Source organism: Chiloscyllium punctatum, chromosome 19 (assembly GCF_047496795.1).
Source record: "Chiloscyllium punctatum isolate Juve2018m chromosome 19, sChiPun1.3, whole genome shotgun sequence".
Taxonomy (NCBI): Eukaryota; Metazoa; Chordata; class Chondrichthyes; order Orectolobiformes; family Hemiscylliidae; genus Chiloscyllium; species Chiloscyllium punctatum.
The window spans coordinates 66,505,545-66,558,560 of NC_092757.1; the positions used below are offsets into that span (position 1 = coordinate 66,505,545).

Sequence of the window (53,016 nt, forward strand, 5' to 3'; positions counted from 1 at the left end):
CTCCACTGGGGTTGGCCTATTTTTATTGAGAAAGCAAACATCCTCCCCCCCTCACCAATGATGGAACCTTCCACCACACACATTTTGTGCATCCTCACCCAACCCCAGAATTGGAACGCCACATTCCATACCCCACCCCTATCCCATAACCCCCATCTCCAACCACACCCCCAGGCTGTCAGCCATGTTTCATCTCCTCAGGACTGCTGGCAGTCCCAGGAATGGACAGCATTGTCCAATAAGATTGGCTAGCAGCTCTCAATGGCAACACCTCCTGTCACTGAGGGGTGGAAATCCCAGCATCACGTTGTCAAAGTTATCCCCAGTGTTTTATTGCTACGAGGCATCTATTTTTAAAGTCAGTCAGCTTAGGACCAATTTTCCTCCAGAAGGGAGAAGTAAGGACGAGCAAAACATTCCTCTGTTCCATAAAATTCACCCTTATTCTTCATGTGAATAAGAGTACATTTTTAGATTAGATTACATTACAGCGTGGAAACGGGCCCTTCGGCCCAACAAGTCCACACCGCCCCGCCGAAGCGCAACCCACCCATGCCCCTACATTTACCCCTTACCTAACACTACGGGCAATTTAGCATGGCCAATTCACCTGACCTGCACATCTTTGGACTGTGGGAGGAAACCAGAGCACCCGGAGGAAACCCACGCAGACACGGGGAGAATGTGCAAACTCCACACAGTCAGTCACCTGAGGTGGGAAATGAACCCGGGTCTCTGGGGCTGTGAGGCAGCAGTGCTAACCACTGTGCCACCGTGCCGCCCACTTTCGATGTTAAATGTTAAACCTTTAAAATGACAAAAAACACATAGAAACAATATTCAACAATGAGGTCACTAATAAGATCGCTTCTCTTTCAAGATCATTTTGTGTAAACAAAATTGAGCGAATGAGTGTGTATATTCCTAATCACTTCATTCACTACCACTGGAAAATTCCTTACAAACAATTTTCCAAATCCTTCTAGCTGAAACTTATCACCTTCTCCTGGCCTCAGCAAGTTAAAATCCATTGCCTAGTCACAGGATCATTTTCCTTTATCACACGTAATGCTTTTTTAACTCAGAAATGGTGTTTAACAAAGTAAATGTGCAGAAACAACATTGATTGCAACAAATACACTGTACCCATGGATTCAAATCATTGTCAACTAATTTTAATGAGAAATTAGGTGCACAGAATGAGCAGTATTTTACTCACATCATTTTCTGTTAAAATCAGCAAAGTCTGTGGCCTCTCTGAAGTCTTAGACCATCCCTTTTCTATTTATGCCTCCCTGTCCCCAAAATAAACCCTCTTTATGTAAGTTATTTTGCTATGAACTGCTGAAGCAGATTTAGTAAGTTTTGATAGTTCACAAAATAGGTGCATTCTTCCTCAGCTGACCATATTGTTGTTCTTTAACTGAGTCCAAAATCCATGTGTAGTCAATGTTCTAGCTGTTGAAATTACAAGGGCGGACTTATTAAAGAAAATTGCAGGATTTGCTGTAAGTATGATTCTCAGAAGGATTATTAGTGTTGAAATTCACTGTTCAGCAGTAACTTTCAATGAATTGCTGTGTGGTGCCCATGATACAACTACTTAGTGCAATACTTCAGAATTATAAAATCCCTATAATGTGGAAGGTGGCCATTTGGTCCATCGAGTTCACACCGACCTTCTGAAAAACATCCCATCCAGACCCACCCTCCTAACCTATCACCCTACATTTTAATGGCTAATCCACCTTGCCTGCACATCGCTGGACACTATGAGCAATTTAGCATGGCCAATCCACCAACCTATACTTTGGACTGTGGGAGGAAATCGATGCAGGTACAAGGAGAATGTGCAAACTCCACACAGACAGACAATCACCCAAGGCTGGAATCAAACCCAGGTCCTTGGTGCTATGAGGCAGCAGTGCTAACCATTGTGTCATTTTGTCATCCCCAAATGAATGGATATTGAATGAGTACTTGAACGGATATTTAAGGAACAATAAGGCAACAGTACTGTTGAGAATATCAGTTCCATTACTTTCTAAACTGGCATTGTTCAAAACATACAATTCATAATAATTTAAAATCAATTACACCAAGTTAAAAGATGCTATTAACTGAAATACAGTAGATATTCATAAAATAGTGTGAGTGACTTTGGATAAAAGAGAAAACATGCATACTCTTGATCAATGTTCACTTTTGACTAACATTTCTGATTTAGCTGCAAAGACCATTGGGACAATTCTAACTCAGAGACTAAATTGTGACAACAGGAGCTGATGTAGGGCTCACATGTCATCCCTGACCCACAGTACCCTCAAAGCTCTGGATAGTGAGTCTGACCAAAGTGGATTTAATTCCCAGTCTTCACTTACATTTCCCACCTGGGACCTCTGCTGAAAACCATTGGGAATGGCTGCAATGTCATTGGGCAAAGATCAGACTTATTAGGGTAGGCAGGCTGTGACTGGGGCTCTTCAGCAATTAAAGTTCAGATTAGATGGCATGGACCTGGTTCTTGGGCTGAGGATTGCTGATGAGCAAGTCTGTGAGCATAGAGGGAAGGTGAAGATCAAGGTTTCCTCATCGGATGCTAAGGAGCACATTTTTATCTTCTAGTTTACAAGGAATAAATTAGTTAGTATTCTGTAGCCTGCTGTCACGAGGTTTATAGGGAGTTAGAAACATGTGGGTCTTGGTCAGAGTTAGCACGTACACCTGATGCTATTGCTTGGACACAATGCAATCATAAAAAGGAAGCTCTCTTTGCTTGGTTCTGGTTCATTGGCCACATGGGTGCGTTTTCCTGATGGTAAATAAAATTATTTGCACAATAGTGTCTTTACTGAGTCCCTGCACTTACACAACATGACGGAAATAACCAGGGGGTTTAGAATCTCTGTGGGAAGCTAGGGAAGTGATTGCTGGGCTCCTTGCTGAGATATTTGTATCATCGATAGTCACAGGTGAGGCGCTGGAAGACTGAAGGTTGGTAATGCAGTGCCACTATTCAAGAAAGGTGGTAAGGAAAAGTGAAGGAACTACAGAACGGTGAGCCTGACACCAGTGGTTGGCAAGTTGTTGGAGAGAATCCTGAGAGACAGGATGTACATATATTTGGAAAGGCAAGGAAGGATTAGGGATAGTCAACATGGCTTTGTGCATTGGAAATCATGTCTCACAAACTTGATTGAGTTTTTTGAAGAAGTAACAAAGAGGATTGATGAGGGCAGAGCAGTGGACCTGATCTATATGCACTTCAATAAAGTGTTCAACAAAATTGTTCGACAAGGGAGACTGGATAGCAAGGTTAGATCTCATGGAGTACAGGGAGAGCTGGCCATTTGGGTACAGAACTGCTCAAAGGTGGAAGACAGAGGGTGGTGTTGGAGGGTTGTTTTTCAGACTGGAGGCCTGTGACCAGTGGAGTGCCACAAGGATCGGTGCTGGATCCACGGCTTTTTGTCATTTATGTGAATGATTTGGATGTGAACACAGGAAGTATAGTTAGTAAGTTTGCAGACGACACCAAAATTGGAGGTGTAATGGACAGCGGAGAAGGTTAAAATCTTCAAGGAGAAAGCCCTGAAGAAGGGCTTATGCCCGAAACGTCGATTCTCCTGTTCCTTAGATGCTGCCTGACCTGCTGCACTTTTCCAGCAACACGTTTTCAGCGGAGAAGGTTACCTCAGAAACAAAGGGATCTTGATCAGATGAGCCAATGAGCCAAGGAGTGGCAAATGGAGCTTAATTTAGATAAATGCGAGGTGCTGCATTTTGGAAAGGCAAATAAGGGCAGGACTTATACATTTATTGGTGAGGGTCCTTGGGAGTGTTGCTCAACAAAGAGACTCTGGAGTACAGGTACATAGTTCCTTGAAAGTGGAATCGCAGGTAGATAGGATAGTGAAGAAGGCGTTTGGTATGCTTTCCTTTATTGGTCAGAGTATTGAGTACAGGAGTTGGGAGGTCATGTTGCAGCTGTACAGGACTGGGGCTGTTTTCCCTGGAATGTTGGAGGCTGAGAGGTGACCTCATAGAGGTTTATAAAATCATGAGGGGCATTGATAGGGTAAATAGACAAAGTCTTTTCCCTGGGGTGGGGGGAGTCCAGAACTAGAGGGCATAGGTTTAGGTTGAGAGGGGAAAGATATAAAAGGGACCTAAGGAGCAACCATTTCATGCAGAGGGTGATATGTGTATGGAATGAGCTGCCAGAAGATGTGGTGGAGGCTGGTACAATTGCAAACTGGATGGGTTTATGAATAGGAAGGTTTTAAGAGAGATATGTGCCGAGCAAAATGGGACTAGATTAGGTTCGGATACCAGGTCAGCATGGATGAGTTGGACAGAATTGTCTGTTTCCTGGCTGCACAGCTCTACAACTCTGTGAACACAGCCAGAATAAGTGCTACTATCTTCCAATTCACTCCAGCTCTGCTGCTGCACCCAATGCCTATTAGAAGTCAAACAGCTACATGTATTATCTCCCTTTTCTTGCTCTAATTAGGCTCCCCCAATAATCCCACACACCCTCACCTCTCCCCCCATCACCACTACCATCACGAACCCTGCATGGATCCTGCCCTGCCAAGCCACTCACCTGGATGCCTCACCACCTTATCCCTAGCTGCACTGACACGGACAATTGTGCCAACTGCTTTCAGTCCCTCCCTTTCTATCATTAAGTGGCCAAACCTGTGGGCTGTGTAATATTCAGCTCCTCTTCCTCCTCCTCCTCCCTATGAGGAGGGAATCCTGTCCGTTACATGTGAAGACCAGGACCACCTCCGTGGAGTTGTGGAAACATCCATTTGCTCAGAAGGACAGCCAGCAAGGCAGCCTCCTGCACCCTCCATCAGCTCCGATGCTGACACCTAGATTAGACTTGGATGCACCGCTTGCTGAAAACATACTGCCAGGTGGTCTGCATCTGACTGAAGGAGAAACAGCCCAGGTCTCTGAAGGAGTACTGGAGATGCCGAGCCCCAGGCAGGGGAAAACCCCATGGCGTCAGCCATTTGTGACTTCATACAAATGCTCAAGCAGACACAAGAGCAGCTGGCAGGTTGTGGGCAACCTGGCACTAAGGCTGCAGGTATGCAGCAATATGGCAGGAACTCTGGTGCCTCAGGTATGTCATTGCCTGACAGCTTTCATGGGCAGGTTGGCAGCTGTCAGAGCCAGATCCAACAATCAGAGTGTCTGCTGGATATGTGGATGGACCTGCCCTGAACTCCATCAATCCAGCCACAGGTCCTCACCACCAACAGCATGGTGATGACAGGCTTTGACCTCACTCCAGGTGCCCCTTCCTCCTGAGGCAGGGGAGGGCAGTGCCAGCAGCAGTAGGAACCACACTGAGGTCTCCTCTGAGGGCAGTCCAGTCATAGCCCAACCTTCCATCTGCACTCTGTCCACCATTCTCAGCCTTGTGGGATGCCAAGCCAAAGATAGTGTACTTGCCTCAGGCAGGGCCACAGTCAGCCCTGACTGATAAAAAAAATCCCCCCCCACCAGGTTACCAACCAAACCTCTAAAGCCAAAGGCCTCCACTGCAGGGTCAGGCTCTGTCCAACCCAGCTTCCAAACAGGGGTCTTCACTGAAATATAATGGTAGGAAAAGAATTAAGAAAAACCTTCGGGCCAGGTGCTGGCTGGTGGGACTAGATTGGGTTGGAATATCTGGTCAGCATGGACAGGTTGGACCGAAGGGTCTGTTTCCATGCTGTACATCTCTATGACTCTATGACTGTAAGTAGGGGCAGCACGGTGACTCAGTGGTTAGCACTGTTGCCTCACAATGCCAGGGACCCCGGATTCCTGCCTTTGAGCAACTGTCTGTGTAGAGTTTTCACGTTCTCCCCGTGACTGCATGGGTCTCCTCTGGCTGCTCTGGTTTCCTCCCACAATGTGCAGGTTAGGTAAATTGGCCATGCTAAATTGCCCATAGTATTCAGGCATGTGTAGGCTAGGTGCATTAGTCAGGGGTAAATATAGGAGAATGGGTCTGGGTGAGTTACTCTTCGGAGGGTCGGTGTGGAATTGTTGGGCCGCAGGGCCTGTATCCACACTATAGGGATTCTAAGGCACTGAGGACCAAGGTATGAAGTGAGCAACCTGGGCAGTGGGTAAATCACAGTTAGCTGCAACTTTGACAGTTCAATTCTATCTCTCTCGCTGCTGTCACATCACACACAGTAGTGGGGTTCAGTCTTTATCCTGCAATGAAGTGGTCAGGAGAGCTTGGGGCCTGCAGTTGGAGCAGCTTGCCAGGAATGTAGCTCTCACGGCTCTGTCTGAGCTTCAGCAGATGGATAACTGTGTAATGATGGTGCCCTTTCAAGGGCATTACGTTGCTCAAACTTGCAGCCCACAGGGCAAAGCCTTCAACTCACTCAGGGTGTGGCTGCAGCCATTTTTACCTCCATTGCATGCTCATTATTTGCAGCAGCCACTGCTCGAACAAGGCTCAGACATTGTCGCCACCTGTTGGTGATTCCCCAAGGGTAAATACTTCCTTTCTAGTAGCCTTCCCCATCAACCGTAAGGACTTTGCCCACCCCCAAGTCTCCACCCAAACCATCTGAGTCAGCATCTACCCACCTTAAGTCCCCCTGCACCCAGGCCCCAGGTGTATCAGGTGAACATGCCAAGCCTGGCACTGCACTGTGTCCCTCTGGGAGCTATGGTGTTGCTCATTATCAACAACAATTACCACACCCTACATGAGTCCTTTCCCTCCCATTCTCTAATATAATTCCCCCCCCCCCCCCGCCCCCCAACACCTTTAAGTCATCAGTTGCCTCCCTTCAGTATTGTGGTTCCCTCTGTTTCTTGGCAATCTGACTCCACATCCCATGAGTTCCTCAGTGTGCCTTCTGCAGCACTGGTCCTCTGTTACCCCATTGATCTCTACTGTATGAAGACCTGGGTCTGACCAAAGTCCACCCCTTCAGCAGCTGCTCCCAAAACTGTGTTCTTCCGACTCCCTGGATGACTGCACTGGGCTCACAAGGCTGCCTGTGACCCACTTCCTGTACTTCAGTGTGGATTAGTCCTTCAGACTTTGAGAGATGGCTATTTGGCCAGGGCCAGTTCTGTGAGCCTTTTAAGCTCTGTTTAAAGGAGCAAAGCACGAAAGGCAGCACAAACCTAGAAACATCAAGACAGGGAATACTGTGAACATCCAGGTGGGTGCAAAGTGAGTGTGAGTGCCAAGAGAGCAAGTGAACAGCCTTGGAATGAAACTTGATCAAGTCCAATCACTGGGTACCTATCCACATGACAAAATGTCCTTGCAGCAGCACTGCAATAAGAACTGCTCCAGAGTGCAGCAGGGCAGTGCAGAAGATTTCAGTAAGTAGCTCAGAGATGTGCCATGAAGGTGCCTAGAGACTAGCATATGTTGAGTGCCACTGCGTGTGGATGTGGACATAGGGTGCATGCAGCATGGAGCATACCCTGAGATTGTTGCCGTGTAGATCCAAGTGGCAAGCTGGATTTACCGGATACCCATTCCAACTTTCATGTTGGGAATTTTCAGTGTCTAGTTTCTATGTAGTGGGTAATAGAATAGGAAACAATGTATTAATAAAGGTAAGGTCAGGCAATAATGAGGGTCATAGTGAGCGATAATCCCCTTGAATAGGCATCTCGCCTCTCACTAGTGAAAATTGTGTCTCAGTATCTAGAATTCGGTTGTAAAATGCTATTATTGTTCCCAACGTTAAGAAAGGCCTGACTGAACTTCTCACCCGATTCTCAGATTCCTCACCATAGCCCACATCATTCAGAACTTGAGAAGATTCCACCAGTGGAATTTCAGAGTACTGCTCTGAGACTACAGCTGACATTACTGCTGCAGTTAGCCTTTGGCATGTTTTTTTTGGACATCACAACACACATTTGGTCATTTCTGCAAATCCTGTGGTGGGTAACTGGTAAAACTGCTGTTGATATTTGTGAAGTATTTCTGGGCAAAGTCACAAAGGTGTAATACTGCAAGGGTTAACAGCATTTTTGTCCCTGAGGAAGAAACATAACTGTGCTGTTCAGTTTCCATCTCGCTCCGCAGTTGACCAGCTTGGTCCTGACTTGATTACATTGAGCCATTAATATAGTTATCTAAGTTGTGAATATTCCAACCAGAAACCAGGAGGGACTGAACATGTCTAACTGGAAAAGCGAGAAAACTTGAAATCTGCCACCAACACCCACCCCCACCCCCACCCCCACCTTTTGGTTTGTAAAGAATGCTCCGAGGAGACACTTTGAAAAAATGTAACTAAAATAATAATTTGAGATGAAAACAAAAAAGGCAAATCTAAACGTGCCAACATTAAATTCTCATGACTGTTAAGGACTTGCTTAGAACGATGAAACACTGGAAATACAACAACAGGAATGGAAATGTAAAACTACAATGTATCGTAGCTGCAGAAATAAAATGGATTGGAAGTAAACTTTAACAACAGCATTTTTCAGTTAAGCACGAATTAGACAAGTACTGAAAGCCATACATACCATTGAGAAATAGATTATTGTTTAAGTATGTTGCTTTTGATTAATGTAAACTTGGCAAAGTTTGTCAACGCAGTCGTTTCAATTCTGAAACAATTTTATGGGCTGAGCCTCTATTGAATTTGAAACAAAGAAACCACTAAAAAGAGATAAGAATGATTTTCTTTGGGAATAAAGGGATAAAAGTGAGATTAGTAATACTTTACTTGCTCTTATTTTGTTCTTAATGGATTTGGCCAAGGGAATGGGGAGAGATCAACATTTACAAAGATTTTTACATTCTGTGTCCCATACAAGATGTATTTCATCCACTCCACACAAAGATTTCCTTTCTTTGATTCATTTAATTCACACTGAATTATATTTTAAACTTTGCAAAATACATTCCTTCAATTCAGCAAATAGTTCTTTGTTAACAAGAAGCTGCCCTCTTGCCCTGTAAGCAGAGAACTAGGTCATGAACTTTGTCAGTGCTGATGGTAAGTGCAGAATATGCATGCAACAATCGTGAGCCTTTAGCTCAACTCCAGTCACTGACATCTACATGTTATAATAGAGGTGCAGCTAAATTAAACCTTCAAATGACCCCAAGCTTTAATGCGTCCCTCAGCACAAAGTCCTGGATCTTGGAATGTGCCGGTCAGCAACACTCAGTTGAGCTCAACTCCTTGCTCTGGAAGACCAATAAGTTTCTAGCAGACCAAAGAATGTCTTTCACTGAGTTGTTGGTTCTCCAGCTGCAGCTGATGTTTGTCTTGGTGGGCATCCCGAGGTGAGGACCGTAGAGCATCACAGAGTCCTGCATCACGGAGCTGTTCGGGACAAACCTCAACAAGAACCACTGCATCTCTCTGCAGACTTCCTGTGCTAAGGCACATTCCAGATGGAGATGTGTGACAGTACCTACCCACTTCCAGCCATTTTGGCAGTACTGTGCAGTGGGCAGAGAGTGCCAGTGTACAAAAGCATTCTCACGGGTAATACCCTTTTCACCAACAGCCAAGCAATGTGTAGCTGCTGTCAAGGCGCAGTGGGTAAAGACCACCGTCTAAGGTCTAAATAGGGGTCTGTTCAGTTATTGGACCCCTCCAGTGCCTCAAACATGTGTAAATATAATCTTGTGCAGGTAAGAAATGCCTTTGGTTTGTTTGCTGGATAGCGTTAAACTCCAATGTTTGTTTCTTCATATGCTGCTGGACAGAACAGAACTGCTTCAGTGACTAAATGTATAGACATTTTATGAAAAGTATTTTTTTAAAAAAACCTTCAAATGACCACTTCATGAGCTAGCTGGAGATTTGGTCAAAGTGAGGTTGGCCTGCTACCACATCCCCCTGTTAGTTTGGGATCTCTAAGGTCTTGTTTTGTTTAGTGTGTTGGAGCAATGCATTAAGAAATCTATCAAGAAGAGACTGTTGTTTTAAATATCTGAAACTGAAGGTGTAGATTAATGCATGATAAAATTAAGTACAAGTTGTATTGGTGTGATTAATATTGTTACAAAGACTATAAGGAAAGCAAGAGAGTAGGCTTCTCTTGTTCAAAATCCAGAATTGTTCTGTCGTTCCTCATCTGTCCTTATGACATCTTCAGATTGAATGGGGCATTACCACTTTTGAATTATTGGCTTGTACAATGTCACTCCCCACCGTGTTTCCCTACCATCAACATTTGTACATTCGAGTAAATGATTACATTTAGTACTATCCCTTCTCACATTTCCTCCCACCCAAACTTCTGGCTTTTCAAATTGTAAAATGCAGCATCTTGGGATTTGGAAGATTGGTAGTTCTTTGGTTTGAAGACTGTTGACTTTGATTTTGTTCGTGACCCTGTGAGGTCTGTAAGGTCTCTCCCCACTGCAGGAACCTTTGTCTCTTGGATGTCCTTCAGGGAAGACGTTGTTCCTGCTGAAGCAGGCAATTGGCCCATTGCTTCCCCTAGAGGACCCTTCGTCTCCCAAATTTCCTTTGCTAAGGAACTCGTCCCTGCCTCATACCCTCAGCGCAAGACCTTTAATATCATTAACATCTTTCCGACAAGATGACTGCTCTGTTGTATTGGGTAATTACTTCCAATTCAGAATCTTGGACTCTAAGTCAGGCAATTTCCTCTTGACCATGTCCTGAATTTGTGGATGTTAATTTAGCATTAACTCTTTCAGAATAATTTCCTCATACAACACCTCATATACTTGCTCTCCTAAACTCAACTTCTCCAATACTTTCCTCACTAGTTTCAGAGCTTCGCTCTTCATAAAATCTGATGCCTCAATGCCAGCAAAACTAAAGAATTGATCATTAACTTCAGGGAGAAAGAAGAAGGACACACCCCCATCTACATCAATGGAGCGAAGGTTGAGTGGTCTGAGAGTGTTAGTGATGATAACCAACAATCTTTCTTGGATTTCCCATGTAGATGCAACGGTCAAGAAGTCACAACAATATCTCTTCTTCCTCAGGTGGCTTAGGAAATTCAGCATGTCCCATAAGGACCCTCACCAACTTTTACAGATTCACCACAGAAAGCATTCTATCCAGGTGCACAGCAGCCTGGTATGGCAACTTGTCTGCCCATCCACCAACCAATTTCTCTCCCCAGTTTTAAAAAAAAAAGCTGCTTTTGATCATAAGATATGTAATGTGGGCCGTTCACAACAAGTGAGTTAGGAGGTGATAGTAACACTGCATTTTTGCACTGTTTTAATTTTTATCTTGCAGGCCTAAAACAGGTCAGGGGACAGGAGTCTGAATTTGTGCAGTTTGGAGTCTTAAGATGTCAAAGGGGGATTAAATATATTTCTCAATTTTCTCAGCAGTGAGATCAGTTGAGTTGAAGTGGGTCTTGAAACTAAGGAGTGCTCTGTTAAGTGCTGGACAGTACAGAATTGCTCCTCCACACCTCTCAAAGATATGGCTTCCTTTTTCCTGACTCCCCATTCCTCACTTCTTCCATTTGTGTTTGTTTGCAGCTTCCAACATTCTCCCTCTCCTATCCAACAGGCAGCTACCCACAGGCAGACATGCAAATTAAAATTCCATTGGCCTCAAAATTAGAGCAATGTTGTCTAACATAGACCCCTCTCCCTTGTCTGTCCAATACCCCCTTGGGTTTTAAAATTGGCCTCAATATTGCATCTAAAAGAAGGAACAGTCTAACAGGTTTTGTTTTCAAGTCTTAGGAAGTTTTTTTTAGGGTCAGTGAACCTAAGCAGTGAAGATAACCTCATTTGGTTGCAGACTGCGCGCACACTAAAAAGATCTGCAGTGTTAAATTCCTGCCTTCACTAATTTTAGTTGTCAAGTAGGAGTGAGCTGAAGTGACATATTTAATTCATGCTGTTCAGAGGAGTCACTGAAGACACACCATGAGATTATCTGTTGCTATCTGCTGGAAAAGCATCATCTACAAACTAGCGGCATTTCTATTTTCTTAGTCGTTTTTGGTCCTGCTGAAATTGTCAAGCAGCAATTTCTCCTCATCACACCGTCTTTCCAAACAGCACTGCTCTAAGGACTCTGAATATGCTGCTATTTCCCCTTCCTCCATGGGGAACTGTCTAACGCACATTCAGTGCTTGAGCTGGGTCACATCCAAGATTAAGCGCTCACTTATATGGTGTTTAGCAAACACATCACACAGCATCATGTCACTTTATTGCTCCATTTCTGAAACTGAATGTTTTGCTTTTCTATTTAAAGTGAATGGGAAGTATTAATAGAGGAAACTGCAAGATTAAAAAAAAACAACTGAAACAAAGTCTGTCAACAAATTAATTTGGTTTTCGCCTCATACATGTTAAAGAAGTGTTTCTTATGGACTATTTACTCTTCATTTTTCCAATTCTCTCATGCTTTGAAGGCAGTTCCATGGGCATTACAACTTTCCACTGGTTTGCCCAAGTTGCCAACTTACACAGTGCAGACCAACAGAATATTTGATCAATTGGGTATTGAACCAAGGTTCCTGCCTGTCATCACAAATTTGCAGTTTACAACAAGATTTGCTAGAAGGTGATCAGGATTGAGAACTCTGGCTGATGTTTCTCTTCCCTTACGTTGTGGTACTGACTCCAATTGTTACAATCCAATTGCTGCCCCAAGGCAGACCAGGATGGAACGGGGACCTCCTGACCTAGATGACAATGTTACCAGATGATGCTTTTACCCTTTCAGTTATGATGGAGTGCTATTTACCTTTGCTAATTTTCCCCACCCTATTATGAAAGCATTGACTTCTTGTGAGTATACAACTGCTCAGCAACCATTATCTCTCCATTGTTTCACGAAAATTAGTATTCTGCATGTGACCGGCTACAATAAATGTTTACTATTTATAGAGTAGATGCATACAGCACAGAAAAAGGCCCTTTGACCCACTGCATCCATACCTGTCAAAAACAACCATCTAACTATTCTAATCCCACTTCCTGGCATCACAAATGCTAAAAAGTTCTTAAATGTCATAAGGATTTCATCTCTACCCCTCTTATAGGCAGCGAGTTCCAGATTCCCACCACCTGAAAATGTTTTTCCTCACATCCTCTTTAAATATTCTGCCCCTTAGCTTAAACTTATGACCCCCCACCCCGGTCATTGATCCCTCCATCAAGGGGATACGTTTCTTCTTGGCTCTTTATCTACTTCCCTCATACTTTTATACATTTCAGTCATGACCTTTCTTAATCTCTCCTGCTCTAAGGAAAACAACTCTTTCTTCATAACTGAAATTCTCCAACTCAGGTGACATCCTGGTAAATCTCCTCTGCACCCTCTCCAGAGCTATTACATCCCTCCTATAATGTGGATTCCAGAACTGCACTCAATACTCCAGCTGTGACCTCACCAATGTTTTATACAGTTCCAGCACAACCACCCTGCTCTTAATCTCTATACCTTGACAAATGAAAGCAGGTATTTCATATGCCTTCTTAATCACTTCATCATCTGTCCTAATACCTGAAGGGACTTGTGCACACACATACTAAACGACCTTCTGCTTTCCAAGATCTACCATTCACCATGTATTCCCTTGCCTGGTTTGTCCTGCATCACTTCACATTTATCTGGATTTACTTTCATTTGCCACTGATCAGTCCACCTGGCCAGTCCATCAAATCCTCTTGTAATCTAAGGCTATAATTCTCACTATTTACCACCACACCAATTTTTAATATAATTTACAAACTTACTGATCAACGTTCCTACATTTATGTCTAACTCATTTACATAAACCACAAACACTGATCTCTGTGGGTTAGGATTAGAGTTAGAGTTTGACATATACTTCCAGTTGGAAAAACACTTCTCAACCATCACTCTTTGCTTCCTACCAGTTGTGGATCCTGTTTGCCAAATTCCCTTGGATCCCATGGGTTCTAACCTTTGCCGTGAATCTTCCATGCTGGACCATATCAAAAAGGTAAGAATAACAAGGCGAAGAACAGGGAGAGATATCACATGAACACATGACTGTTGGATAGTGCAGGAGGGAGGGTTTCTGCTTTATGGATAATTGGGGCTCATTCTGGGGAAAGTGGGACCTCTACAAACAGGACGATCTTCATTTGAACCAGAGAGGTACTGATATCCTGGGTGGGAAATTTGCTTGTGCTGTTCAGGTGGGTTTAAACTAGCTCAGCAAGGGGATGGGAACTTGTGTTGGAGTTCCAGTGCACAAGAGGACGAGAGTCGGGAGGACATGGACAGGATTTGACAGTCACAGGAATGTGCTGGCAGACAGCAAGCTGGTTTGAAGTGTGTCTACTTCAACGCCAGGAGTATCTAGAGTAAGGTAGGTGAGCTTGCAGCATGGACAGGTACCTGGGACTTCGATGTTGTAGCTATTTCTGAGACATGGATAGAGCAAGGGATTTTGCAGGTTCCAGGGGTTAGATCTTTCATTAAGATTGGGAAAGGTGGTAAAAATGGGGGGGGAGGTGACTTTGTTAGTCAAAGACAGTATAACAGTGGCTGAAAGAACTTTTTACAAGGACTTATCTACTGAGGTGGTATGGGCTGAGGTTAGAAACAGGAGAGGGAGAGGTCACACTGCTGGGATTTTTTTTATATAGGCCTGCGCAAAATTCCAGGGAGGTAGAAGAGAGGATTGGCAAATCGATTCTGGGCAGGAGTGAAAGGAACAGGGTGGTCATTATGGGAGCTTTAACTTCCCCAACATTGACTGGAAATGCTATAACTCTAGTATGTTAGACGTATCAGTTTTTGTCCAATGTGTGCAGGAGGGTTTCCTGACACAGTATATCGAAGGGCCGACAAGAGGGGAGGCCACACTGGATCTGGTACTTGGTAATGAACCAGGCCAGGTGTTTGATTTGGTGGTAGGTGAGCACTTTGGAGAGAGTGACCATAATTCAGTTACATTTAGTTTAACGATGGAAAGGGATAGGTACATGCCACGGGGCAAGAGTTATAGATGCGGGGAGGGCAATTATAATGCAATTAGGCAAGACTTAGGAGGCATAGAATGGGGCAGCAAAATGCAGGGGATGGGGACAATTAAAACGTGGAGGCGGTTTAAGGAAGATATTGCTTGTCTTTGATAGGTATGTCCCTGTCAAGCGGGGAGGAAGTGATAAGGTATGGGAACCTCTTGTTAAGCAGAAGAGGGAGGCATCTGTGACATTGAGGAGAGATGGTTCAGATGAGGCGATGGAGAAGTACAGAGTAACTAGGAAGGATTTAAAGAAAGAGAGTTAAGAAGAGCAAGGAGGGCACACGAGCACTCTTTAGCAGGTAGAATAAAGGAGAACCCTAAAGCTTTCTATAGGTATGGGAGGAATAAAAGGATGACTAGGGTAGGAATAGGGCCTGTCAAAAACAGTAATGGGAAGTTGTGTGTGGATCCTGTGGAGATTGGAGAGGTGCTAAATGAATATTTCTCATCTGTTTTCCCTCCGGAAAATGGGAATATTGTAGAGAAGACTGAGATACAAGCTATTAGACTTGAAAGGATTGAGGTTAGTAAGGAGGAGGTGTTATCAATTCTAGAAGGTATGAAAGTAGATAAGTCCCCTGGGCTAGATGGAATTTTTCAGAGATTTCTCTTGGAAGCTTGGGAGGAGATGGCAGAGCCTTTGGCCTTTATCTTTGAATTGTCATTGTCTACAGGTTTAGTACCAGGAGACTTGAGGATTGCAGAAGTTGTGCCCTTGTTCAAGAAAGGCAGTAGAGGTTACCCAGGTAATTATAGACCAATGAGACTTAGGTCTGTTGTATGAAAGGTTTTAGAAAGGATTATAAGAGATAGGATTTATAATCATCTAGCAAGTAACAATGTGATTGGAAATAGTCGACATGAATTCGTCAAGGCCAGGTCATATCTCACAATCATAGTTTTTGAGAAGGTGACCAAGCTTGTGGATGAGGGTAGGGCAATTGACATGGTGTATATGGACTTCAGCAAAGCCTTTGATAAGGTTCCACATGGCCGGCTATTGGAGAAAATTAAGAGACATGGGATTGAAGGTGATTTAGCAGTTTGGATTAGAAACTGGCTTTCTATAAGAAGGCAGTGAGTGGTGGTTAATGGAAAATATTCAGCCTGGAGTCCAGTTACTAGTGGTGTGCCACAAAGATCTGTTTTGAGACCATTGATGTTTGTCATTTTTACAAACGACTTGGACGCAGGCATAGGTAAATGAATTAGTAAGTTTGCAGATGATACTAAAGTTAGTGGAATGGTGGACAGTGTGGAAGAGTGTTGTAGGTTGCAGGGAGACTTGGATAAACTGCAGAACTGGGCTGAAAGGTGGCAAATGGAGTTCAATGCAACTAAACGCGAGGTGATTCACTTTGGGAAGAATAACAGGAAGACAGAATATTGGGTCAATGGAAAGATTCTTGGTAGTGTGGTAGTGTCTATGTGGTGTCTATTGATCCCTGAAAGTTGCCACCTAGGTTGATAGTGCTGTTAAGAAGGCATATTGTGTGTAGGTTTTATTGTTAGAGGGATTGAGTTCCAGAGCCATGACGTTATGCTGCAACTGTACAAAATGCTAGTGCAGCCACACTTGGAGTTTTGTGTGCAGTTCTGGTTACCCCATTACGGAAGGATTTGGAAACATTGGAAAAGGTGCAGAGGAGATTTACCAGGATGCTGCCTGGTCTGGAACAAAGGTCTTATGAGGAAAGGCTGAGGGACTTGGGGTCTGTTTCCATGGGAGAGAGGAAGGCTAAGAGGGGATTTAATAGAGGCATACAAGATGATTAGAGGATTAGATAGGGTGGACAGTGAGAGCCTTTTTCATGGAATGATGACATCTGCTTGTACAAGGGGGCATAGCTGCTAATGGAGGGGTGATAGATTGAAGACAGATGTCAGAGGCAGGTTCCTTACTCAGAGTGGTAAGGGCGTGGAATGTCCTGCCTTCCAATGTAGTTAACTCAGCCACATGAGGGGCATTTAACTAGTCCTTGGATAAGCATATGGATGATGATGGGATAGTGGAGGTGGATGGGCTTAGATTAGTTCACAGGTCGGCACAACATCGACAGCCAAAGGCCTGTTCTGCGCTTCTATGTTCTATGTTCTCGTCTTGCTGCAGTCTGAGTAGACTACATCAAAAGCATTGCCCTCATCTACACACCTGGTTACGTCTTCGAAAAATTCAATCAGGTTGGTCGGACATGGTCTCCCCTTAACAAAACCAGTCTGACTAATCTCTTGATTAATCCTTTCCTCTCCAAATGCAGATTAAGTCTGTCCTTCAGCTTTGCTTTCAATAGACTCCCCACCATTGAAGTTAGATTGACTGATCTGTAACTTCCTAGTCTTGCTCCCTTCATTAATAACTGCACCACATTGGCTGTCCTCCAGTATTCTGGTACCTTTCCGGTGACCAGGGAAGAATTGAAAGTGATTGTCAGCACCCCTGCTATTTTCTCCTTTGCCTCACTCAGCAGCCAGAGCTATATTTGATCCCGTCTCTGGGAATTTATCAATTTTTAAAACTGCCAGACCACTCAATCTCCTCGCTGTCAATGCTAATTTCTGTAAATGTACACAACTTTTAACTGTACAACCATACCATCCCTCCCACAAGTAAACACTGACTCAAAGTATTCATTTCGAACCCTACCAACATCCTCTGCCTCCACATACAAATTGGTCCATAATGGACCTTATTCTTTCACTCGTTGTTCTTTTACCCTTCATGTACCTGTATAGCAACTTAGATTTTCCTTTAGTTTACCTGCCAGTATTCTTTCATATCCACTCTTAGGTTTCCTAATCGCCCTTTTAAAGTTCCCTCACGCACATTAAATACTCCTCTAGGACTGCTGTTTTGAGCCCATCCTTTTCCTCTTAAATCCATTGCTATAGATCACTCGATATCCAATAGTCACAGGATTTGATGGTCCTTCCCTTTTTCGTTATTGAAGCATGGTTGATCCTGTACCCTCTGTACTTCCTTCTTAAGTGCATCCCCATTTTCTGAGATAGGTTTACCTGTAAGTATCTGCTTCCAGTCCACTCTGGCCAAATCATGTCTGATCTTATTAAGATGCCTTCCCCCAGTTGAGAAATTTAAAATCAGATCCATCCTTGTACTTTTCCACAACAATCCTGACTCTAACAGAGTTATAGTTGCTGTTTGCAAACTGCCCCCCCCATTGATATTTCAACCACTCGCCCCACTTTATTATTGAAAATAAAGTTCAGGGCCATCCCCTGTCTTGCAAATACTGGCTTAATAAAGATCTCCTGGATGTATTTTAAGAATTCTGTTCCCTCAATCTATTGGGGAAGTTGAAATCCTCTGTTATCATTACCCTATCTCTTATACACTTCCTGAAGTTTGCTGATGTATCTGCTTTTCTACTTCTCTCAGACTGTTAGGGGCCCCACAGTACACTCCCAGCAAGGTGATTGCTCCTTTTTGGTTTTTACATTCATTTGAGGAACTTTCTAAGATGTCATCTCTTTACTGCTGTTACAGATTCCCTATCAAAATTGCAACACCTCCTCCCCTCTCTTACCTGGAGACCCTATATGCTGGAATATTGAGTTGCCTATCCTGCCCCTCTCTCAACCATCTCTCAATGATGGCAGTGAAATCATATCCCTATGTTTTCATGTTCACTCTCAACTCATCTGCTTTGTTTGTCAGGCTCCTTGCACGAAAATACACAGCATTCAACCTGGCCAGACTCTTTTGTGCTTTTACTGATCTATTATGTCAGTGCCTTCCTGACTCATTTGCTATCATTTCTAATTTTGGCCAATCATCCCTCCCTGCTGAACCTTCTCTCTGGATCCCTGCCAAGTTAATTTAAGCCCTCCCCAACAGCATGAGGAAACCTTCCTGCATGGATATTGGTCTCATTCTGATTCAGGTTCAACCTATCTACCGTGTAAAAATCCCATTGCCCCCAAAAGTGGTTCCAACATCCCAGAAATCTGAAGCCTTCCCTCCTACACCTCCTCTCCAGCTACTCATTTACCTGGCCTAATCTTATTCCTGTACTCAGCTACATGTGACACCAGAAATAATTCCTGTTCTTTAATCTGCTTCCTAGCTCTCTATATTCTGCTTTCAGGGCCTCATCCTTTGTCTACCAATGTCATTGATACCAATATATATCACTATCTCAGTCTGTTCACCCTCCCCCCTTCAGAATCTCCTTCAGCCACTCAGCAACATCCTTGACCTGGCACCACAGAGGCAACATGCCTTCCTGGAGTCTTTTTTAGCCACTAAAACACCTGTACATTCTACTTTCAACTGAATCCCCCACCACTGTAGCCTTGCCATTCTTTTTCCTGACCTCTTGTGCAGCAGACTCACCCATGTTGTCATGAAGTTGGCTGCCACCACTTTCCTCTGCACATGTATATCCCCCAATAGTTTCCAAAATGATATATCTGTTAGAAAGTAGGGGATGACCACAGAGGACTTCTGCATTCCCTGCCTTCCCCTTCTCTGCCTGGTGGTTTCCCATACCTGTACTGTCTGACTTAATCTGTACCTGCAGCAGGACTGCTTCACTGAACGTGCTATCCACAACTTGGTCAGTACGGTGAATGCTCCACAATGAATTCACCTGCAGGTCCAGCTCCAAGATGCAGTTCACCAGTTCCTTCACATGTGCTCCCCAAGGAACACTGGAATTTCCATGTTTCATCACTTAGCACAGGAGGAGCATATCACCAGTGTGAGCTCTGATGCTATGACTTCTTTTAAGCTCCTTTGTAACTCTCTTTTCTAAACAGCAATTATGCGGATGTAAGAATATTGTTAACTTATTTCCTTTATGCTAACTGTACTTCCCTCTCCCAACTTTACTTAGTTATATACCTTTATTATGTTGGTCCTGACTTTCACTTACTCCTGTTGTTGGTTAGTTAATCCCTTCATCCAAACAAAAATACTTTTTTTTTAAATTTCAAACCAACCAACACACTGCTTTTCTGTGATGTTAAAATGCCTTACAAACCATGAACCAATAAAAAGCACCTCTTTCCTTCTGCATCAAATTGCCTGTTGCACCAAAATATCACTCACTTAGCCTATGCCTCACTCTGGATGTGATCTCTCCTTACTGATCATGTGTTTTCAAAGGACACTCTCCTAAATAGGTCTGAGTCGACTGAGATGACTCCTACCAGTTAATTGTAATCAATGCCTATTGAAGCCACACTTAGGCTTCAAGTGATTGACTGACAACTGTCCCTTTGTCAGCTGAGTCAACTAACCAGCTAACCAGCCTTTTAACTTTTTAATTATACGTTAAGCTTTTAAAGAAGAGATAGAAAAGAGAGTTTTACTTGCTTAATTCCCACAATGTTCAAAAATCCCAGGAACACCCGGTCACTCAGACTGCGCCTCCCTCCAGATCTGATTTCTCTTTACTGGTTATGTGAAACTTACTGTGTACAACGGAGGCATTACAGTTTTTGGAAAAGTCAAAATTTAATGCACCTTGAAATTGTGAGTGATAGACAGAAGAAGTAGTTTGTATATTTTCAAATTAGTCATGATTTATTTGAATATTTGCCACACAAAATCTGAACCTTCATCTGGGTGTATACTCATGATTTGGGTAATCCATATCTTGTCAAACATTGAACTAACTTTCTACTCTCGTGTTTGCAGTATATTTTCCTCAAGGCACTTCTTTGAGAAATCTTGAGGAAATGCTTATAATTTTTAATGCTTTGAGTTTTATATGCCTGTAACAGGACAGGACATTCCAAACACCACTCCTGCCCCAGGTGGGAATGGAAAAAAGATTAGGAATGGCGGGAATTGGGGTGGGGGATGGAATGGAGGGTGAGAGTGTGTGTGGATCTGGGGTGGAGCCCTGCACCAGCCAGCAGTGGGTGAGGGGAAAATGCACTGGGAACATGGGTGAGGCAAAGCCTTTTTCGTTCCATCTCCATGCTCCCTCACCACAACCATGTTGCCTGCCCCTCTCTAGTGACCACGCTGCTTTTCCCAGAGGTGAGTGGCCATGTTGCCTGATGCTAAATCCCTTGGTGAAGAGGTGGAACAGCAGCAGGTCTGGAAAAGACAGTGCAGCATCTAGACAGTGTCGAACAGTGAGGTCTTGATTTTTGAAAGGCAAAGTTCCCAAGGCCCCTCTTTGTCAGTCTCAGCCTCCCTGAGTTCTGGATCACTTTCGACTGGAATGTCTGCAGCACCATCTTGGAGACTGGCTCTGCCTCTGTCAGAATTCTGTCTGGGCCTCTTTGTACAGCCTCCTACAGTTGGCACTTACAATATTCACAGCCAATGGCAAAAGTGAAGACAATGACAATGTTTCACAAGAGGCAGAAACAGCAGGTAACTCACCCTGGATTGGAGGCTAATGTCCAAGATGCCAGATGTGTACTTGCTGTAGGCAGTTGAGTAAGGGTTAAGTATCGCAACTGGGCAGAAATTATTTGGAAAGCTAAGGGTAGATGGAAGTCAATGCTCACCAGCTGTGTTATTAATGCAATACCAATGAATGCACATTAGCTCTTGTCACCTGATGGTGAGGTTGACGTTTGAGAAGGGAGGACTTAATTTGTAATGTTTATCTCGACTGCAAGAATCTGATATTTGCACCCCTGCTTGATGATCATCACATTCACTATTATTCTCACCTCCTCTGGAAGCAGAAAATGGATGGCCAGTTCAGAAGCTTTATCTAACTAGCACTGATTTGTTTTTAACAATGTTATAACTTTTGATGTCTTTCCAAATCAATACCCTAAGAATAAACTGGAAAAAGCAGTTACAGATGCAAGCATCAATCTGCGCTTGGATTGAACATTAAACAGCAAAGAAATTTAAGGCAAGGCTAGTGTGGAACGATTTAATTGTGAAAGACCAACTCTTGTCAAAGGGATATCTTTTATTGCCTCATCTAAACAGTGATTACTAAGAATCAATCAAACTTAATCCATCATTTACAGCACAGTAACAGGCCCTTTGACTCAACAGGTTTGTACCAGTGTTTATGCTTTCACAGATGACTTGATCCACTCAACTTCATCTCACCCCATCAGCATATCAATCAAACAGAAACATAGGAACTTGGACCCAACACAGTTTCACCAACTGAGGAAATCAATAATTTCCATTTTATGGCAAGGAATCCTTCATATCAAGTCTATTTTATATCTTTGCAATTAATCACTCAGTGATGACCTACAATAGCCTCCTTGAAATAGAATTATAAAGTCACACATGACTTATAATATCCAGCCTCTCTAAACATAAGTGATGTTGCCTGAGTCCCCAGAGGTTTACAGTAATGGGTAGCTATACTGCCTGATAACTCTAAGCAATACATCCCCAGAAACTCCAAAGTTGCTTATGCATTGCATTCTTCACAAGGCTGGCTTACTTCAAACTTGAGGGTCTCACACACTCAGCTGTGCCCTGAAAATAAATCTTATGGCCACCACCTTTAGTAAATCGTGGTAAATTTACTTTGGATTGCAGCCAACGCTCGAGTCCTGTTGAAACAATAAAACATCTCTCTAGTCCAAAAAAAACCTTTCTAGTTTATGCTGAGTTAGCTAGAGTCAGTTGGGGGTTGTGCTATAATTAGCCTCAACCTCCCTGGTGTATGAAGGGACTTGTTCCAAAAGTCTGCATAACATCACTAATGGAGTCCTGCTAAGTTTGCACCAGTACTAAGTGCCTGTCTGACAACATAAGAAAAATAAAGTGTTACTTAGTTTTCAAAAGCTGCCACTTGCCATCTTTAGCTTAGTTATAAAGTGTGAAAGAATGCACAGAGACAAAACATCATGAACATTCTCCACTTTACCGCCCTGAATTCACATATGAATTCCTGAATACAAACACTAGGGCTTAGAATCTCTGAGTTTGTTCCACTGGTAAAACAACCACCTTGGAGTCATGAGGTTCAAAGTTCAAAGATTTCAAGAAATAAACTTATAAATCAAGGTTACATAACATTGTGAAAGGTGTTGCCTTTTGAATGGGACATTAAACTGTTTGCATGTTTTTTTTAAGCGAGCAGTGTGTTTCTATTGGTGTTCTAGCCAAAATTGTTCTCTTAATCCACTTTAACAAAATCTCTTAACTAGTCTGAGGTGGTGAATTCATAGTAGGTATAAGGGAGTCAATGGACACTGGAAGGTACTGAATTATGATTGGGATTCATAGCAGCAACACCCTGGTACACAGCTGCTATCACAGCTTTAGATGGGAAAGACTGAAAGAAAAATGAGAAACTTATGGAAAATTCTCAGCATGTCAGGCAGAATCTGGAGAGTGAGAAACAAGGTTAACATTTCAGGTCAATGATGGTTCACTGCATAGGTAAAGTATAGGAAATAAAATCTGGCAGAGGGGATCACAGTCCCTTACAACTTTCAGTGGAAGTATTCCAGACTTGTGAACTTAAAATATAAGCACCTAGCTCACCACTACAAATCCATATCGCCTGTCAGCATCAACCACTATCGGGATCAAACACACCATAATTAGATGCAGAGCAAACACTGTGCTGTTCTACTAAAGAACAATGATGTAAAATCCCATGCTGTTTCATGACTTCATAAGTTGTCAATCGAAAAAACCTTAAGCCTCCAATAAAGCGAAGATGTGTTTCTCAAAATTGAAAGATCCCCGAGAAAACGCAATGTTTTCCTTTATCCAAGGGTTCACTTAATGCTTCAACTTATATCAGATGAGACATTGAAATTACGAGACATGGATTTTAACCCGTGCTACCAAGAGATTTAAACCAGAACTCAGATCTGGATCTAGAAGTTGCAGCTCACAGCCAATTACTGACAATCCTGTATCTGAACCTGTTCAGTTCACTCACATTTCTTGAGCCTGTTTACTAGGAACACTTTCTTTGGACAGGACAAACTTTCACTTACTCCCTTACTCCAGAAGGTTTCTACATTCCTCTATTACTAATTTATTTTTGTCATTCTAGAATGTCTGCCTTTAACAGTGAAGTGGGAGATGACACAGGGCAGGGTGACACTAGGTACATGGACACACAAGATGGCCACTGAGCCATCAGTTGACCAGTTGACACACAAGATGGCCGCCAGGCCACAATATGGAGAGAGACAGCAGAGCAAACACAGACACTGCCTGGGGCCACCTGGATGCCTGTTCAATGCACTCACAACTTAGTTGATTAATTCAAAGTGGGTGGGGGAGAGAATGCACAATGAGTAGTGTACACTGCCTGCCAAAGTGTCTGGGTCCAGCCAACACTTTTGGTAGAAATGCTAACTGTTTGATGCAGACTCAATACAAAGTGCTAATAGCTAGGGCTGCAGTAATTGTCCTTCTCAGGAAGAGCAATTAGCGCCCATTACTACAGCAATGGACTTCCACGCAGACATTGAAACTGACAATGTCTGCGCTGCAAGTGACAATGATCGTGCTGAATTTAGCAAAAGCTGCGCTGGAACTGACAATGACTGCACCGAAACTATCAATAATCTGCAATGTTTACAATAAACAAATTGGGTTACGAAGACAATAACCTCATCACTAATCTATTATATTACAAAATGTATAAAAGTATCTTGCCACGTGGTCCAGGTGGAGAGAAGGTTCACAGCTGACCATTGTGCTTTTGGTATCTCTCTCTCCCTGGAGCTCTGATATTTCCTTGTACAATAAACTCTGTCGTTGAACCCCAACTCTGACTCAGAGGCTGGTGATTTTCCCCACAACAACACTCTGTTCCACGGTCCATTTCCATGTGTGGATCACCTTAGTATGAAGAGAAACAAATGGGGGGAGGATGAGATGGTTGGAATGGTTAACCCAATCACCTCCATGTTTATCATGTGACTTTGTGAAAAGAAATGTAAGAAAGGACATTTGGTTCTGTTACAACTGATACCTGTCAGTATATTCTGCTGGCAAAATGTATATGCAGTACGGCCTGGAGGAATACTGACTGAGTTTAAATGGATTTCCTTTCTTATTGATGGGAGACAGAGATTGAAATCTCAATCTGACGTCCTTTCAGGATTTGTCAGCAATGGTTATTTTCAGATTTAACTCTCTAGCCAATCTGAATGTGTTTTTGTTTGCCTGAACTGAGGAAAAACCAAATCTATGGAGTCCAGTAATTCACTTTTTTTTCGATAGTGTATCTAAAGTTAAAATTCTTCCATTTATGGTATGGTCACACTTTCTGAAAAATGCAACAAAACAAGCTGGAGGGATTTAAACAGGGCAGGTTCCTTTCGGTATAATACTGAGCATGTTTTAGTACAACAATTAAGATTCTGTATTTCTTGAGCTTATTTTACTCTTTTTTTACATTGCTTACAATTCTTTCCTCCACTTTCTGAATATTGGAACTATGTCGTGTGCAGTTCCACACATACTCACCACACTGCTCATTATTCATCTGTAAGTATGCACAGCAAGAATAATAGTGATGTGTCATCCATGTGTTATTGTGCAGATGCTCCATTTTGCTATAAGTGTGCCCAGTTATGCCGGTTGCATTGTAAAAGAGGCACAGAAGATTCTGTAGTATTGAACTCAAAATGTTTTATGTGTTTTGACACATTTTATGAATCAAGTGTACTTCTGGGAAATAAAAGTCAGATAGACACACGAGATATTGTCGATCTCTTTACAAAGTCGATGACTTTGTAAAGAAAACATCGACATAGATGTAGCAGTTTTTCCCAAGGTTAATCCCAGGCAGCTTCATGACTCAGGACTCTATGTTCTACATGTTGCCTCCAGGGGGGCACACCAAAAAATATGTCGACTGCACCTGGAGAACCATCAAGTTGATGGGCAATGCTCTTTGTTTTACCAAAGACCTGCTGGTCTTCCAGTGCCAAGAATTGTCCTTGACCAAGTGTTGCAGACTGGCACATTTCCAGGATGATGTGCTGAGGAACGTGCTAAACCTTGGAGCAACAACTCAAATGCAATGAGGAAAGTAATATTCATTAGTCCACTAAGGGACTGGAAACAGCAGAACACATTGGGCTCTACATTATGAACCAAGGGTATTGAAAACAAACTGGGACATCTCAGATTGGAACATAGTGTGCAGAGTATTACATTATATCTGTTGCACTTTCTGTAATTTTTAATTTGAAATATTTTATTTGTGGGCTCTATACCTGACATGGAATGTACTTTGTAATCTTTAAAACTGATCTAAATGAACTGGAAGGAGTAACTTTTCTTTCTGTGGTCCTATCACTCCATCTGACACAACACAAATTTAATTGTGCAGAGACCATCACTACTTATCTTTAATTTCTCCATTATTTTGGATTGGAACTGGGAGTTGAAGTTAAGAATTGAACTTGGAACTGCAGTTTGTTTTAAAAGAGAAGGGAAGAAAGACAGATGTTGGGCATTCTACTGGGAACTGGCCTGGACAATAATGCAATGTAATTACTGATCTATAGACAACTGTAGATGAATCGGCTCTGAGTTGTTGCTTTGTTCAGGGCTGGCACTCCACAAAGCAATGCTGTTCAATGTCTTCCATCTTCCATCCTATCATAGACTTTCCCATTTATTCTACGTAACCCTCCCCCACACCATGACCTGCCCCCACCCTGTCATTGGTTCTAAACCTATTACACCAACTTCCCTCAGTTCAGACGAAGGATTTTCAGCCTGAAATGTTAGCCGTGGGTTTTTCCAGTCTTGGAAACATATACCATATGGAAAATGAAACTGTGCATTTCATCTCTTCATGCTGTTAACATGTGGTCAAATTGTTCTCTTTCTGTTTGGGCAGGGGTCCCCTGAGATGATGTATCTGTCACCAGATGAGTCATTTAATCAGGATATAGGACTCAGTTCAGCCACATTCACCTTGGGGGAATCAGATATAAAGAATTTGATGAAGCAGGCGATAGAATTCATGAGGATCATGCAGAGGTGGCTGCAGGGTAATAAAAACAACTGAACAGAAAGATAGATCAAGATTTCTCAGGCCCCACGGTTTCTAACATTTAGGAAGCTGGCTACGGCGGGGAATTTATCAATATATGATAAAAACAAAGAACTGCATGTGCTGAAGATCTGAAGCGAACAAAAACAGAAATTGTTGGAGAAACTCAGCAGGCCCGGAAGAGAAAGCAGCATTAACGTTTTGAGTTTTCTCTCCACGGATACCGCCAGGTCTGCTGAGTTCTGCATCTCATCAGAAGCATCGTGATTAAGGCTATCAAAACCAAAAGTTTCAGTTTACACAATACTCTCCTTTCTGGCCTTGTGAGGAGAAGGAATTAGCTGGGAGATTCTTGGTGGCAGGTTCTCCTCTCCAAAACAGCAATGACGCACAGCAGACTGATTTACAGAAAATGTAATTATTCTGCATGACTAGCCCACATAAATCTAAAATAGATCCCAACACCCCCGCATAAGTGGATGGTAATCAACAGAGAGTACCACAGAGTCCAGTCAAGAGGATCTCATTGAGAAATCAAAAGTTGCTACGCTGCCAGTTCCCACCTACAGGCATCATGTAAACCCTATTTTATCTATCAGCTATTCCTTTTATCTCCTCCTTCAACTGGACAACTGGAATTCCAAGTCATTGTGGCTCTGTCAAGATGTGGTACACTTACTTTCATTATTCTGTTCCTGTCACTCAAGACCATCAGCTTGTTGATGGTTATTAATCAGCATATATTAATATTAATATATCCCCTGGTGCTCAAATACCCAGAGGTCTGCCATTGATGACGGCCTACACTTCAAGAAAATTTGTAACCATGTGAAGATGCTGCACTGATGCCTCCTTCCTACATGGAAAGTGATTAATCTGCTCCCCCCAACAGGCAAGTTGCTCTCCTCTGTTTCAGTTGGTCAATGACCAGAAGATTGACTGATTTGGCAAATAGCAGAAATGACATGAAGAGTTTCTAACACAAATCCAACTAATGGCAGCAGGTTTGGAGAAGGAAGTACCAGCCTGGCACTTAATGGTTTGGAGTCCTCAGTTATACATTTTGAAATTATTTTGTGGGTTGAGGGCATTGTTAGCTAAGTCAACATTTGTTACCTATGCTGAATATACTCAAGATGGTGATAAGCCATCACCTTGAACTGCTGCAGTCTCTAAAGGGACACATACAGAGCTCTGAGGGAGGGAGTTCCGGTATTGGAACTCAATGACTGTGAAGGAATGGAGAGATGCTATATGGCTTGGAGAGGAACTTGCAGCTCAGCTATTCACAGATATTAGGTAGCTGTGAATATTTGGCTGTTGTTTCCTGCTCCTCGGATGCTGCCTGAGCTGCTGTGCTTTTCCTGCACCACTCTGATCTATTCACAGATATTGGCTGTCTTGCTCTTCTCAGAGGTAGAGCTTGTGGGATAAGAAAGTGTGGTTGAAGGAGCTTTGGTGAGTATCTGCATTGTACCATGTGGTTAGTACACATCTCCATCACTGTGCACTGGTGATGAAGGAAATGAATTCCTAAGTTGTCAGTCATGCAGGCTGCTTTATCCTAGATGGTGTCAAGCTTCTTGAGTGTTGATTTACAGAATCAGGAGGTGAGTTACTCACCACAGAATTCTAAGCGTCACATCTGCTCTTGTAACCGTAATTTTATGTGGCGGCTCCAGTTAAGTTTTTGGTTCATGTCACACCCAGGATGTTGAAAGTGGGAATTCAGTAGAGGTTGTGTTGAAGAAGGTCAAGGAGCGATGTTAGATTCCCTCTTGCTGTAGGTAGTCATTGTCAGTCACTTGTGTAGCACAAATATTACTTGCTATCTTTCAAAACAAGCCTGAACCTAATCTAGATGTTGTTGGATTTGTAACTGCTGTTTCTGTATCTGAGGAGTCGCGAATGGTGCTGACATCCCCCCTTCTGACCTTATGATGGTGGGAAGGACATTGATGATACAACTGAAGATGGTAGGGCTTAGAACACTACCCTACAGGTTGTGTTGTCATGGGATTGAAATGATTAGCTATCAACAAGCACAACTATTTACCTTTGTAGTAGGCATTACTTTAACCAGAGAGAGGTTTCTCTCAATTCTCATTAACTGTTGTTTTGCTAGTTCTCCTTGATGCCACACTCAATCAAACTTTCCTTGATGTCAAGAGCAGTCACTCTCACCTAGCTTCTGGAATTCAGCTCTTATGTTTATGTTTGCACCAATGATCAAATTAGCCACAGGAAGGTACTTTATGTATTTTCTATTCATGGACCTTTTGTGACGCCATAGCATGGAGCATTTAAGATTGCTAACTCTCCAGGATTCTCCTGAATTCTCCAGAATTTTGATTAAGGAAGTTTATTTTGTTGTACGGGTGAAAACAGATCTAAATGGATACAGTGTTAGTAAGACATTAATAGCTCTAAGTCTTATCTTAGTGGACAATTTTGGTGCCATTTGTTGAGTACTATTGTTTGAAATTGCCTTGTGGTGCTAAACCAATAACCTGTTGGTTTACCACTCAAAGCATTGAATAGACACAATTTCTGTGAAGAAGTATTTTTGAGTTGAAAACTGCTTCCTCTGAAGGAATACAGTGGTTAACACAGTAAAAGGTTTTGAGATGGCTCAGGATCTGAAAGGTTACATGAGTTCTGAGATATAGCTTGAGAGTTCTTTATGAAGGGAGGAATGATGCCCTATACCTGCAGTGGGTGGTGAATCTGCCTCACTTCCTGACTCTCCTTAACCTGTTCCACTCTCCTGTAGCATCTATAGCTGTTCTTCCTGACCTCGTTCTCCCCTCCTGTTCCTCCAGTAGACCATGACCACCTTTCTCCTGGTGTCCACTATAAGGTGCTCAATAAACTAGAGTAGGACAGCACTCTCTTGAAATGAGACAATCAGAGGAGCCTGCCTGGAAGTGGGAGGTCATGTGATGAACGTGAGTGCGGGAGATTTGGAGTCCAGCATTGTCACGCATACAAATTTCCAGATGGGAATACAATACAACTGCCCACATATAGGCAAATAATGACACCAAGGAAATGAGATGAATATCTTGGATACTGAATGGTGCCCTGTTGGTGGCACTTCCACCTCTGATTTACAAGGATCTGAATTCAAGACCTACTCCAGGGCTGGCACACAAAAACCCAAGTTGATATTTCAGTGCAGTGCTAAAAGGATACTGTATTATCAAAAGTGATACCTTTCTGATCAGACAGTACCCCTAGGCCCCAGCTACCTGCTTGGGTGGGTGAATATTAAGGATCCCATGGCCAACATTCTCTCAAAGCCGCTCCGAGATCCTGCGCATGTGCCAACACTTTGATTTCAAGTTTCGGAAGTTGATACCATGCATGGAAATTGGAGGTCTATACACCAAATGAAAACATTAAAGAATGTAGTGCCAATGAGACTATTTCAAAGAAGAACAGAGAGCTACTTGAAGTGACCTGGTCAATATTTATCCCACAATAAACATAATGAAAACAATGATCTGGTCATTATCACATTGCAATTTGTGGCTGTTTGCTGAGTACAAATAGGAAGCTGAGCTTTCCCATATTCCACTTCAAAAATTACCTCATTGACTGTAAAGTGCTTTGAGATGTCCAGTAGTCATGAGAAGCATGGCATCAATGCAAGACTTTTATAATATCTTCTGTTTGCACCTCGCAACATCGATGACCAATGGCTCTCCCACAACGCAAATCTGACATCTAGTCAAAATCATGAGCGTCTACAATCTATACATCCCTGTTCTGAAGGTGTCAGGAGATTTAGCATTTAAATTGTGGCTTTTCCACTAACATGGACTACAGTAAGGAAAGCAACCTATTCAAAATTAGGATTCCTTTCTAAACTTGATACCAAGACTTTGCACCTCTCACCTGAGATGGTCTCTTACCCAGTAGGGCTCTGCGTACAACACCAGCCTATCAGAAAGGTTTCTTACCCAGTAGGGCTCTGCGTACAACACCAGTCTATCAGAAAGGTAGCTGGTGTTAATGGTGTGCTCATCGATCAGGTTTCTCCTACTCAGACCAAAAACCTTTACAGTGGATTTTCTGGTCAGGATCTTTATCTTAAATCATTCCCAACATTTTATATTAATTGTGAAGCTAACTTATGAATGACAACCAGTGCAGTGCCAACAATTACCTGAAAATTGGAATTCATTTAGTAAGTCCCAATTATCTTTGAAAAAAACTCTTGTTAAACTTTGACTTCTTTGATTAAGTTACTAACTAAATGGGTTTCAAACAATGTTCTCATGTTGGATATTTTACCCTCAATTTAATGGAGTCCTGATCCAAGCATATTTCTTGTTAAATTAGTTATTCATTTATCAATACTTAGCTGTAACATGAGCTCTGTTTCTCTGTCCTGTGTGACAGCCTTCTTGGCAAGTGTAAATATATTTGAGTTAATGATGTCACAGTCTCAAACTAATTTTAACATTCTTCGATGCCTCTGGCTGGAAGTTCCATGTGTGGACATCCAATGCTGTTCCTCATAGTTAATTATCCCTTCAATACTCACTAAAACTTGGACTGGGTACCAAAGGTATCCTCAAAAAGCATATTAGTACATTTTGCTATTCCAATCTTCACTTTGTTTCAGAGTCAGTGAGTGATCTTCAGGAGTAGAACCCCAGATTCATTTCTCTGTTTCCCAGTTTGGTAATAGTGTAGCTGGAGTTTCCCAATGAAATCAGGAAATCAACCAGGAATCTGGGATCTTCTTGCCTTGTATTCTAATCTTGGTCTGCAATGGCCCATGTCTGTTGGGCTAATGTCATGTTACACTGTCAGTGATGCCTGCAGAAAATATACTAAACTAAGATCCCCGACTGGTCTCTCATATGGGTGAAAGAAATCCTATGCCACTTTATAAACAAAAGGATAGGAGCTCTGTTGATTGATATTTATCGCTCAGCCAGTACAATGAAAAATGATTGGGTCACTTATTCTTGGAACCTTGCTGTATGCAAACTGGCTATGTTTCCAATAAGTCAATGATACTGACGTTTCAAATGTACTTTATTGGTTGTAAAGTGATTTAGCATATGCTGAGGTTGTGAAAGACATTTTATAAACACAAGTTCTTTATTTATTTCATTTAGTTTATCATGTTGTTATCAGTGGAAGAAAGGAGATAAAAGATGTTTTTTTTTCCCCTGCAACTATTATTCGAACATTTAATTAGCACAATGTCTGTAAAGGCACGGTCAGTTAAAAGGGCATCTGATCATATAGATACAGATAGAATATAAAATTATAGTAGGACAGGGCTGCAAAATGGATGGCTTAAGGGAAAGGCAAAAGGCCAAATGGCTTCCTTTGACAAATAATTACAATGATTTTATTAATATACTTTGCATTGGCCATTTATTCATTAATGCATTTAGGAGTTAGTGAAGGTATTTTTCATTTTGCTTATTTATTATTATGTTTTGCTTGAATATTTGATACAATAGTAAATTTGACTGGAAACGGCACAATGAATTTTAAAAGTAGATTTGGTGTATGCTACATTTTCATCCATGCAAAATCATCACCAGGTCACCAAAGCCCATGTTTATTTATGATGTTGTTTTGCAACATGACCAAAGCAATTTTTCCCATGTATACAGTAGACCTGGATGTGCTCATTTCTGATATTTCCTCAGATATAACTAGTATATAATAATAACATGAAATAACTTACAAAAGGAAGTATAACATTATCAGAATGATGAAAGCTTAGTAAGAATATAAAATTGGAAGGAAAATATTTATAATCTATAATTAAATTAAAATTAACAACTGTTCTATAGCACGCCCACATTATGTTTCTTGGTTATAGCCTAAATACGCCCCCAGGCAAAGTTGGAACATTGGTCAACATTGGACAGCACTAACTTCAGACCTGAGACTCATAACAAATTTAATATCAATATATTGTGATTATAATTTATCAGTGCTTAAGGGAATTACAAAAGAAGTATCCAGATATTCCTGAAAATAACAGAATCAGTACTTAATTAACTATCACTGCTCTTGATAGAAATAGAAAAGGAGACTGCTACAGTTATAAAATGCTATTCATGTCTTCCACATTTGTTCAAACATATCAAGGGAGCCAATATGGTAATCAGTATTACCAGATGTATGGACCAAAATGAAATATACTTTGGGAAAATAAAAAATTGTAAATACTACAGATGAAAAAGATATGCATATGTAAATTTGTCATGGTTGCATTTTAAAGTAATTCATGTGAAGCATTTTGGGACTATCTCAGATGATAAGGTACCATGTGTAAGCAGGTCCTCCTGCCTTTGATGATTTTGGCATACTAGCATGTGATCATTGTTGTGTGAAGTGATTATATTGTCTCTTTAACACCATTAATCTTCCTGTATTAACAAGGAGACAATTCATTCAATTTCTCTAACTCCTTCAGGCTGCAATTATTGTATTTTATGTTTCAATCCCATTGCTTCAAGCAATTTTTTTACAGACTCCTCTAATTTATTTGGAGCCTTATTATGAAATCTTTACCAACTCTTTTTTTCCCCTGACTTTGCATCAATGCATGCACACTTCTCACAGTTTATTTGAAGGTAATTTACTTTATGGACTCATTCCAGGTCCTGAATATTTGTAGATTAAAAACTCTATCATGGTAAGCTTTTCCACTCCTGTGACCCACTGATTACGAGATCCTCCAATTCTGGCCTTGAGCATCCCAGCATCCTTCACTAACAACCAGATAAATAATCAGTAACCAGATCTTCAGCTATGTCTGTGTCTTATAACCAGTTCTGAAAAAGGATTACTTGGACCCAAAACATTAACTCTGCTTTCTCTCCGCAGATGACACCAGACCTGCTGAGCTTCGCAAGCAATATCTGTTTTTGTTCTACATCCTAAGGTGTGGAATCACCTCTTCAAACATTTTCACTTGGTCCTCTTCTTTAAAAATGCTAATAATATAAAGATGCTTATTTCTCTTGATATTGCTTTCCTTGGTTTGATATTATTGTTTATGTTTGATTACATTCCTATAAATTGTTTTGGAATGTTTAACCATGTTAAGGACATCATATAAAATCACTGTTGTTTTTATATTTTACTGTGCATACATATACATCGAAACATATTAAATGTAATCTATATGCATGTAATTTCAGTAATTATTACATAGATATTATTACAATTCTCTTTCATGTCTATTTCAATCACACAGTTTCCATACCACTAGTTGGTCACACTTAAACTACTGTTGCAGACAAAATTCACGCATTTTCATATTATCCATCATCAGTGTTTTAATGTACAAGGGACATATGTTTTCTTACCCTCAAAGGGAATTTTCCCAAATTGAAATAATCCAGCAGCAAGCTTGAATGAATTTAAATATAAAGAAGATTATTCATTATCACACATGACATGGAGGTTTAAAGTACAATGTCTTGCATACACAAAGGCCAAAAGCATATGAAAGGAAAGAAAACAATAACCTAGAATAATTTCAGACTTTTGAAGCAGGCCAATATATGCTTAGATCAGTGAGAGTACAGGTCTTGTTAAAATATAGGAATCTCAGTAACCTTTGAAACTTTTTTCTGATGGAATGGCCAAGAGATTGGAGTAAACTTAAAGTTGAAACAGGCTGGGATGAGGGAAGACATCTTCTTCCACTTTCAAGACAAAATTGTTTGCTACTTTGGCTACGTTATTGTCTTACAGCTGGCTCAATTACTTTCAGATGGCATCACTTTGTGATATCTGTCTCAGATCAGTTTTAATGCCATTTTTAAAAAGCAGGTACCAAATATGGCTACTTTGACCATGTGACCTGTTCAAAGTCCAAAGTCCTTTTCTAAATTTAGTGTTATAGTAGGCTGATACTCACCTTGTGTAGTGCCTTTTTATACTTTGGCAACATGAGACAGTCAATGTTTTCTTTTGTATGAGAAATTATCACAATGCAATATAAATCAATGATATCTATTACATAGATATCTGCCCTTTGAATACCGATGACCATGTTGTCCTTGGCAAAACAGGAGGTCAGGGTAGCTGGCATGTGATGGTTTTGTTGTTGATGCTCCATCTTAACAGCGAAATATGTGAAGTTCACAATGGCTGTGATTTAATTTGGTGTTTATTTAAGTTTCTGAATTGTCCAGAGTTGAATTTGCCAAAAGCACACGATATGCTGCCAACCAACTTAAAAGCTTTTGTGTCCATTCTCAAAAATATAGTTATTAGATTTGTAATATCTTCATATCTGTTTGGGATATGACTCTATATTTACCTATCATTGTCACAGCAGTAGAAAATATGACTAGGTAAGGTAAAATAATCAGTAGAGACTCTTGTGAGAAAATGGCTCACTTCCCTCAGGCGTAGACATTAGAGCCAGTTGCTCCCTGCACAGCCGCCCTCCCTTTCCCATTGATATTATTGAAGAATCTCACATGATCCACACAGGAAGCACACAGCAGTGTACAAGAATGTCCCCATGAGGAATCAGTGTAAGTCTGCTTAACACTGTTGGAAGAGAAGGAATGTTCCTGTTCTATGTTTAGAATTAAAAACTAAGAGAGGACTTAAAATTGGAGTGTGCCTTGTCCACAGGCCTTTTATAGCAAAAAGTAAATGGCAGAAAATATTTATTTAAAAATTAGAAAAAGTTTTTAAATGGTTTTAGAAATGGTAGTGTTATTTTTAATCACTATGAGAAGTTAATTTTCAGATAAATTGAGAAAAATTGGCTTGAAGGTAAGAGACAGAGGGTAGTAGAGGGTTGTTTTTCAGACTGGAGGTCTGTGACCAGTGGTGTGCTACAAGATTGGTGCTGTATCCACTGCCTTTCTCATTTATATAAATGATTTGAATGTGAATATGTGTAAATTTGCAAATGACACCAAAATTGATGGTGTAGTGGACAGTGAAGAAGGTTATCTCAGAGATAGAGTTTAATTTAGATACATGTGTTGCATTTAGGTGAGAGAAACCAGGGCAGGACTTATACAGTTAATGGTAGAGTCCTGGAGATTGTTGCCAAACAAAGAGACCTTGGGGTGCAGGTGCAAAGTTCCTTGAAAGTAGAGATGCAGGTAGACAGGATAATGAAGAAGACATTTGGTATGCTTGCCTTCATTGGTCAGTATATTGAGTTATAGGATTGTGAGGTCATGTTGCGGCTGTACAGAACATTGGTTTGGCCACTTTTAGAAAACTGCGTACAATTCTGGTCTCCCTGCTATAGGTATGATGTTGTGAAACTTGAAAGGGTTCAGAAGAGAATGTTGCTAGGATTGGAGGGTTTGGGTTGCAAAGAGAGGCAGAATAGGTTGGAGCTATTTTCCCTGGAGCATCGGAGGTTGAGGCTGACCTTACAGAGGTTTATAAAATCATGAGGGGCATGGATAGGGTGAATAGAAAAGGTCTTTTTTTCCCAGGGTTGGGGAATCAATAACTAGAGGGCAAAAGTTTAAGGTGAGAGGGGAAAGATTTATAAAGGAGCTGAGGGGCAACATTTTCACGCAGATAATAGTGCCTGTTGGAATGAGCTGCTAGAAGATGTGTTGGAGGCAGATACAGTTCGAATATTTAAAACATATCTGATGGGTACATGAATAGGAATGGTTTAGAAGGATATGGGCCAAATGTTGACAAATGGGACTAGATCAGGTTAGGATGTCTGGTTGGCATGGACGAGTTGAACTGAAGGATCTGCTTCCGTGCTGTACAACTCTATGACTCTATAAGAGCAGAGAAGCTGAAGTCAGGAAAGGAGTGAATTTCCTGATTGAAGATAGTTTTCTGGAGTAATGTGCTCTTGAAGCAACCAGAAAGCAGGTTATCGTGGATTTTGTATCAAAGCAGATTTAGCCCATAATCTAGCAGTAAAGGGACTTTATCTAATGTTGATCATAATATGATCTAATTTAATGGTAAGTTTGAAAAGAAGAAACATTACAATCACTATTTTAGGAAGCTAAACTGGGACAGAGACTGATAATAGCAAAGTGGACATAACTTTTATTGAGTAAAACTATGAACAATATAAGGTTTTCAGAAAATAGCTCAATATATTGACTGCACTCAAGAACTCTACTCACCAAATAAAACACTCAAGGTCAGCAAAAGAGCTGAGAAATATCATGAAACCCCCAAATTGAAGTGAGTACAAAAGTGTAAAGGGCCGTGTGGATCCTGAATGCTATGAGAGATAAATAGCATCATAGGAAGATAAAAAAAAGTAATAACTGCATAATGGAATAAGAATTTAAACTTGAGAGGAATATCAAGATTTTCACAAGAAGTTTTTACAAGTATATTTGTTTAAAAAAGTCGTAATTAAAGTTTACTGTGGGTCATTCAAAAACCAAATGTGGATAATATTGGAAACCAAAATTTTAAAAAGACAGACTTTAGAATAATTCTTTTGATCTGTTTTTGGTCATATAAGGGACAGCACTGAGAACAATGAACACACAGTATGCTGAATTGAAAGGAGTACAGGTAAATCACTATTTAATCACAAGGGAGTGTTTGAGTCCCTAGGCAGTGGGAAGGGAAAAATGTAGCAGAGTCTGCATTTTCAGAAGCATTATCATTATCAGAAGCACTGGTTTGGGTGGCGACGTTGTCAGAATGCATACAAAGGAGTCTGAGAAACTGGGAGAATGGAATTATGTCTACAGGAAGCAAGGTGTCAGGGACTATCATCAAGGTGGTCTAGAAAGGATATAAAGTAAGTGTAGTTCGCAAAGTTCTAGCAGGTTATTGGGCAGCTCTCTTGTTAAAAAACGAGAGACAATTACTGGTGGTTTAACCTGAGGGTTACCTTGCCTCAGATGAAGGGAGAAGTTGAGAAGGAGAGTCCTTCACGGTAACCTCAGTCAGTGTGGGTATTGAGCTCACACTGTTTGTATCATTCTGCATCTCAAACCATCCAATTCAGCTAACTGACTCCCTAAAAGAATAAACTGATTTGACCTTGGTAGGGTTCAGCACACCCGAATGAGTGATGTTTTAAGACCTTGAAATAAATTGATATGGGAGATAAAGGAGGACTTTCTGTGTTAGTAAGGAATCTAAGGTATAAGAATGTGATGTTAATGCCAGGGCCGAACCATTTAGAAACAAAATTCAGATACACTTCTTCATAGTAAGGTGTTTGTAAGGGCAATACAGTCAATGCAAGTGGACGGAGTTATATTAGATAGAATGGTAGGCAGGATGGAGGGGTTGAATGGTCCACCTCTATATTGTACATAATTACCTAATTCCTGTTTTTAAGGCATCCTGGTCATGTTCTTGGGTTTCCCCAGCTGTTGTTTGAATATCAAGCTATGGGGGCAATCTGGTATCTAGTTTCTCACAGTTCCCTGGAGCATTAATGTTCCAACTAACTTCAACTTCCTTTGGACCATGCTACATAAAGATCCAATACACAATCTCTGCTCTGAAAGTGCAATGGAGACTCTCATCTGGTGTCAAGAAAAGGTAAAAGATTTTCAAAATTCCAAAAGTACATACCACATGTAACAAGACCCATTGGGAACATGACCTTTCTTTAGGAAGAGGTAGAACTCCTTGAAAGGATTCCTGAATTTACCTGCTGATTTACTATTATTTAAATGGCAAGTAAAGCTTGTAAAAATCCATTTATCATTTAAATGATAGACTTTTTCAGCTCAAACTGATCAAAGTCAATAACTTTCTTTTACGTTCTGTTTGAAAGAAGTAATGAATTCTCCTTCAACAATAGTTCTTTCACACACCCACTCCCATAATGATTCCCACCCAATCTGCTCTGTGCACTCCACCCTCAGTACAATAACACACCTATCACCCGGAGAACCCATCTGCCACCTGTTTCCTCACCCCATCATTTATTTTTTCCAAACACACTATTGCCTGCTGTCTCTGACTTCCATTCTTATCCTGCCTTTCTAACATCTCTTGATGCCCCACCCACTTTCCACACCCTCCGTCCCAACCAGTTGTTCCCAACTCCATACTTATCATTTCTCCATCCCTGTTCCATGCTGGTCACTCATACCTCAGACATACATCTGCCACTTGTCAATTTGTCTGCATCAAACCATGACTTTATGAGAGACAGCCTGTAACCTAGTGTTCGCATCCCTTGGTATTTCCAGAACTCTGACATGCAGTAATTCCTCTTCTCAATAATGTCACGTCTGGATATCTCCAATTTCCTCCTAATGACTATTATGAATCCGGTCCGGCCTACATGTGACTCCAGACCCACAGCAATATGGTTGATTCTCAACTGCACTCTGGGCAATTAGGGATGGGCATTAAATGCTGCCTAACCAACAACACCCTCATCCTGTGAATGAAGAAAGAAAAGAAATTGATGGATCTACATCCCAAATCTGCCTTCCTATCATTATCAACAGCCACCATTACATTCCAATGTTCACACCATAAAGAATTCCCAAAGCCCCTAACTCTCTTAAACCGACTTAACCATAATCCCTGCTTTGAACCACTTCAACTTGCTACAAACCTCTGTACAACTATCTACCTGTATCTTGGAACAGTTTTCTTAATAGGTAAGAGCTAAGGTTAAGTCCGTACTTAAACAGAAATGTAGTAATAATAATTAAGGTAATTGATTTACATTTCTGTAACAAATGCTCATGTTGTTTTGGAATTTGACCTAACAGGCCACTAATACTCGCAGAACACTGCAGCATTTATTTGTACATTTAGTTAATAATAAACCAGAAGTAACATCAGAGCTTCAATACATGAATATATTCATGACCCATTAGACTGACCCCACTATCAATTCTTGAAACACTTCCAGGTGAGAGGGAACTTCCTGTATTTAACTGAAGTTACATTAATATTGATACATTTAACTCAATACAAAATAAAACATAAAATAGATAACGATAAAACCGCAAATATAATTTAAGTGTCACCACTTCCCATCACGATTTTTTTCAATCTTGCTGGTTGTGTCAGTTATGATTCACTCCTATGAATCTTTCTTTATCTTGTATGGTTTCTTATTTATATCCTATCTCCCTGCTACCCTCTCCAAGCTCAATTTCCTATTATTTATTCATTGGATATAGGTATCGCTAACTCAGCCAGCATTTACTGTGCCTAAAGATGGACTTAAGATGGTGCTGACCTCTTGAACTGCTGCAAGACCTTGCATACAGAACATTAAGAAGGGAGTTCATGAGATTCCTTCCCTGCTATTACAGCTTATTTCCACAAAACTACACACCACCAAACTTCCTTTCTGGGCTAAAATGCCTATGCTACAAATGCTGAGCAGCTCAGGCAGCATCTATGTAGAGAAACAAACTAAATGTTTCAAGCCCTTCATTGAAAATTTTAAATTCGAGTCAGTTCTTGGTTCTAATGTCAAATGATTCAGTTAATGGTCTCTTTCCCTTAGGTATTGTTCCCCTATTGTTCAAATCTGCTGTCCTCTTATCAAGTAGGGTCTCATCTTTGCAAACTAGCTACCGTTTATAACTTTCCTATCCCCAAAGTCCTTGAATGTATTTTCCTCTCCCAAATCCATGCTCCTCTTTATATTGAACTCTGTATCACAGCCCCTGTTTACAATCCCACCTTCTCAAAGTTAAAAGTGACATGCTATATGATTGTGACAAAGATAAACTATCCCTCTGAGTCATTCTCAATCTCTCTGCTGTCTCTGATACAGTTCATTCTACCATTCTCCTTCAAAATCTTTCCAATATCCAGCTGAGTGGGAGTGCACTCACCAAATTCCAATTATATCCATCTACTTGTGACCAGAAAAGACCTACAACAGATTCATTTTCTCATTCCCATGCTATTACCTCTGTATCCTCAAGAAGCACGGTGGTACGGTGGCTCAGTGGTTAGCACTGCTGCCTCACAGTGCCAGGGACCTGAGTTTGATTCCCACCTCAGGTGACTGTCTGTGTGGAGTTTGCACTTTCTCCTTGTGTCTGCGTGGGTTTCCTCTGGGTGCTCCAGTTTCCACCCACAATCCAAAGATGTGCAGATCAGGTGACTAGGCCAGGCTAAATTGCCCATTGTGTTAGATGCATTAGTCGGGGGTAAATATAGAGGAACGGGTCTCGATAGGTTATTCTTCGGAGGGTTGGTGTGGACTTGATGGGTCAAAGGGCCTGTTTCCATACTGTAGGGAATCTAATCTAAAGCTAAAGCGGATCTCTTCCTACACCTCATCAACATGCAGCCCAATCACAACATCATCTGAAAACAGGTCAGTTTCAATACCAAGCCTATTTTACAAATATCTTTGCTCACTGTCTTTGAGTTGTCATACTGCTTGCCCAACTTCTAACATTGCTCCAAATAAATATTGTAAAGACTCAATTCATTGTCTTTAGTCTTCTTCACTCCCGGACTCACTAACTCTGTTTTCCCTATCTGAACCAGTATTTTCATGCCTATTTGGAATTCCAATCACATTAACGTGTAATTATTAATTTGCATGTAATCATTAAGCCTGCTTATCTCTATTTCTAATGCTACAATAGCATCTGACTCCAAGTCTTCTTCAATTCATCTTCTGCTGAGATCCTTGTCTATGCATTAGCAATCTCCAGACTTGATTAAATCAATGCATTCACAGGAAATGCTGAAGAAACTCAGCAGGTCTGGAACCTTCTGAGGAAAGAAAACCAGTTAACATTTTGAGTCCAGTTTTACTCTCCTTCAGAAGAAACTAGAGAGCAAACATACTGGACTTGAAACATTGACTCTGTTTCTCCCACCTCAGATGTTGTTAGTTTCTCCAGCATTGTCTGTATTTGTTTCAGATTTCCACCAATGCGGTTAGTTGCTTTTTATTTTAACATATTACCAGCTGCTCTCTCCAAACTTGATATCATCCAAAACTCTCATGTTTGTATTTTAACTCACTTCAAGCTCCAGAAGATTAAACTACATTTGATTTAAAAATTCCAGTCTTTATTTCAAATCCCGCCATACTTTCATTCCTTCCTATCTTTGCAATCTCCTCCAGCACCACAACCCTCCGAGACATCTGCACATATCCAATTCTGCCCTCTTGAACTTCCCTTATTTCAAACACTCCCCCATCAGTAGCTGTGTCATCAGTAGTCTTTAGCATTCTACTCTTGCTTCCCTCCTTTGAGACACTCCTTAAAATCTATCTCTTTAACCAAGCTGTTGTTTATCTACCCTAATATCTCCTTATGTTGCCCAATGTCATACTTGGTTTTGTAATGCTCTCCTGTGAAGTGACTTGGAATGTTTTATGTTAATAGCACTATGTTAGTGCAAGCTGTTATTATTCTGTACTTTGCTATAATAAGCAGTGATTGTTGATTTGGGTTAGGTAGGAGTATCAAAGCATATAGAGGTAAGAAAATGTATGGATTTGAAATATAAGTTTAACTAAATGGTTGAGTGGGCTTCAACTCTTGTGCTATATTCCTTACTGGTTTCATGTGGTAAGTAAGCTCTATTCACTGTGTGGGCAGAGCGTATTTATCTGCCTTTCACATGTGATGATTAAATGTATTCTTTTGAAGATATTTTCTCTTATTCTGGAGCATTTGACATCTGATAATTAGATTAATTTTCAAAATAATTTCAAATGGTTTCCGATCACTTTCCAGCAATTTTCTTTCGAAAATTGTCTTGCTGGAATTTCTCCAAACACAAATAATGATTATGAGTCCTGCTTAGATCAGAGTAGAGCTTAACTTTTTCAGTTTGAAATCTTGAGAAATAAGCACGTTAATTTTCTTACAGTAAGACATGATCCCACTTCCCTTTTCAGACACATATTAGTACATCCTTTTGATGTTGATCTAATTCAGTACTTGTTCTTGAGAGATAACATTCTTGATATACCTCCAAAGCTTTTTGTGCTGATATCCATATGTTCAGTCAGCTTTCTTCTTCATGAAGTGCAAAGAGGAAAGAAGACTTCCCTGATAATTTTGGAGAAAACCGATGTAGATAATTGGCCATACCAGTCGCTTGCTAGAGACACACTGTTTGTCATTTTGAAAGAAACCTTAAATATTGCTTCAACTTTAGTATTATTTGGATTTAATTCATCTTCAGGAGATATCACTTATATATCACTTCATATTCCTTGAACTTCATATTACTCTCATACAGTTTGATGACCATGTCTTGGAATCATTGTTGTCCACTTTGGTCCTGCCTATCATACTGCAAACAAAAATATAATTGCTGAAAGTTTAGAGTTTTCAAAATGTAAGTGGCTTCTATATAATGTTGAGTAGTCAGCAACTTGAATGTTTATCTAATCCAACATACCAACACTCATTCTTTGCATCCATAACATGAATAGCTTTTGTTTTCCACAGTTTAGGCAGGGCTTCAACAGTAATTCTAAGTGGGTAGTGAAGACTTTGTTAAATAGTTTGAATGGGTGAGCAAGTGCACTCTGCCATTACTAGCACTTTTTGCTATAATGAATTAGACAGGACATTGACTTCTACAAGATATTTCCCACGGAGAAGCCTGAAAATGATTTATAACAAGATGTTTTATTTGATAGCTGGAAATAGTTTGTAGGCAGGACCTTTGGACAATTTTGAAGCAACAGAGTATCTTCAACTTCATCTTGACTCATCCTGTTGTGAGTTTTGATGAAAACTTTAAAATCATTACCTTCTCATGCTTCACTGTCACATTGTACATGTCCTCAAGGTAGGAATATTATTATACACATCAATAGTCATTATCCAGGAAGTAAACATGATACTATTAGAAAGCATGCTGACTATAATTTAGAAAGAACAGAACTACTGAACTAGAAAAGTGAGATGGGTGTAATTATAATCTCTATTAAAGGGGTTGATAATCCCACCAAGAAACCCAATCGTAAAGGAGGGCTTTATATTTGAAGATAGACTGATCTGTTTGCTGCTTTATATCTACTTCATAGAAGGGAAGTGTGATATTTTGCTTCAGCATAATAAAACGTTATGGAATAAAAGTTAACAGTTGTGCACAGTGCTTTAAATTATTAGTTCTGCAAAGTGTGGCAGTACATAATCTGTGTTTGCACCATCCTTGAGAGCTTCAGAAATAATGCCATCTCCACAATATCAACAAACATTATCCTCTTCTGAAGTCTGGATAGGAACCTCCCTCAACACAGGGTAAAAACAAGGACTGCAGGTGCTGGAAACCAGAGTCTACTCCTGATGAAGGGCTTTTGCCCGAAACATCGATTTTCCTGCTCCTCGGATGCTGCCTGACCTGCTGTGCTTTTCCAGCACCACTCTAATCTAGACCTCCCTCAACACAGCCAACCCTTGTTTTTATTTTAACCAGAGAGTGATGTTTAATCTTAAAGAGGTTTTACTTCTTTCCTTTTGATGTACTCCCACAGAGTTTCCAATTCTTCAGTAACAGTGGGCAAGAGAAATTGTACTTATTAATTCTCCAAGCAAAGACATCACTTCAACTGAAAAACTGCTTCAAAATTCCTTTGAAATACTGTCAGCAGGCATATGCTCTTCAATGCTACTATTACATTCCACCTGCACCCTGGTCCCCATCTTCCCAGTTGCAATAGCAGAACCTCCGACCCTCTGGGATGCCACAAAGACCTGCCAATATGTTTCATAAAATATTCAAGGTGATTCAATCAAGTTAGTTCAGGGAACTGGATAATATCTTTTAACTGCTTGAATTATTGTATTGTATTGGAACAGTCTCATTCCACTTAGCCGAGACATATTTCACTCAATATTTCGTGCTTACTGTAAAGTTTATTATCAATCAATATTCACATCTGTACAGCTTTTTAATATTCTGAGACCTGAAATAATATGTTGCTGCTATTCTCTACAATGTACAGAAGGTCCTAAATTCAGACGGTGCTTAGTAATAGCAGAGTTTCAGGAATGCATCGCCTGTTTTGGTATTTTCTACTTGCCCATAGACTTGACTTTGGATTTATTTTTGTAATTTAGGCATCCTCCAGTTAAAAACTGCCAGGCAACTGGGATTATTTTTATTTTAGCTAGAGCTAATTGTCACTTCCAAGGTATTGTAAATATCATCCGGAACCACATAATGAACAGAGTTTCAATTCTCAAAATAGAGAGGAGTTGTCAACAAAACTGTCAGTTAGCCGGAGTCAGTGTGATTCATTTTTTCGGGGTGATAATGTATGAACCCTAGTCAGAAATGGCAAACAATATTAGAATTCTTCAAGCATCTGTTTCAAGCTAAAATTGGAATTGACCAACTGGTCTGGATAAATTGTACAGCTGGCTTGGAACTCCTAGGGTGCATTATATTCCTGCAACATTCACTTCAATTCACAGTTTGGTTTGGGACCAGTTGGTGTTGCAATGATGCATTATTGAACTCATAATATTGATTATGGAGGAAAAGATATGATACTTTAAGAAACAAGGTTACAGACTTTAAATTGTTATAGATAGTTGAATAAAATTTCCAAAAGAGTTGCCTTTTGAAAAATCATTTCTTGTTTCTTTCTCTTCCTTTTGGAACCATGGAATTTCAACATACTTGGTTTCTCATTTCTTAGTAACGGACAATAGCCCCAGATTGATGGTTGAGTCTTGTTGCAATGTTGATAACTTATGACTTACCAACATTGACATATTAATAGCTTGATCAACTGAGCCAACAGGGAATGCTTTTGTTTCAGTTAAGATTGTAGGTTCAAAAGGACAAATACACAAACAAAAAGTTAATTTAAAACTCTGGACTGAGGTACACCATTGTGTCAAACATTATGACATAGCCTATTATCACAGAGGCCAATTGCCTATCTTATTCTCTCCCCTTATGATTTATTGGTTGAGATGCATCTTACCTCAAGATTAAGCAAAGTTTACAAGTCCTCTCACAACCAAATCCAGTAATAAAGACAGGTCATTTCAGTGCTCAGGGTGACTACAAAAATAAGAATGAGCCTACCTTTATGTTTCTCTTTGGCCAGGTCATCAGTTCATACTAATCAGAATAGATATAGTGCTTGCTCTTACCAGAGATGAAAATTACAAACTTTTCTGAGGCACAGTTTTGTTTTGTGTTTTCTTTTCAAAAGGATCAAAGTCTGATTAAGAGGTTTGTATTGGTCCACTAGGCAGCCATGAGCACAGTGAAAAGTCATTCCTCGGTCATTGTTCCCCATTCATGGGATTTCAATGTCCCTGGCTTTGCTGGATAGCAAATTTGAAAGATGACTTCCATAGGTCTGCTCACAGCATTATGAAAGATCCAGCTTAATTTGAGGCTTTGGAGTGTCAGGGTAGTGTGGTAAATTCCAACTCATTTGCATCCCCTAGCTGATCAATCCAAGTGGATTGTGAATCACCAAGGTCAGAATCATTCAGATTATCTGATTTTTTTATATGTGGCTTTAGTGGAACCTACACTGCCTACAGAAAGAGGGGACAATCGAATTGAAGAGAGCCAAGATATGGCTTGTGTGAAATCTTCTTTTCACATCCATTTTATACAGTACAAGCCAACAATCCGTGAAAATGGCAACATTCAGGAAGCAAGCAGTTTTAAGGGGATTGCTCTACTTGATTATTCAGCTATTTTCAGTCCAGTCCACGATCAAGAGGAGGTCTTGTTGCAAAGTCTTCAAGCAGCTACTCAGAACAAGCTAGCTCCTCTAGCTTATCTCTCCACGCTTCAGGCTCACTGCCTTTATTCCTGATGAAGGGCTTTTGCCCGAAACGTTGATTTCGAAGCTACTTGGATGCTGCCTGAACTGCTGTGCTCTTCCAGCACCACTAATCCAGTATTTGGTTTCCAGCATCTGCAGTTATTGTTTTTATCTCTACTCAGAACAATTGTATAACTGTTCTAATTTTATGTAGTAATTTATATTACTGTTTGTTCAAATCCTTAGAATCTTGCACTTTTATTCTCTTATTAGGTATCTTGGGTCTCAAACTTTATCTACTTTAAGTAAAACGTTATTGGTCCCTAGCCAGATGGTATTTGGTGGTCTAACGCACGATCTTAACGAAAATTCCATCTCCATTCAATAATGCAATAAGAATTACACTTTTCACATTAGTTTCCATTTTTCTGAAAGGCCTTTATGCAAAGCATTGCTTACTCTTGACGGACCACATTTTCTTATCCATGCTATGTGAGACATGTCACATTCTTCCAATTAGCAAAGAGCTAAGAGGTATGGTATGTCTGAAATAGTGTAAGTTTCAGCCTGAATGTAACTGTGACTGTGTTGCAGGACACTTACTCAGGTTGATTGACAGATGTCTGCCTCTGGGGAAAAAAGCTATCAGCTTCAAATCAGCTATCTCCAAAGTGACCTAACATGAGGTCACTCTGAAGCTTATGGTTCCAAAGCATTTACGCTGATAATTTTACAGCTGAAAGTAGACCATATCAGTCCATCATGACCTTAGCAATTGGAGCTTTTTTTTTAAACTTTCAAAGTGTACCAGGAGCAACATTAATCCATCAAAATATGTCATCACTTAAGCAAAAGGGCAGTGAGTGGTTCAGAACCCATTTTGTAACTGCTGAATGAAAAGAGAACTTGTTTGATAACCGAGAAAGTCGCATCTAAAATATATTTTGCTGTTCTGACTGGATACTAATGGACAATATTGGTCAACACAAAAATTAATCCATTATCAGAACTCATCTTTGAGAGGTTTTGCTTCATATGGGGAACAAAAAGTCATCAACTGTATTTTGTACATGAAGTAATGCGGAAGGTTGACCTTGTTGGGTGTGCAGTTTTATAGTAAAACGGTGAAAGACATTTTCCCTGGGGCATGTCAGCAGCACACATTATATAATTACATATCACTGACCTGTAATTTTGTATTCTGTAATTGAAATGGAATGGGAAGTCATAGGCTGAGGTTATTCAATTAAGCCATAAGTCCTTGGCAGGTGTTGGAAGAGTAATAGCAAAATGCTTGCCTCCCTATGGTGTAATATTCACATTTTCAAATGCATGAAATATTCCAAATCCAGGCACCATTAACAGTTCAGGCCTAAAGTTTTGAGGTTCTGCTTTCAATTTGGGCTCTCATTGTGGCTCATAATTACCAACACATATGATGCATGTTTGAACCTCGATGTACCACAGATTCCAGCAGTCAATAAAGAGGGCCAATGAAAGGCTGTGCTACCAGCTAAGATCTTGTGAAAGAAGAATTAAGATATTTGGTTTTATGCTCAAATTTACATTGCTTGGAGAGTTCACTCATAGTATTCACTTCTATACGTTGTATTCATATACACTGGTGATGACACTTTTAGAATCCTACGATCGATTCTGGTCTCCCTGCTACAGGAAAGATGTTGTTAAACTTGAAAGGGTTCAAAGAAGGTTTACAAGGATGTTGCCAGGGTTGGAGGATTTGAGCTTTAAGGGAAGAGGCTGAACAGGCTGGGGCTATTTTCCCTGGAGCGTTGGAGGCTGAGGGGTGACCTTATTGAAGTTGATAAAATCATGAGGGGCATGAATAGGATAAACAGACAAAGTCTTTTTCCCAGGGTAGGGGTATCCAAAACTAGAGGGCATCGATTTTTAGGTGAGAGGGGAACCCGAAGGGCAACCTTTTCACACAGAGGGTGGTCGTGTGTGGAATGAGCTGCCAGAGGAAGTAGTGAAGTCTGGTACAATTGCAACACTTAAAAGGCATCTGGGTGGGAAGGATTTAGAAAGCTATGCATCAAATGCTGGCAAATGAGACTGGATCAATTTAGGATATCTGGTCAATGCAGTGAGTTGGATCGAAGGATCTGTTTCCATGCTGTATAACTGTATGACTTGATGACTCCATATCCTATCCCTTAGAACCTGCTGAAATTTGATTCATAAAGGTGTTACCATTTCCACGTTTGAAAGGAAAGTCATGTGGTTTGAACAGTTATTGGCATCAAACATACTCAAACTATCCTCGGCAGTTCATGGACAAAATCCATTCCCAACGGCTGTGCCCAGAAGACCATCAACTCAGTGAAAGACTTGGTCTGCCCAAACTTGTTGATCTTCCAGTGCAAGAGTTGACCTCATCCGAGTGTGGCAGACTTGCATATTCCAAGGTCCAGGATTACATGCTGAGGGATGCACTAAAACCTGGGGCAGTTGCCACCAAGGCACAGTGGGGAAAGGCCACCATTTAAGGTCTACATACAATGTACAGTGATTGATTGATTGATTTGTTGTTGTTACATGTATTGAGATACAGTGAAAAGTGTTGTTTTGTGTGCTATACAGGCAGAACAAACCATACAAAGTGCATTAAGATAGCAGAACAGAGCGCAAAATACAGTGTTACTGTCACAGAGAAGGTGCAGAGAGGGAGAGAGATCAGAATTAACATTTGCAAGGTCTGTTCAAGAGTCTGGCAGCAGCAGAGAAAAAGCTGTTCTCGAATCTATTCGTATGTATATTCAAACTTTTATATCTTCTGTGGAGAATCCGGTCAGTTATCAAACCCACTTGGTGTCTCAAATATATGTAACTATAGTCCTATTTTTGTTAGAAATGCCTTGGGCTTTTTGGAACTACAGATAATGTCAAACTACAATGTTTGTTTGATCTTTATGTTACAAAGACTGTACAGAAATGCTTCAGTAACCGTGTATGTATGCAAAGATTTATTATGAATAAAGTATATTTTTTTCAATAAAAAAATGAATGTGCAGGTGGCATCTCAACAAATCATAAGAAAATAATTTTGAATGCACTCATGATTCCTCCATTATATGTGGGCGTATTGGTTACTCAGTGGTGTCCTTTCAGAGAAACCCTGAGGCAGCAATGGAATAGGAATACAATGAAACAGGTTCCTCAGCCATACTGGTTTTGGGCACAACATTGATATGCTTGCAGCAAAGAGTCTGCTGTATGAACTGTTTAGGGAGGGTGTAACCTTTAACCCTACAAAGATGTCCTATGTAATCACGGTCTACAGCATACATCTTCCCTAGCAATTCAAAGGAAGTCAATGTACAGCAGAACAAAAAGGGATTTCCCTATGGAAGACCAACAGAGAAGGAACGTGATGAAGAACAGGAGAGAGAAATAAAGAAAGCCAAGCTGTTTTGGTAGGGACCTGATTTAACCCCGGGTGAGCATTGATGGATAGTAAGATAATACAGAGTGCTGAAAATAACACTAACTTTAACTGCTACCTCACACATCCTCCAATTAGCAGGATTCATAACATGCCTTTCCATCAGAAAGACTCAATGCTAAGAACAAATAAAGTACTCAAACATATTAGGTGATGTCTATTTGATAGTACTTCCTTCAATTGCAGTGCTGCCTTTGAGTGACTCTATTAACTGTGCTTCTTTATGTGCCAATCCCACTCTTCCTGTTCCGAGTGGCAGGATCAAGTGTTAGGTTGAATGGTGCAAATATTAAATGAAGGAACAGGCAAGTTAACAGAGGAGTTCAAGGGACTCATGTCTACTGCCACGAGCCTAATCTTTAAATGTAGCATAATTTGATAGGAGTTGCATTATTATTACACTCTTCATTCATTCTCGGACTCACTGATGTGTTAATTGGGGGAGATTCATAACCAAGTTTAACAAGGCTGTGCCTGCCTGCTGGCAGCCATGAAAGGAAGCTCCCTCATATGCCACTTTTTTGTGCCATGCCTCAGGTGCAGGGCATCTCTGCAGGATGCCTTGCGATCTGTGTCAGAACAGACTGCTGCCAGCGTGTCCGAAAGCTCCCATAAATGTCAATTCAAGCTGTTCTCCAGTCTGTCATGTCTAACAGCAACACATTCCTGAATGTTGGAGCCTGAGGCCTTTATAACACCAGCCATAATGTTTTTGTGAAAAACTGTGGCTCCGTTTAATTCGCCTGGAGCTCACCTGCGATAATTATCATGAAAATTCCTCACACATAACTGCAGAGAAATTGTGTACTTTCATGCATCAGAATTGGCTGTATTGTAAGGGTGATTTTCTTGTGACCAAATCAATTCTGCTGGTTCAGTTGAAAGTATGCATTGCTGCTATGACCTTTGGTGTCATTGCACTTGGAGCAGCTACATTCAGGGTCATCTTGACAGTTCGTTCAGCTTTTTCAGCATTTCTGCCAATAACCCCTTCAGTTACCAAATGGCGTTACTTTTCACATACACTGTCATCTCTCTTCGCAAACAAACTAGTTAGCTCCAAGAAGTATGCACACTCCCACCTTAAGTCCAAATATGGCAGCTCTCCTTTATAGATCATTCTCAGCATCACCTCCAGGACACTGTCTGTAATGGGTGGAGTCTTTCCCCTTTGATGCTTGCTAAACCTTTGAACTCCCCTCAGCGAATCTGTTTTAGTGCAGTACACAAAATACTTACTGCTAAAAAATGCTTCTGTTAATTTTCTGCAAATCTCCTTGAAGCAGAAGCTTCTTAAATCTGTAGCTTTGTCTGATATCTGTACTTTGATCTCTGAGCTCCTACCAAATAGTCCATGTTGGGAGCACTAGATAAAAATGTAACTAAGCCAATTTGTTTTTACACTTACCTTGATCAAATGCCTAAAGACTAGATAGCTCTTTATTTGTGATGCAATTACAAGTCTGTCACAATCTAGTAAATATGTTATGCGATTCCAGAGCCACATAATTCTGGGTGCAACACCTTACTTCATGTTATCTCTCTATTTCGAAAGAAACAGATATATGGCTGGATGCCTAGCTTGTGATACAGAGTGATGGCAATAGCACGGGTTTCAAATCCTGCACCAGCTGAGATTACCATGAAGGCCTAACCTCCTCCCTCATCTGAGGTGTGGTGAACTTCTGGTTAAGCTTTAAACCAATTGCCATTCTCTAATGAGAGAGCAGCCTGTGATCCTTTGGTCACTAATTCCTTTATGATGAATAATCAATACAATAAAAATGTAGAAAATCTCAGCGTACACCAGACAGCAAGTCCCCAATGACCAATATATGTCAATATATTAGTGGTACAGTAACATAATAATGAGGTTGCTGGAAAAGCTCAGCAGGTCTGGCAGCATCTGTGAAGAGAAATCAGAGTTAATGTTTTGGGTCCGGTGACCCTTCCTCAGAATTGATGGTAGCTAAGAGAATGTCGGTTTATTTGCAGAAGATAGGTAGCGGGAGAGGTTAAGGAGTAAATGATAGGTGGGGATAGAGCCCAAAGAGAGGGAAGAACAGTTGGACAGACAGAGGAATCATTAATGATCTGGCTGAGAAGGTGAATAGCTATTAATGAAGACTGGTAGTACCTAACAATAAGGAGCATGTAATGGCAGACCATGTGATAACAAGGCCTGGTGTGTGTGGTAGGGTGTTAGGACATGGGGGAGTTCAGGCCCTAAAATTATTGAACTTCGTATGGAGTCCAGGGAACTGCAGGGTCCCCAAGCGGAGCACTGCAGCAAGCCTGAGACAGAGATGTTGGCCAGGCCACAGAGTGGTGTGTTAATGTGGCAGGCAACTGGAAGCTCAAGATTTTTTTTGTGGGCAGAACGTAGATGTTCTGCGAAACGGTCACCCAATGTGCACTTCGTTTCCCCAATGTAGAAGAGGCCATGTTGTGAGGAGAAAATACAATAAACTAGATTGTGTGAGGTGCAGGTAAAGTGCTCCTTCACCTGGAAGGTATATTTGGGTCCTTGGATACTGAGGGAGGAAGGAGGTAAATGGGCAGGTGTTACACCTTCTGTGGTTGCAGGAAGGTGCCGTGGGGCTGTGAGGCTGTCAGGGCTGTGTTAGGAGTGAAGTAAGAGTTGCCCAGGGTGTCCCAGAGGAAATGGTCCCTTGCAGAAGGTGGACAAGGGAGGGGAAGGGAGGGGAATATGTGTCTGGTAGTGGCATCTCACTCGAGGTGGTAGAAATGGTGGCTGATGATCTTTTGGATGTGCATGCTATGAGGATGATTGGTAAGATCACATGTAACATAACAATGAATAAGTAATCTAAAGTCTTGAGTTTCTAATCCAGAGACATAACTTCAAACTCCAAGTAGAGAAATTAAATCCAGTTAGTTAAATAAAATTGGATTTTAAAAAA

The 53,016-nt window shown here is 40.9% G+C and overlaps 1 long non-coding RNA gene across 1 annotated transcript; it reads left to right on the forward strand.

Annotated features, from left to right (window-relative positions):
* Positions 1-9,261: 9,261 nt before the first annotated feature.
* LOC140491423 (uncharacterized) lies at positions 9,262-34,051 on the forward strand. The gene is made up of 3 exons (XR_011963308.1): positions 9,262-9,655; positions 13,865-13,950; positions 33,804-34,051. It is a non-coding gene; the product is annotated as an uncharacterized lncRNA (long non-coding RNA).
* Positions 34,052-53,016: the final 18,965 nt, after the last annotated feature.